Consider the following 62,412-nt stretch of genomic DNA (forward strand, 5'->3'; position numbering starts at 1 on the left):
CATCAATGTGTGGTTGCTGGGGGCTGTGGCCTGCAACCCAGGCATGTGCCCTGACTGGGAATCGAACCTGTGATGCTTTGGTTCGCAGCCCGCGCTCAATCCACTGAGCTATACCAGCCAGGGCTTGGGTGTTCTTCTTAACATGAAAAAATGACCCTGGGAAAGAAGACTGGTTCCTTTTCAACACTGTAGCAATTGACCGCACAATAATCATAATGAGGGTACAGATTGTTTGTTGTCTTTTATTCAACAATGCATCTCCAACCCTTAGTACTTGGCATTTAATAAATAATACTTGCACGAATAAGAGTACATTCGCTTGGGTACTTCCCTAGGTCCATTCTCGAGCCAGCCCCAGGACCCAGACAGAAATCCTTTCTCCAGGTAAAGCCAGGGGAAGGACAACCCTTAACTAGCGGGTGTCCCAATCCCCAGCTCAGAGGTCTTCCAAATGCTATCTATGCAATCTCATGACTGGGTCTAGATTAATGATGAACAGCCATTTAGCCCAATAGAAGATTGGGATTCGCATAAATGGGTGTGGCCTTAATGGCCTCAGATACCGCCTCCCCTGGGCGCTCTAGTGAATGGAAGACTCGCTTATAACCCGCACGGCTTCCGGTCCGTCTAAATTCCGCTTCCGGCCAGACGGAGGCGTCTTTGCTGAGGGTCACATTGAGCTGCGAGCGGCTTCAGGGGCGTCTTTAGGTGAGTGTAGAGGGTCGGGAACCTGGGATCCCATCTTGGGTGATTGAGGAACCGGCCCCTAGCTTCCCCGAGAACGAGAGGTTTCCGGCTAGCGGCCTTCAGTCTTCCGGGGCCCTGGGGTCCTGTTTGTGTTAGTAGTCGTAGATAACGATTCTTCCTTAATGCGGGTCAACATTCCAAATGATTTATATTGTAGTTTAGTCTCCCCGCCAGCCTGTCATTGTCCCTTTTGACGGTGAGACAATTGAAGCTCAGAGATATTAAGCTACTTAGCCAGCGACCAGGCTTGGATTTAGTAGTTTGGCCTGCCGTGCCCTTAATCATCGGGCCGCAGGCGTGACTCCCTGCGGCTTGCCTGGCCGCAGCCTAGCCAGCCTGGTGTCTGGCCCCTCCTTTCCTCCTCGAACGTTGAATGGACCGCAGTGTGACCCCGATCCACCTTCACTCCAGATAATGGGCCAAGATCTCGCCCCAGATTACTCTTCCACCAGGTCCGCATCCCCGCTGCTGGTGTTCTGTATTCCCCTCCCGACTTCTCCTTCCCCCACAGTATTCTGTGGCCCCAGATCCCCACTACTACCTTGGATCAATTTCATTTAACACTGGCTTGCGCACCTCTATGTAAATTTACGACTCCTCCAGTTCTCTGAAATAGAGGCACTTTCTCTCAGATTCCCTGGTGAAATATGTGTCACCTCATGAGCCGTTATAGCAAAGGGTTTTAAGTTTTATTTATTTAACTTTTAGAGAGGGGATGGGAGGAAGAGAGGGAAACATCACTGTGTGGTTGCCTCTCCTGCATCCCCTACTGGGGACCTGGCCAGCAACGCAGACATGTACCCTGACTGGGATTCGAATGGGTGACTCTTTTTGGTTTGCTGGCTGGCACTCAATCCACAGAGCCACACCAGCCAGAGCAGCAGAGGTTTTTTTGACCCTGAGTCCACATAATCTATAGAATTCAAGGAGTTCTAGTACTCAAATGGGAGGGGGAATTACATCTGTATTTTCAATAATCTCATTAAAATGTAACATTTGCTTCCGATAGGCATGGAGGCAACCACCTCAGGAATATTAGCATCTATGACTTTGTCAGCATCGAAATCACGTGTCATCCTATATCACATTATGGTTGCAAGTAATACAAAATATCTCCACTCGTGATTACTTCAAAACTGTGGTAGTTAATAAATCCTTGGCTACATATATGTCGACTTTTTGTGAGCCTGTGCAGTTTTTTTAAAGCATTTAAACATATTCTGAGAAAAGGACCAGTAGACCCCTGAAGAATCCATGGCACCAAAAATATTAAGAATTTCTTCATTGTGCGTTTTGTCGATGATTGAGTACAGCTTCACCACTTGTATGCTGTATGACCTTGAGAAATCATTTAAACACTGGTCATCCCTTGTTTGTGAAGCAGTGATAGTAGTTCTTACCTTTTATTAGATTGGCTGTAGAAGTAAATTTGGAAGAGTATAGGACAACACCAGGCCTGTGATCAGTACTTAATGAGTGTTAGCTAGTGTTATTTTGTGACAGATAAGGCCTGATTTTACCAAGGACTTGATCCTCCCTCCAAACCTTGCTGTGACTTCCACATTTAGATATGTGGATTTGCCCTGCCTTTAACTTTTGTGTGTGTGTGTGTGTGTGTGTGTGTGTGTGTGTTGAAAGGGAGGGAGGGTGTGGCTTATTCACACCCAGCCTTTCTTATTCTCTCTCTGTCCCTGACAGCCTGAGTGGGCTGACATGCACAGGTTCAGGCCCCATAGAATCCGTGCTAACACCACATTCTCTTTGCCTCCAGGAGTCAGCAACATGGCAGAAGACATCAAGACCAAAATCAAGAACTACAAGACTGCCCCTTTTGATAGCCGTTTCCCCAACCAAAACCAAACCAGAAACTGTTGGCAGAACTACCTGGGTAAGCAGGGCATGGTAATGGGGGGAATGCAGATCTTGCTGTTCCTGCATCTGTTGCTCACCTCTTGCCTCCTTAGGGACCCACGCATTCCAAGCCTTTTTTATTTTTGGACATCCTACCTCGGGGCCTAGGTGGCTTACCACCAACTGTGTTCAGGATCTGGACCAGTGCTCAAACTCTGGTTTCTACAGTGATTTCTTTTTGTAAAGATTTCATGTGTGTGTGATGTAATATATATAGGAAGTACAGAAAACATAGCATAGAGCTAAATTAATAATTCTGAAGTGAACACCTGTGTAACTATAACCTGGATGAAAGAAGTAGATACTGCCTGAACTCTGAACTCCCCTGCCTACTGCACACCCTGTATTGAACACACACCCTACTCTCCCCAGCAGAAATGTAATCCCACTGACTTACGGCAATCACATTTTGGTTTTCTTACCATGTTTGGTTTGCCTCTTTGTGAACTTTATAAATATTGTGTGTGTTCTCTTGTGTTTGCACTTTTTGATTCAATAGTTTTGAAGATTCATCTGCGCTGTGGCAATTAAGTTTGCTCATTTTCATTGCTGTAAAGTTTTCCATGGTTTATTCATGGACACTTGTGTGGTTTCCAGTTTGGGGCTCTTATACATTCTTATAGATATAATTTGAAGTCCATATGAATGCTTTTCTTTCTAGAGAATGTGCCCTGAAGTAAAATACCTGGATTAATTTTTTAAAAATTACTTGCTTGCTTTTAGAAGCCAGATTTCCCTCTCCTGTCTTCCTCTCCTGGACTCCAGCATCTTAGCATCAAGACTATCTTCCCCTTGCCCTGGTTCTAGGTTTCCTTAATCTCTGCACATGCCCCTCATTTTGCCCCACCAGTCCTGACCCCAGTTTTCGAGTTGAACAGCAGTTCTGTAGGGACTTCAAAGTCAATTTAGTGAGTTATATCTAGCCTTTTTTAGTATACTTGTGAGGGTATACATTCTTTGTAAAATGTGTGTGTGTGACTAGTTGTGAAGTAAAAGGTATTTCTGTGAGTTTTGTTCAAAACTGTTGTAGCCCTTTGTCTGGGCTAACCCTGAAGCCCTTTTTTCACAGACTTTCACCGCTGTGAGAAGGCAATGACTGCTAAAGGGGGTGATATTTCCGTGTGCGAATGGTACCAGCGTGTATATAAGTCCCTTTGCCCCGTATCCTGGGTAAGTGACTCCTACTGGGGCCCTTGGGGTGCTGGAGTGGGGTCTTAGGAGAGGGGAATTCAGTAACTTGGTGGAATTCAGATGCAAGAGGCAGAGGGAAGACAGGGCATCACTATCCATGGGACTTGGCCTTTTCTTCCTAGAATTGCCTCTCTTTCCTTCTTTCACCAATACTCTCAACAAGTCAGGGCCTCAGCGAAGGTGACCAGTGCTGTCTCCTTAATAAATCCATCTCACTCAGCACTCTACAGATACTGGGTATACTCAGTGCTCCGTTCCTGTCCCTGTGGAATTCACCGTCTTGTGCACTCCTGTCCTTTTTCTTTAGGAACATTATTATTTTTTTTTTAAGATTTTATTTCTTTTTAGAGAGCGGGGGAAGGAGAGAGAAGGAAAGGGAAAGAAATATTAATGTGAGATAAAAATGTCAGTCAGTTGCCTCATGTGTACGCCTCAACCAGGGACCAAACCCACAACCCAGGCATGTGCCCTGACTGGGAATTGACCGAGCTACTTTTCTCCTTGCAGGACAGTGCCAGACTACCTGAGCCACACCAGTCAGGGCCTCATTATGAACATTTGGAAATATACATAAAAATAGAATAATTCAGTGACCACCAAATATACCCATTACCCAAATTGAAAATCAATACTTTTCCACATTTCCTTCATCTGTCTCTTTTCTTCTTTTCTATGCTGAAGTATTTTGAAGCAAATCCCAAACAGGTCATTTCACCCCTCCCTACTTCAGTGTGCATATCTAAAAAATATGGACACAATAAGGCAGTCCTTTTTGCCCTGATCTGACCAGACCTTTTGTCAGCATTTAGTATTCTCTGCCACACCCTCTTTTTAAATAAAGAATTTATGTTCAACACGAGTCTCTCTCCTGATATGTCAAAGTTGCAGGTTCCATCTGTGGTTGGGGCACATACAAGAAGCAACCAGTGAATTTATAAATAAATGTAACCGCAAATCAGTGTTTCTCTCTCCCTTCCTCTCTCCATTTCTCTCTCTAAAATGAATAAATTAAAAATTTAAATAAAATAAAATAAAAATAGCCTTGACTGGTGTGGCTCAGTGGGTTGGGTGTTGTCCTGCAAACCAAAAGGCACTGGTCAGGGCATGTACCTGAGGCAGTTGATTGGTGTTTCTCTTGCATGTCTCCCTCTCTTTATTCCTCCCCTGCCCTCTCTCTAAAAATAAATAAATAAATAACATTATTTCATCAAATCAGAGCTCCCATCAAGTGCAAGAAATATTGAGAGATGTTTAAATCTTTAATACTAGAAATGAGTATAACTGATGAGTATGAAATGAGTATACTGATTTCAGAGATGTTAAAATGAAATGCCATTTGTCTTAGAATCAAAATATGATACTATTGAAAAAGTAATAGTGCTCATTTTTTTTAAGCAACAAATGTGAGCAGAACAGTAAAATAAAAAGTAGAAGACCAATCCCACTCCCAGAGATAACTACTGTTAACTGATTCCTTTTTCTCTGTATATAAATTTATCATATGTAACCCTGTGGCACTTTCTGTGTATGAGCAGTTCATACTATATATTCTGTTTTAGGACTTGCTTTGGCTTATTAGTTTGTCTTAGAACCTTTTTTTATGGCAAGGCAGAGATCTGCCTTATTCATTTTAATAACATGCTTTTATTTAACTGGTCCACTTTTGATGGAGATTATGTTTCTAATTTTTCAATATTTTAAGCATCCTTGAAGTGCATCTTTGGGGCTTGTTTCTGGAGAACAAATTGTCTTTTTTAAAAATATTTTATTGATTATGCTATTACACCTGTCCCATTACCCCCTCCATTCCCCTCCACCCTGCACACCCTCCCCACCCACATTCCCCCTCCTCCAGTTCATGCCCATGTGTCACAAGTTCTTTAGCTTCTACATTTCCCATACTATCTTACCCTCCCCCTGTCTATTTTCTACCTACCATCTATGCTACTTAATTCTTTGTACCTTTTCCCCCTCTTTTCTCCTCCCACTCCCCTGTTGATAACCCTCCATGTGATCTCCATTTCTGTGGTTCTGTTCCTGTTCTAGTTGTTTGCTTAGTTTGTTTTTGTTTTAGGTGTGGTTGTTAATAATTGTGAGTTTGCTGTCATATTACTATACATGTTTTCTTCTTCTTTTTCTTAGATAAGTCCCTTTAACATTTCATATAGTAAGGGCTTGGTCATGATGAACTCCTTCAACTTGACCTTATCTGAGAAGCACTTTATCTGCCCTTCCATTCTAAATGAAAGCTTTGCTGGATAGAGCAATCTCGGATGTAGGTCCTTGCCTTTCATGACTTGGAATACTTCTTTTCAGCCCCCTTCTTGCCTGCAAGGTCTCTTTTGAGAAATCAGCTGACAGTCTTATGGGAAGTCCTTTGTAGGTAACTCTCTCTTCTTCTCTTGCTGCTTTTAAGATTCCCTCCTTATCTTTAATCTTGGCTAACTTAATGATGATGTGCCTTGGTGTGTTCCTCCTTGGGTCCAACTTCTTTGGGACTCTCTGAGCTTCCTGGACTTCCTAGAATTCTATTTCCTTTGCCAGATTGGAGAAGTTCTCCTTTATTATTTGTTCAAATAATTTGTCCACTTGTTGTTCTTCCTCTCCTCCTTCTGGTACCCCTATTATTTGGATGTTGGAATGTTTAAAGGTGTCCTGGAGGTTCCTAAGCCTCTCCTCATTGAATTCTTGCTTTGAATTCTTGTTTCTTCCTTTGACGCAGACACTGACCCGCAGTGTCTGCGGCATCACCAATGAGACATGAGACATTCACATGGACTACTGAGTCCTATGTGGAGGAAAAGGGATGGCCCAGCTACCCTCTCAAGGGGAGGGTGCCTTGGAGTGGCCTGGCCACTCTCAAAGGAGAGCACCCCAATCCTTCCCTTCACTGGGTTTTTATTGGCTTTTCATATGCACAGGAATACAGGTAAAGTTCATTAATCATTGTCAGGCAGTAAGGATCAAACAATAGATAACATACTAAGAACTCTGAGGGCCTATTCTGAGTCAGGGTCTGTTAGCTAAAGGGCTACAAAACTTTTTGGGAAACAAACTCATTTCCTGCTCGGACCTTTATCATTTAATTAAGAGCATTCTTAGCAAAGCAGGTTTCACAGGAGTTTATGTATTCTTTCTCAGGCCTGATCACCCGGGAACCCGCCCTTCCTAGCACAGGGCTGCACTGCCCTCTGTCATTGCTTCAGGATTAAGTCAGGCAGAGGGAGCCAGACAACCAAGAAATTGGAAGACTGACTTCTCACAGACAGAATGACAACTCAGGCTTTGTCAAAGCCGAGGGACAAGGGTCCATCACCCCCTTTTGCTGTAGCCCCCCAAGTTCTTTCTTGGGGGCCTCCCACATGATCATGCCTGTCTTAAGTCGTTCCCCCCTTGGGGAATCTTACCCGTCATTGGCTAACCGATGAAGTATTGTGGGCCAGTTATGGACGAAGTAAAGGAGCAGAAGCAGCGCTCCTGCCAGGGAGATAAGCTTTGTCTCCTTAGAGGCTTATGGTCCAAAGGTCTCTCCCTCAGCCTTAGCCATGGAGGGGGGGTCAGCTCTTGAAACCAGGCAGGGCGGTTCCCAACATTCCTTCTTTTCTGTTTGGTTCTTTCTTCCTTCCTTCTGATCCACTCCACTGATTCGAGTCTCAGTTTTCTTCCCATCACTATTGGTTTCCTGTGCATTTTCTTTCATTTCACTTAGCTGTAACCTTCATTTTTTCATCTAATTTGCAACCAAATTCAGCCAATTCTGTGAGCATCCTGATTACCAGTGCTTTGAACTGTGCATTGATAGGTTGGCTATCTCTTTGTTGCTTAGTTGAATTTGCTCTGGAGCTTTGATCTGATCTTCCATTTGGGCTTTTTTTTTTTTTGGTCTCGCTTGTTACGTATGAGGGGCAGAGCCTTAGGTGTTCACTAGGGTGGGGCAACCCAGTTGCTCGGTTGTGATGCTATATGTTGGAGAGGGGTCCGAGAGGGAACAATGGTGCATCCTCCACTCTGTTGGATCCCAGTCCCTTCCACCACTTCCCACAAGCAGAAGTGGGCCCTTCTGGTGCTGATTTCCATGTGGGTGGGCTTGTGTACGTTCTGGGCCTCTGTGGGTCTCTCCAATGAACTCTCCTGTGAGGCTGAGAGTCTCTCCTGGCACCTCAACCTCCACAGGTGTTTTCAATCGGTGTTTTGAAGCTTTATTTCCCTGCACTGGGACCCTGGGCTGCTTGATCAGTCTTGCTCCCCAGTTTTGCCTGGTTTATCTGCGCACCTGAATGTGAGACTGCCAGGTCCGCTAGCCGCCTTGCGCGCAGTGTCTTGCTTCACAATCACTGCCTCACTGGGTCTGCTTGTTGCCACCCTGCGACCAGGGTCCACCCGCTGCCATCTTGTGCACTCAGGTTTTGTCAGCTGCTGCCTTGCTAGCCCAGTGTCATCGCCTCTTTTGCCCCAAGCCTTCTCTACCAGGCCGCCTGACTCTGCCCCTCCTACCTGTCTGGATGAATGTGCCTATTTTAACTCTTTGATTGTGGGACTTCCATACAGTTCAATTTTCTGTCAGTTCTGGTTATTCTGTTTCTAAATTATTGTTGTCCTTATTTTGGTTGTGTGAGGAGGCACAGTATGTCAACCTACGCCTCCATCTTGGCTGGAAGTCAGGTAACGTGATGTTTTGGTCTCCTAACATCCCACTTCCAGCCTCAGGGCCTGCATTGGATACATGCTGGACACAATGTTAGGGTCATGCTTTTGGTCTTGATGCTGTCCCCCACTCCAGTTTCCAGGACCTGGGCCTGCCCTTACCTGAGAAGTATCAGGTGCTTCTTTCACTCAGATGCCTACTGGGTCTGCCCTGTTAGGGTTGGATATAAATGTATTCTGCACAGGCTCCTTTATACCCAGCAGCCCTGACATTTCAAAAACTTGATGAAGTACAAATAAGTGTTTTTGTTATTGCTGTTGTTTTTTTTAATAAACAATACAATCAATTCAGTCTCTAATCTCACTATGTATATTCTGGGAGGAGTAGGAGCAGGAGTCCAGCACTTTTCCTATATGAGCATTTAAGACTTTTTTCCAACTGTCTTTTATTTTCTGGTTAAAAAAAAGAAACATTTAAGAGCATTTGAAATTTTGCTCCATGGCATGTTTGGCTCAAATAAACTCATAAAAATTTAAAAAATAAATAAGTACATAAATCTTTAGTTTCTCCATAAAAAATAGCTTTGGCTTTTTGTAGAATCATTTTGTTTAAATATATTTTATTGATTATGCTATTACAGTTGGCCCATTTTTCCCCTTTTATCCCCTGCACACCCCCTCCCACTCACTTTGCCCCCCTTTAGTTCATGTCCATGGGTCATACATATAAGTTCTTTGGTTTCTATATTTCCTATACTATTCTTGCCCTCCCTCTGTCTATTCTCTACCTACCATCTATGCTACTTATTCTCTGTACCTTTTCCCCCTCTTTCCCCTTCCCACGCCCCTGCTGATAACCCTCCATGTGATCTCCATTTCTGTGGTTCTGTTCCTGTTCTAGTTGTTTGCTTAGTTTGTTTTTGTTTTAGGTGTGGTTGTTGATAATTGTGAGTTTGCTGTCATATTACTATACATGTTTTCTTCTTCTTTTTCTTAGATAAGTCCCTTTAACATTTCATATAGTAAGGGCTTGGTCATGATGAACTCCTTCAATTTGACCTTATCTGAGAAGCACTTTATCTGCCCTTCCATTCTAAATGAAAGCTTTGCTGGATAGAGCAATCTCGGATGTAGGTCCTTGCCTTTCATGACTTGGAATACTTCTTTTCAGCCCCTTCTTGCCTGCAAGGTCTCTTTTGAGAAATCAGCTGACAGTCTTATGGGAAGTCCTTTGTAGGTAACTTTCTCTTCTTCTCTTGCTGCTTTTAAGATTCCCTCCTTATCTTTAATCTTGGCTAACTTAATGATGATGTGCCTTGGTGTGTTCCTCCTTGGGTCCAACTTCTTTGGGACTCTCTGAGCTTCCTGGACTTCCTAGAATTCTATTTCCTTTGCCAGATTGGGATAGTTCTCCTTCATTATTTGTTTATATAAGTTTTCAATTTCTTGCTCTTCCTTTTCTTCTGGTGCCCCTATAATTCAGATGTTGGAACATTTAAAGATGTCCCAGAGGTTCCTAAGCTCTCCTCACTTTTTTGAATTCTTGTTTCTTCATTCTTTTCTGGTTGAATGTTTCTTTCTTCCTTCTGGTCCACACTGTTGATTTGAGTCCCAGTTTCCTTCCTGTCACGGTTAGTTCCCTGTACATTTTCCTTTGTTTCACTTAGCATGGCCTTCATTTTTTCATCTAATTTGTGAGCATTTTCAACCAATTCTGTGAGCATCCTGATCATCAGTGTGTTGAACTATGCATCTGATAGGTTGGCTATCTCTTCATCACTTAGTTGTATTTGCTCTGGAGCTTTGATCTGTTCTTTATTTAGGGCTTTTTTTTTTTTGGTCTCAGCTTGCCTATTACATAGTAAAGAGTGGAGCCTTTGGTGTTCACCAGGGCGGGGCAACCCACATCACTGCTTTGTGACGCTGTCTGTGGGGCAGGGTCTGAGAGGGAACTGGCGCTTGCTCCACTCTCTGCCGGTTTTCAGTCACTTCCCCCACTACCCACAATCAAATTGGGCCTTTCTGGTGCTGACTCCCAGGTGGGTAGGTTTGTGTATGTTCTAGGACCCTGTGGGTCTCTCCAGTGAACTTTCCTGTGATGCTGGGAATTTCTTCTGCTGCCTCCTCAACCCCCACCTGGTGTTGAAAACACCCCCAGGTGTTTTCAACTAGAGGTTTGAGGCTTTATTTCTTGGTGCTGGGACCCTGGGTTGTGCAGTCTGTCTCGTTCCCCAGTTGTTTCTCCCGGATTATCTGCACTCAAATGTGGGACCACCCACTCCACCAGCTGCCATCTCACTGGGTCTGCCAGCTGTTGTCTTGCCTCGAGTCCTCTCTGCCCAGCTACCTGTCTCCGTCCCTCCTACCGGTCTGGGTGAATGTTTCTTCTTTAACAGTTGTTGGACTTTCATACAGTTCAACTTCCTGTTAGTTCTGGTTGTTTTTTGTTTGTAAATTGTTGTTGTCCTTTTTTGGTTTGTGAGGAGGCACAGTGTACCTACATATGCCTTCATCTTGGCCAGAAGACTGTAGAGTCTTTAAATGAGATGTTTATGTATAATGTAGACAGTGAAAGCCCCCCTGTCACCCCTTCTGAGTCCTCAAATTAATATATCCTAGGAATTTGGTGTCATCTTCCACTTCCTTGCTGTGTGCCAGTGTGTGTTTAGGTGTGTTTTCTATGTACTTTTTATATAAATATGGGTCATTCTGTAGGTACTCTTTTGAATTTTGCTTTCTTTTTTTTTTTTTTTTTTTTTTACTTCAGTGCAGAGTGCTCAATTATTGGGTAGCCATCAGGTTTAATAGTTAACAGATATTCCCTTCCCCTTTGGCTGGACTCATTCTTTGTTTTTTAATTAAGTGGAGGAGGGAAAACAAACAAGATATGTTTTCCCCTCCATTTGAATGGTATCCTTAGTTTTCTACCCATGAAGAGAGATTACTGGACAAAGGGTAATTTGCCAAAGGACCAGACCAGCCAGACCCTTTAACTTTAAAAGGGAGTGGGGACATAAACCGAGAACCTGAGAAATTCACACTTACAGAACTGTGGAGTGTAGACAGTACAAGTCCAGTATAAGGGAATCTAGGTGAATTCCAGACATGAAAAGATGTCCATCCCCACTCTGGAAAATACAGCTTAAAACAACAAAAAAAACAGCTTGTTTTTTTTTTACCTTGCAGTCTGATGCAAGAATGATAAAGGCTGATGGTGTTAATATTGGTAGTTCTGTAAATTGTTCTAGTCACTTTTGAGGTCAGTTTGGCAGGCTATTTCAAAATGAAAAAAATCGTGCTCTAGATGTGGCATAGTTTTCAAAAAGTCATACTCTAGCCCTGCCTGGTGTGACGTAATGGATTGAGTGCTGACCTGTGAACCAAAGGGCCACTGGTTTGATTCCCAGTTAGGACATATGCCTGTGTTGTGGGCCAGGTCCCCTACTGGGGGCACATGAGAAGCAACCACACATTGATGTTTCTCTTTTCTCTCCCTCTCTTCCTCCCTTCCCCTCTCTCCAAAAACAAATAAATAAAATCTTTTTTAAAAAACCATATTCTAGCCCTGGCTGATGTGGCTCAGTGGATTGAGTGCTGGCCTGCAAATTAAAGGGTCACCAATTTGATTCTCAGTCAAGGCACATGCCTGGGTTTTGGGCCGGACCCCCAGTGGGTGGCATGCGAGAGGCAACCACACACTGATGTTTCTCTTCCTTTCTTTCTCTTTCCCTTCCCCTCTCTCTAAAAATAAATAAATAAAATCTTTTTTTAAAAAAATACTCTAGATAGCTACCAAAAATGTTTGTATACAGAGATGTCCATTGCCATTTTTCTTGTTTGTGGGAACATTCAGAAACAACCCCAGTTAGATAAATGATACATTTTTATTGATCTGTACATGACAGAATATAGAAAGAGCTCTGCAGCTTTGGGAAGAAGCAAGTTGCAGGACAGTCTATATAATATGGCCCAACTTGCGTGTGTTTATTTGTAAGTACAGAGTATTTGTGATGCATATGTCTATGTAAATAAGATAAACACATACATGGCACTTACTGTATGGGCCAGCTGCATTGTAAGCACTTTGTATCATATAAAGGTAAACATGCTAAAAAAAAAATGGGATGAGGTAGGTACTATTATTCGCATTTTACAGAATTAGAAACTGCGGACCAAGGTCACACAGCTAGAAAGTGATAGAGTGGGTATTTAGATTCAGTCTCCCTTATCCATGTTTTTTTCCACTTCCTCTGCTATATGGTAGCATATAAATGTGTGATTGTGTATGTGTGTGTATAAAAATGAATATGCTTCTAATTGCCTGTAGAGGGGTCTGCAAGGAGCAGAGTGTTACCTCTGGGGAGTGTTAACAATGGGATTCTGGCCTTTCCATCATTTTTATGTGCATGGACACATGCACTTGATTCTATCTTAGACATCCATTCTTTTTTTCTTTTTTAAGATTTTGTTTATTTATTTTTAGAGAGAGGGGAAGAGAAGGAGACAGACATCAGTGTGCAGTTGCCTCTCATGCACCCCCCACCAGGAACCCAGCCTACAACCCAGGCATGTGCCCTGATTGGGAATTGAATGAACCCTTTGGTTCAGGCTGACACTCAATCCACTGAGCCACACCAGCCGGGGTGGACATCCATTCTTGCCTTACTTTTTGTCACAGCTGCCTAGTATTCCTTCTTCCTCTGTTCTGACAAACATCACTCCAGGGTTCCTGAAGCAGGGCATAGCCACTCTCTTGAATCTCTATACCTTACAGATCTCCTCATGAACCGCCCTGCAGTGAGCTTGGGATTGTTCTGTGCATTACTTCTCTCCCCACCTCCTCGGATTCAGCTTGTGTCAGATCATTTAGGACAGTGATTCTTGTCTTTCTGGGTCACTCTTGGTTCCTCAGTTTCTGGAACAGTATAAGTACTGGGGTTACTTGTTGTCTGACTGAAGAAATGAATAGATAGGCAAAGTGAGGAAGACAAAGAAATCCACCCATCTGGTTTCCCCACAGAGGAAGGGAGTAACACTGGCTGTCTTTCCGCAGGTGTCGGCCTGGGATGACCGCCGGGCAGAAGGCACATTTCCTGGGAAGATCTGAACTGGCTGCTCCCCACCTGTCCTCTGTCTTCCATCCTTCTCCCAGGGCGGTGAAGGGGGACCTGGGTATATCCCACCCTGGGATCCTGAATCATGGCTTAACTAACAATAAATACTTGTTGGAATAGTGTAAGACTGTGTTTGTGTAAAGGGCTGGATCACTGGTTAAGAAGTGGGCTTGGGAATAATACCTAGACCAGTAAGAGGGGCTCTAGAATGAGTTGTTTTGTTTTGTTTTTATCAAAATTTGACTACCTCTGTGCTTGACAGTAGAGGAAATGGTTATATGAAATAGCCTCAAGCCCCACTATGTGCTAAAATTTATCTGTATGATCCCTTAATTATCTGTATAATTTTTAAAACTTTTCTGAATATAGTAAAAACGCATATGTACCTCATGTAGCTTCAACAGTTATCAACAAATGACTGGTTTCATCTTTAATTATTCCTCTCCCCCCTCTAGGTAATTTTAAAGTAAATCTGAGAGATCATAGTTTATCTAGAAATGAGTAAGTATATGTATCTATTAGAGATACATTTTTTAAAAGATTTTATTTATTTTCAGAGGGGAAGGGAGAAGGAGAAAAACATCAATGTGCAAGAAAAACAATTGGTTGACCTCTTGCACACCCCCAACTGGGGACCTGGCCTGCAACCCAGGCATGTGCTTTGATGGGTGACCTTTCAGTTTTTTGCAGGCCAGCATTCAACCCACTGAGCCACACCAGCCAGGGCAGAGGTACATGTTTTTTAAAACACAGTTACACTACTATTATTATACCTAAGAAATGAACAGTACTTAATATCATCTGATAAGCAGTCTTCTGCACAATGTGTAATTTCTCTGTGTTCTGGGCTCCCTCTTTCTTGTTGAGCATGGTAGTGATGGGTGTCATTTAAGTAGGCTGAATTAAGAAATGTTCTTGCCCTGGCCAGGTAGCTAGCTCCAATGGTAAGAGTTCTGATACCAGTTCTGATATGCCAAGGTTGTGGGTTTGATCACCGGTCAAGGCACATACAAGAACCAACCAATAGATGTGTAAGTAAGTGGAACAACAAATCGGTTTCTCTCTTTCTCTCTAAAATCAATACATAAAAAGAATTTTTTATGTTTTTTCTCAATGCCCCCTAAAGCATTGCCATACAAAGACAGCTGAAAATATCATGTACTATTCATCCACCAAACTTGTCAATAGGGAAGCCCTGAGACTGTTGCCAGCTAGAGCACCATGTGTGGCCAAATTGGTGTTTCTTCAAGACCACTCAAATGATTGTGCCACAGACTTATCTGAAGGATAAGAATATTCAAATATGCAGAGAGGATTCTTGATTGAGGAAAGTGGCTGTAGGGACGGGTCTATGGTGGCTGCCTATAAGAAAGATGGGCTGAAAATAGAACTAGTGTACATGCATAGGGATTTTGAGAGGCTGTAGAACTTATGGCACACATTGGGAAGAACAAAGAACTTAGAAGGAACATGGTGAAATTTTCAAATGAAACAGGACATCCAGTTAAAAGTCAAGATGTAGGACTTCACTGATCCCAGTCACCTAATTCTGTCAAGGGCCTACTGCCAATAGCAGTCTAGAAGTATTTGTAGTCTATAATTAATCATTATTTATTGTTACTTTTAACAAGGATTTTGTAATCTAAGCATGCTATAGAAGAGCAGCTTTCCAGCTTCTTTGATGGCAGCTCACAGAAATGTGCATTCCCAGTACACACTTGCACACGCACGTAACTGAAACAAACTTTCCATGAAACAATGCTTACCCTTTCTTACTTGAAATGTGTTCTGATGTTTCCTCAGTTTCACACCCCATGAAGCTGATTTTGTGACACACCATTTGGGGGAGCTCTGGGGAACATTGTTCCAGAGTAGCTTGATTTCTTGTGGGAGGTGAGAAGTGGAAAACTGCACATGCAATTTATGGCTTCAGCCCCAGATGTCACTCTCACCTTCCCCTGTCACAGAGTTGCTGCTTAAACACAGACTTGAACAAAGCAGGACTGTCATCAAAGTCCATACTGACAGGAGAGTCTTTTTAGATGAAGCTTGTTTGCTCCCTTGGACCTTTCTTCTGCCATTCCTTGGCTTTCTGGAGGACAGTGCCTTTGCCTGTGACTGTGATGGAAAGAGGTCTGTTCTTGAGTGCTGTTGCGGAGTTGGGGGGTACATTTGGGGGCAGGAATGGAGGCAGCAGCTTTGGGTCAGGGCTCACATTCTCCAAATGTGTGGTGTCCATGGTGGTACCTGGTAGACTGGGCCTGGCCTTGGCCTTCTCCAGGTTATCCTTAACTTCCATGTTGAGCTTAAGGTCCACACGCCTGCTCTCCTCCACCCTGTACTCCTTGATTTCCTTCAGCTTCTGCTCCACACTGGCCAGGACTCCCTGGTCTGTACATTTTAACAGGGTCTCTTTCAGCTCCTATTTCTCTTTCTGGAGCTGATTCATGTCCTCCTAGATTCTTCCTTCTTGAGTCTCTCCTTTTGCTCTGTGTCCCACTTCAGCTCTGCTGTTCTTATCAAGTTTGATCTCTGCAGAGGTTGCCCTAAATCCATCCACAGGTGCACTGGCCCTGACTAGAGTGACAGCCATAGGGTCAGGGTAGCTCAGTACAAAGGATATTCTCTACTGTTCAGTCTAGATTTTGACTGTTGTGATTCTCAGGGAAAACTCCTTGGGTTCTGGACTCTCCTGCTGCATCCGCTGCATCTAAGCTGTCTATCTGCCAACTTGATGAGGGGCTCATCTGGTAAATATATATCATATATGTATTTGATTTGATAAAGATTTGATATAGTCTCCTACTTCTCTGATCTACCACTTTGCTCATGCAGTTCCTACTGCACTGGCCTCTTCAGAGTGACAGGAACTATGAGCAAATAAGAGGGTGCACACATCAGCTTGGCTCTAACCTCAAGGCCTGTGCACATGCTGTTTGCTCTGCCAGGAATGCTTTTCCCCACAGCTCACTCCCTCGTGCATTCAGGCCTTCCACAAACATAACTTAGCCATTCACCCCTTTTGTTTCTAAGCATTTGCCATTAATAGTCCCTATATTTTACTTTTTCATCCTTGATAAATGTACCCCTACCACTAGAATGTAATTTCCATGGGGGTAGTGATTTTTATTTATTTTTTTTAAGTTTTAAAAAAGATTTCACTTATTTTTCAGAGAGAGGAGAAGGGAGGGAGAAAGAGGTACAGAAACATCGATGTGTGAGAAAAATATTGATCCATTGCCTCTTGTATCCCCCAACTGGGTTCCTGGCTCACAACCCAGGCATGCCCTGACTGGGAATCCAACCCATGACACAAGCCAGGGCGGGGGGGGGGGGAGTAGTAATTTTTAAAAAATATCTATTACGTATTCTGCCTCTCAACATTTTATGATGAAAATTTTTAAGCACAGCATTTTTCTAGGACTTCTAGTCAAGATGGAGGCATAGATAAATATACTTTGCTTCGTCACACAACCAAAAGAACAACAACAACAAATTTAAAAACAAAAAAAAAAAAGAATGAGAACTACCAAGAAATCAAACTATGGAAGTTTGACAACCAAGGAGTTAAAGAAACATTTATCCAGACTGGTGGGAGGGGTGGAGATGAATAGCTGGGGCAGAGAGAATGTGAGACAAGGTACAGCTGGTGGATCAGGCGGTCGCACATTCAGTTGCGAATACACCAGGAGGAACAACTGGGGAGTGAGCCAGACCATGACCCACGGTTCCAGCGTGGGAAACTAAAGCCTCAAAACCTCTGACTGTAAAAACCATGGAGGTTGCAGCGGTGGGAGAAACTCCCAGCCTCACAAGAGAGTCTGTTGGAGAGATCCACAGGGTCCTAGAAAGTACACAAGCCCACCCACCTGGAATCAGCACCAGAAGGGCCCAATTTTCTTGTGGGTAGTGGGGGAAGTGCCTGAAAGTGGTGCAAAAGCCAAGCAGGTGTAATTGTTCTGTCTCAGATGCCTCCCCCATACACAGCACCACAACACAGTGAGGTAGGTTACCCCACCCTGGCAAATACCTAAGGCTCCACCACTTCCAACATAACACCTTTGTGGAAACAAAGAAATATAGTCCAAATGGAAGAACAGATCAAAACTCCAGAAAAAGAACTAAGCAGCAAGGAGATAGCCAGCCTATAGATACACAGTTTAAAACACTAGTAATCAGGCTGCTCACAGAAATGATTGAGTATGGTCACAAATGGAGGAAAAGTGAAAGCTATGTAAATTGAAATGAGCTACCCACTGATAACTCTCCATGTGATCTCCATTTCTATGATTCTGTTCCCATTCTAGTTGTTTGCTTAATTTGTTTTTGTTCTTGGGTTTGTTTTTTTTTAGGTCCAGTTGTTGACATTTGTGAGTTTGTCATTTTTCTGTTTCATATTTTTTATCATTTTCTTTTTCGTAGATAAGTCCCTTTAACATTTCATGTAGTAAGGGTTTGGTGATGATGAACTCCTTTAACTTGACCTTATCTGGGAAGCACTTTATCTGCCCCTCCCCCATTCTAAATGATAGCTTTGCTGGATAGAGTAATCTTGGATGTAGGTCCTTGCCTTTCATGACTTCAAATATTTCTTGCCAGTCCCTTCTTGCCTGCAAGATTTCTTTTGAGAAATCAGCTGATAGTCTTATGGGAAGTCCTTTGTAGGTAACTGTCTCCTTTTCTCTTGCTGCTTTTAAGATTCTCTCCTTATCTTTAATTTTGGGCAACTTAATGATGATGTGCTTTGGTGTGTGCCTCCTTGGGTCCAACTTCTCTGGGACTCTGAGCTTCCTGGACTTCCTGAAGTCTATGTACAATGCCAGATTAGGGAAGTTCTCCATCATTATTTTTTCATGTAAATTTTCCATTTCTTGTTCTTTCTCTTCTTCTTCTGCCACCCCTATGATTCAGATGTTGGAACCTTTAGAGCATTCCCTGAAGGTACTAAGCCTCTCCTCACTTTTTTAAATTCTTGTTTCTTCATTCTGTTCTGGTTGAATGTTTATGTCTTTCTTCTGCTCTAAGCCATTGATTTGAGTCCCAGTTTTCTTCACTGTTGGTTCCCTGTATATTTTCCTTTATTTCACTTTCACTTCTTCCTCTTTTTTGTCAACCATTTCTGTGAGCATCCTGATCACCAGTGTTTTGAATTCTGCATCTGATAGGCTAGCTATCTCCTTGCCACTTAGTTCTATTTTTGGAGCTTTGGTCTGTTCTTTTATTTGGGGCTTTTTTTTTTTTTTCCTCAGCATGCCATTATGTTGTTAGGTATTTATAGGGAACTGATCCCCCGGCAATGGCAAATGTAGCCCAGCTGTATCAGAAAACCAACAGGTGCAGGGTGGCACACAGGAAGCCAAAACCACGATCGATTTTCCTATGGGAAACCAGGTCTGCATTGTACCTCAGCTGCTTTGAGGCTTGCTTTTGGTAAAATTCCCTCACCCTGAGTTGAAGCAGCAAATGCTGACTGCATATCTTTAAAGTAACTTCCTAAAGTCTATGCTAATCTTCCCAAAGATGGAGTGTAACCAGACCAATCACTCTTATAGTTTCCTTGCATTTGCAACATTGTTCTTTGTTAATCTATAAGAAGTAATTGGTAACATCCTTTCCTTTGTTATCTGTAAAAAAGTAACCACCTAAAGCAAACCTGAGCATAGTGAATGAGAACATTCTTTGATGCATGCTGTTAGAAAGCCAATAAAAGCCTGTCCATGCAGGGGTCGGGGTGGTCTCTCTCTCTCAGAGAGTGGCCGTGCCATCCCGTTTTCTCCACAAGACTTCTGTAGTCCGTGTGAATTTGTTCGTTGCATCCACAATATATGGACCCCAGTGGATGGAGTCCACATCAGGTATTCACCAGGGTAGGGCAATGCAGGTCACTGCATTGTGGTGCTGTATGTGGAGGAGGGTGGCAAGAGAGAACAATGATGTTTGCTTGGTTCTCAGCTGGCTTCCAGTTATTTCCCCAGCTACCCACAAGCAAATTGAACCCTTCTGGTGCTGATTCCTGGGTGGGTGGTTTTGTGTACGCTCTAGGACCCTGTGAGTCTCTCCAACAAACTCTCTTGTGAAGTTAGGATTTTCTCCTTCGTCACAACCCCCACAGATTGTTACAGTCAGGTTTTGAGGTTGTATTTCCCCACACTGGAACCCTGGGTTGAGCAGCCTGTCTCACCCCTCAGTTGTTCCTCCCAGTTTATCTGCATGCAAATGTGGGACTGCCCAGTGCAGCAGCTGCTGCCTTGCCCACCCTGGCCCTCATGCTGCCACCTTGCCCTGCATTCTCTCCACCCCTCCTACCAGTCTGGATGAATGTTTCTTCCCTAACTCCTTGGTTGTCAGACTGCCATACAGTTCAATTTTCTGGCAGTTCTGGTTATTTTTTTATTTTTTAATTTGCTGTTGTCCTTCTTTTAGTTGTGCAAGGAGGCAAAATGTATCTCCCTACACCTCCATCTAGGCCAGAAGTCTCTTAATAACCTCTTACTGGGAAAAAAAGACAGAAAATTTTCGAGCACATATAACAGGTAGACAATGATTGCCTTTATTCCCACCACCTACCTGTTTTAACAATGGTTAACATTGAGTCATATTTACTTTGTTATGTGTATACATGGCTTTTTTTACTGAACCATTTCAAAATAGCTTCCAAACATCTTGATGCTCTACTCCTAAATTCATAAGCATGTATCTCTGAAAAACACATGTTCCTTCTTATTATTATCACCCCTAAGAAACACTAATTCCCTAATGTCATATTCAAATTTCCCATATTGTACCCCAAGTCTTACATATTTGTGCTTATTTTTTTTGTACTAGGATCCAATCAAGATTTACATTCAGTTTTTAGTTATCTAGTCTTTTTAAAATTCTAGAATAGCCAACGCTCCCCACCCTGCCCACCTGTGTAAGGTGGAATTTTTAAAGAGGCCAGGCCAACTGTCTTGTAGAATGTCTCCCACTCTAGATTTGCCTTGTTTCCTCATTGTGTCATTTAGCTTCTACTGTCTTCTGTAGTTCTTATAAACTGAAATTAGCTCTTTAGAAGAACCTGCTTGATTAGAAGCAGGCTAAGTATTTTTGGCAAGAATCTTTCCTATGTGCATCTTTCTTATTGATTCCCATCGGGAGGTACCTGATGCTGGGTTGCCCCATTAGTGGTGGTTGAATCTAATCCCTGGGGAAGGTAGTGGCCACTAACTGTCTCCTCTGGAAAGATCTGTTTTCCCTTTTTGCCATTGGCAAATGACCAGCGGAGTGATACTATGAAGAGCAGTTCTGCCAGGGGACCCCAACCTTACATTTCTCCACATGTAGGTCTTATGCTACACAAGACTTACCTATGGCCTGACCTGAAACTTGGCAGAACTGGTGATTCCAAAACAAAGGAATATAAGCAGTTTTGCAAAGAGCTGCAATGGGGCAATTTTTCATCCACCTCCCTCTCTTGCAGGAGACTGCCACAAAACATTTATCATCTGTCTCTCTTGTTTCAGTTGAGCATAGGACTCTTTACCTCACTCCTCCTTAGAGTATAGCTGCAGGCTGCAAAACAACTCAAAAGCTACCATTACTGATTACCTTACCTGACTTACCTCAAGCCTTCCAACAACTCGATGAGCCAGATGTTATTAGGAACCCTATTTTACAAGTAAGGAAGCTGACACTTTTATTCCCTGCCCAGTTTGTGTGGCTGTGGGTTTCCTTTTAGTGCATCTACATAGGAGACGGTTCAGTGCAGGAAACAGACACCTCCCAAGGCATATTAAGTAGAAAGAGATTTGCTATGAGGAATTTGGTACAGTAAAACTGAAAATATGAATTTGGATATACCCTTATTTCATAGTATTCAACTCAACATGACCCCACATTGTACATGATTGAACAGTAGGGTTTTATATTACTTTAAAAATTATTCCAGACAACAAATGAAGAAGAATAGAAAATTAGAATATCAGAATTTTGCAACCCCTAATGAATCTAAGCCTTATATCAAGGGCTGCAAAACTCACCAAAAGAAAGACCATCAAATATGATGTGCCTCCAGATGGAAGCACTCATTATTACCCATGAACATGAGATGTTCAGCTTCTACAAAGCTAGCATCTTTCTATTACACCACATTACAAAATGAACAATAAAAACCATATGATCATTTCAAGCGATGCAGAAAAAGTTTTTGAAAAAAATGCATCAGTCTTTTATAATAAAAACTCTCAACATTTGGGTATAGCAAGAACATACCTCACTATTATAAAGGCCATAAATGACAAAGCCACAGCTTGAAAGGGTGAAAGCTTTTCTTCTAAGATCAGGAACAAGACAAGGGTGCCCACTCTCATCACTCCTATTAACATAGTACTGGAAGTTCTAGTCAAAGCAATTAGGCAAAAAAAGGGGGAAAAAAGGAGGAATGGGGGGAGGAGGAGGAGAAAGAGAAGAAAGAAGGAGAAATAAAAATCATCCAAATCAGACAGGAACAAGTAAAATGGTCTCTTTTTGAAGATGATGGTTTTACATATAAAAGTTCCTAAAGACTCCACCAAAAAAGTGTTAGAACTATCAAATGAATTCAGTAAAGTTACTGATAATAATTTATCTTCAACTGCATACAAAAACACAACCCTTTTACTTACTCCCATTTTATATTTTTGATTCACAATTTATATCTTTTTATATTGTGCATCCATTAACACATTATTGTAGCTATAGTGATTTTTAATACTTTTGTCTTTTAACCTTTATATTAGAGTTAAATGATTAAAAAATCACTTACTACAGTGTTAGAGTACAGTTGACCCTTGACCAATGCAGGGATTGGGGCACTGATACTCTTCCCCGACCCTGCAGTAGAAAATCTGTGTATAACTCAAGTTAGCCCTGTGCACACATGGATTCTCAAATGCAGGTTGAAAATACTGCTTTTAGTCATAGTTGGTTGAATCTGCAGATGTGAAACCTAGAATATGGAGAGTCAACTGTATCTTTGTTGAAAAAAAATTGCACATAAATAGACCTGCACAGTTCAAATCTGTGTTGTTTAAGGATTAACTGTATTTGAATTTAACTATATACTTAACTTTACCAATGTGTTTATATTTTCATATGTTTTTTTAACTTAATTTTTTAAAAGAATTTATTATTTATTTTTAGAGGCAGGGGAAGGCAGAGAGGAAGAGAAACATCTCACACGCCCCCTACTGGGGACTTGGCCCACAACCCAGGCATGTGCCCTAAATGGGAACTGAACCAGCAACTCTGACTCACAGGCCAGCATTCAATCCACTGAGCCACACCAACTGGGGCTTATTTTCATATGTTTTCATGTTACTAGTTAGCATCCTTTCATTTCAGATTGTTGAACTCCTTCCAGCATTTCTATAAGGCAGGTCTAGTGGCAATAAACGACCTCAGCTTTTGTTTATCTGGAAAACCATTACATATCTCTCCATTTCTAAAGGACAGCTTTTCAAGGTTAAGCATTCTTGGTTGACAGGTTTTTTTCCTTTCTTTCAGCACTTTGATATATCATTTCACTCTCTCCTGGCATGCAAAGTTTCTGCTGAGAAATTCACTGCTATAGCCTTATGGGAGTTCCTTTGTACATGAGGATATTTGTTTTTCTTGCCACTTTTAAAATTCTATCTTTGTTTTTCACTTTAGATAGTTTTATTATAGTGTGTCTTGGAGAAAATCTTTTTGAGTTGAAATCTGGGGGGAGCTCATGAACTTGGATGTCCAAATCTCTCCTCAGATTTGGGGAGCTGTCTGCCATTTTTTCTTTAAATAAACTTTCTCCCTCCATTCTCCTCTGGGATTCTAATAATGTATAGTTTATTTCTCTTAATGGTATCCCCTAGTTTACATGGAGTTTCTTCACTTATTTTCACTCTTTTTTCTTCATTCTCTGCTGTCTCGATCTTTCAATTGACCTTTCTTCTACTTCACAAATTCTTTCTTCTACTAGGCTGCTGTTGGCAATCTCTATTATATTTTTCAATTTAATCATTGTGTTCCTCAGCTCCAGAATTTCTGTTTGGTCTTTATTTTATTTTTTAAAAGATTTTATTTATTTGTTTTTAGAGAGAGGGGAAGGGAGAGAAAATGAGAAGGAGGAAAAACATCAATGTGTGGTTGACCCTAATGCTCACCCATCTGGGGACCTAGCCCGCAACCCAGGCATGTGCCCTGACTGGGAATCCAACTGGCTACCTCTTGGTTCACAGGCCAGCACTCAATCCACTGGTCCACACCAGCCAGGGCTATTTTATTTTATTTTTATGATTTCCATCTCTCTGTTAAACTTCTCACGTTGTTTGTGTATTATTTTTCTGATTTCGTTAAATCATCTTCCTATGTTTTCCTGTAGCTCAGTAAGCTCCCTTAAAACTACTATTCTGAATTCTTTATTAGGCAAATCACAGATTTCCATTTCTTTGGGGTTGGTTACTGGAAAATTGTTTCTTTGGTAGTAGTGTATTTCCTTGATTTTTCATACTCCTTGAAGTCTTGCATTGCTGCCTTCAGTTTTGAAGACCCAGGCAACTCTTCCCATCTTACTTCAGCCTTGGTAGGGATTCTGAAGCTTTCTCAGAACCCTTCAATGAACACACCTGCTCCACATTTATTATTCCCTTTTGCAGAGGGGTCATTTCCTCTTCCGGAGGAAAGAAGATTGTGTGTCTTCTCTTAATCCTGCAAAGCTAGACCAAATGCTGACAGCCTCCCATTTGCTTTCTCTAGTTCTGTGCTGAATGCTCAGGTTTCTGTACTTTTTCCCAGTCCCACAGAGTTGGCTGACTTCTGCACATGCTCTCTAGCCATCTGCACAGGCTCACTCTCACAGCCCTCAGGGATGTGCACAAGGAGCCAGCCATGGGGTGGGGGCAGGTGTGGGTGAGGTGCACAGAGCGTTGGGGGTAACTGTGGGCCAGTTGGGGTGATCCAAAGGCAAGGAATTCTATTCCCAGTGGTTCATGCATAATCTTCTGATGTCTGTGATGTGTTTACTAGGATCCAGGTCCCTCTAATGCTTTCTGAGAACCCTGGCTGCTATTCTCCCAGCTTCTTCTCGCCCCACTCCCCAGTTGTACAGAATTTCTCAGTTAGTGTTCCTCTTCAGTGCCTCTAATCTCAATTCTTTTTTCTCCAGTGGTGTGCTGGAACTTCTCTGCTGGACTCCTGGACTTCTCATCCATAGATGATTTTCAGAATCAATGTTCTTGAAGAGAGGATGGTAGAATATCTCCTATTTAGCCATTTGAATAACATCACTTGAATAATATTTCAACCCTTTCAAAGGTACAAAAAACATTCAGGAAAAATCAGCCTCTTCCTCACCTTCTCCTCTAGCCATAAAGAAATGACTGCCATTACTGGTTTCTGGCATGTCCTTCCAAAGATAGTATACATTTGCAAGCAGACCTTCCCTCCAACCTGCCTACCCACCATAGTAGCCTGCTGTTCCTGATGTTCTGAACCTTGCTTTTATCTATTAATAATAGTACAATGGTACCTCAGTACTCATCATTAATTGGTTCTGGAACCCATGACGAGTGCTAAAGCCAATGAGTATCAAAGCATTTTCTCTTTCAGAGTGGTGTCGAGTCTCATACAAGTTTTAGCAACTGCAATTGCCAAGTGCTGAAATATTTTTTCTTGTCAAAATGTGACAAGTACAGGGTTTGACGAGTTCTGAAGCCAATGAATACTGAGGTATGACTATACTTACAGATAATTTCTTATCTCCTGATACTTTTAAACTTTTCAAACTTCCAGCCGAGATAGAAATATAGGTAGATACACTTTGCCTCCTTGCACAGCAAAAAGAAGGACAACAACAAATTTAAAAATAAAAAATAACCAGAACTGCCAGAAAATCAAACTGTATGGAAGTCCGACAGCCAAGGAGTTAGGGAAGAAACATTGATCCAGACCAGTAGGAGGAGCAGAGATGAGCAGCCAAGGTGTGGAGGACATGCGGCAAGGAGGTGGCTGGGGTACCAGCGTGGGTAAGGGGGAGTCTGGCAGACCAGGCAAGGTGGCAGTTGGCAGAGCGGGTGGTCCGACATTTGCATGTGGATAAACCAGGAGGAACAACTGGGGAAGGAGACAGACTGCCCAACCCAGGGTTCCAGTGCAAGGAAATTAAACACCAAAACCTCTGACTAAAAAAACCTGTGGGGGTTGAGGCAGCAGGAGAAACCCCCAGCCTCACAGGATGGTTCACTGGAGAGACTCACAGGGTCCTAGAATGTACACAAATCCACTCACCAGGGAATCAGCACCACAAGAGCCCAGTTTGCTTGTGGGTAGTAGAGGAAGTGACTGAAAGCCAGCTGAGAGTTGAGCAAGTGGCATTGTTCCCTCTAGGAACCCTCCCGCACATACAGCACCACAACAGAGCAACACGGATTGCCCAACCTGGTGAATGCCTAAGGCTCCACCTCTTACTACATAATAGGTGTACCAAGACCAAAAAAAAAAAAATATGGCCCAAATGGAAGAACAGATCAAAGCTCCAGAAAAAAAAATACAACTAAGTGATGAAGAGATAGCTTACCTATCAGATGCAGAGTTAAAGACACTAGTAATCAGGATGCTCACAGAAATGGTTGAGTGTGGATGCAAAATAGAGAAAAAAATGAAGACTATGAAAAGTGAAATAAAGGAAAATGTACAGGGAACCAAAAGTGAAGGGAAGGAAACTGGGACTCAAATCAATGGTTTGGAGCAGAAGACAGACATAAACATTCAATCAGAACAGAATGAAGAAAAAAAGAATTAAAAAAAATTAGGAGAAACTTAGGAATGACCCTCTGGCATCAGCATACTTACTAACAGACCCTGACCTGAGGCACATCTCTGTGTTTCCTTAATTGTTATCTATAGATAATATCTGTTTTCTGTAACTCTGGCCTTTTGACGTTGATTGATGAGCTTTGCATGCATACTGTATGCCCCTGTGCATACCGATCCCAATAAAAGCCATTTCAGAGAAGGGCTCAGGGCATTCTCCACTAGAGGGGATCACCACCCCCTTTCCCACTGGAACAACAGAATGTGTCCAGGATGACATATTCTCATCCACTGCAGCTGGGAGAGCTCCATGGTATGGGTCATCCCACAGGACTTGTCTAAGAAAAAGAAGAAGATCAAAAGTACAAACAGTAAAATGACAACAAACTCACAACTGTCAACAACTGAACCTAAAAAATAAAACAAAAATGAACTAAGCAAACAACTAGAACAGGAATAGAATCACAGAAATGGAGATTATCAGTGGAGAGTGGTGGGGGGAGAATGTGGGAAAAGGTACAGGGAATAAGAAGCATAAATGGTAGGTACAAAATAGACAAAGGAAAGTTAAAAATAGTATGGGAAATGGAGAAGCCAAAGAACTTATGTATGACCCATAGACATGAACTAAGGTGGGGAAATGCTGGTGGGAGAAAAGGAGGAGAAGAGGAGGAGAAGAGAAAAAAAATGGACAGCTGTAATAGCATAATCAATAAAATATATGTTTAAAAACTTTTCAAATTTATCAAGTAGCATGTGAATATATTCACATGGTTAAAAAAAAAAAGGAAAATACTCCAACAGAGTCAGTATACTGACACAAGAGAGGCAGTATGATGTTGTACACCAGATCTCAAGAACTCACTTATCTTGTGTAACTGAAATGTTTATATCCATTTGAGGCAGGAGATAGTCAGGAAGGAGGAACTCCGGAGGTGCCTCAGGGCTAAGATAAAGGATATCCATACAGGACAGAGACCTCGTTCTAAGACTGGTTGTTCCTGCTTTCTGAAAAAGCACTGAATCATGGTGACTCATGAATGCACCTACAAAGAAGATGCTACACGACCCCTGCTTCATTATAATAGCATTATAATAAATTAACATTGTGCAACCTCCCTTTCCCGTGGCAAATCAAGGAAAATCATGGGAGACCACATGCTCAGTAGCTTTAAAGTAATACAACTACTTGTTCATGCACAATAAAAGCCTGCCAAAACTAGCCAGGAAGGATCTGCCCTATAACAGAATCCCTTCAGCCCCTGAGGTCAATCTCTGCTCAGAGTTGGCCCACTCTCATGTTCTGTGGAGTGCACTACCGCTTAATAAATCTGCTCTCTTTCTGCTATAAACTCTGTGTGTTCAGTTCAGTTCTTTGTCCGTGATCACCACAAACCTGATTACCTGTGACACATTGATTAGCAACTCCCCATTTCCCCACCCCGCAGCTCCTGGTATCTCCCATTTTATTCTTTGCTTTAATGAGTTTGACTATTTTATATACTTCATATAATTGAAATCATGCACTTTGCTCTTCTGAGACTGGCTGCTTGCACTTAGCACAATGTCCTCCAGGTTCTTCCATGTACATTGCAGCATTCTTTTCTAAGGCTGAAATTTTCTATTGTGTGTATTCACTACATTCCCTCTGTCAGAAATGTTCTTTCCTGCCTTTTACCTGCTGGCCACAGACTTTTTCTCCAATGTCCCTTTCTTCAGGAAGCCTTCCTCTATGCCCCAACCTGGGTTGGGTGCTTCCATTGGACTCACCTTTGTTTTCCTATTGTGGCTTTGATCACTCTGATGTGCACTTCCTCTCTCAATGCCATGGTCACTTCAGCATTCCCTGATCCCTCTGGGCTTTCCAACTCTGGAAACATGTCTCTCCTATGAAAGCAGGAATTGAGCTGTCTTGATCACTGCTGTATTCCCAGCATTGCCCGCACAGGGCTGGACATGAGAAAGCTCATTATGTGTGCCACACATTTAATCTTTAGTTTAGGCCTGATCATATACATGGTGCTAATAAATTTGAGAACAAATAAAGAGACCTCTTGACTACCCCCACACTAGAGTTTTCCCCTTTGCTTCACCACTACACACCATGTCCTCATCTCCCTGGATCTCTCTTTCCCCCTCCCTTTTTTCCCCTCTCTCCTCCTCATCTTACAATTCACACTGGTCCCATCTAGCTGCGAAGTTTCCCTTTCTTGGCCACAATATTTAGCTGTCCCCTACTACCCATGAATTTTAGGCCCTCTTTTGCTCAGCTGACTCAAAGGAACATCTGATATCCCAGCCTTTACATATTACCTTAGTGCCCAAACTTGAGGTTTCAGAGTGTTGCTAAGTCTGCATACCTCTGTGCTGCCACTGGTGACATCTTAGCTAAAATGAACATTTGAAAAGGAGAATTTAACTTAGGAAGTATTCTTGCAAACAATGGATGAGCTACAGCCACATATATGATGAATAAATCCTAAACGCATAATTTTGAGGTGAAAAAAGTCAATTGCATGAGGATATGTGCAAATTATATGTATAGAGTTTACCAAAACATCTAAAACTATTCTATACATTGTTGATGAATATATGCATATATGTTAACAATGAAAACATGTATAGGAGTAAAAACTCAAAAGGCTAACAAATACTTGGAAAGATGCTCAAAATCATTAGTAATAAGTAAGAATTGATATAATGGCGGGTATCACCTGTCACTCATTTACTCTGTTAAAACTACAATGTTGGGGACTTCCGGCAAGATGGAGGCATAGGTGGGCGCACCGTACCTCCATGCACAACCAAGATTAGAACAACAACAATTTAGAGGCAGAATAATACCCAGAACTGATAGGGAATTTATCTGAATGGAAGTCAGATAGCCAAGAAGTTGAAGTAGACCCGTTCATCCAGACCGGTAGGAGGGGCGGAGAGAAGCAGCCGGGCGTGGTGCGTGGTGCGCAGAGAACAGAGAGAACTGGGCACATAAGGCATCCAGGAGTGCGTAAGGCATCTGGGGCACGCAAGATCACAGCAGGTGGACCCTGAGTACACAAGTGGCAGCTGGCAGACCCAGTGAGGCAGCGATTGTGGACCAGGGCAGAGCGCACAACCCAGGATCCCAGGGAAGGGACTGAGGTCCCAGGAGAATGGAGCTACCACCATTGTTCCCTCCCGCCCCCCAACCCCCCACCCCCACCCCCACATACAACCTCACGATCTAGTGACTGGGGTGCCCAGCCCTGGTGAACACCTAAGGCTCCGCCCCTCACCGTAACTGGAGCAACCAGACCCCCCCCAAAAAAAAAAGAGAGAGAGAGAGACATGTCTCAAACAGGAGAACAGATCAATGCCCCAGGACTCATCATTTTAAGCGACCAAGAGATAGCCAATCTATCAGATGCACAGTTCAAAACACTGGTGATCAGGAAGCTCACAGAACTGGTTGATTTTGGGCGCAAATTAGATGAAAAAATGCAGGTTACCATAAAAGACATGAAGGAAAATGCACGGAGAACCAAAAGTGATGGGAAGGAAACTGGGACTCAAAACAATAGAGTGGACCAGAAGGAAGAAAAAAAACAACTAAACAGGAAAGAATGGAGAAATAAGAATTCAAAAAAACGAGGAGAAGCTTAGGAACCTCCAGGACATCTTTAAACGTTCCAACATCCGAATTATAGGGGTACCAAAAGGGGAAGAGGAAAAGCAACAGATTGAACATGTATTTGAACAAATAATAAAGGAGAACTTCCCCATTCTGGCAAAGGAAATAGACTTCCAGGAAGTCCAGGAAGCTCAGAGAGTCCCAAAGAAGTTGGACCCAAGAAGAAACACACCAAGGCACATCGTAATTACATTAGCCAAGGTGAAAATGAAGGAGAGAATCCTAGAAGCAGCAAGAGATAAGGGGACAGTAACCTACAAAGGAGTTCCCATCAGACTGTCAGCTGATTTCTCAAAAGAGACCTTACAGGCAAGAAGGGGCTGGAAAGAAGTATTCCAAGTCATGAAAGGCAAGGACCTATATCCCAGATTACTCTATCCAGCAAAGCTTTCATTTAGAATGGAAGGGCAGATAAAGTGCTTCTCAGATAAGGTCAAGTTAAAGGAGTTCATCATCACCAAGCCCTTATTTTATGAAATGTTAAAAGGACTTATCTAAGAAAAGAAGATAAAAAAGTATGTATACTAAAAGGACAGCAAACTCACAATTATTAACAACCACACCTAAAGCAAAACCAAAAGAAACTAAGCAAACAACTAGAGCAGGAACAGAACCACAGAAGTGGAGATCACATGGAGGGTTATCAACAGGGGAGTGGGAGGAGGAGAGAGGGGGAAAAGGTACAGAGAATAAGTAGCATAGATTGTAAGTTGAAAATAGACAGGGGGAGGGTAAGAATAGTATGGGAAATGTAGAAGCTAAAGAACTTTTAAGTATGACACATGGACATGACTAAAGGGGGGGGTGTTGTGGGACAGGGTGTACAGGGTGGAGGGGAGTGAAGGGGGGAAAATGGAACAACTGTAATAGCATAATCAATAAAATATGTATTTAAAAAATGGAATTTAAGACTGTTAGGACACAAACCTGCCATTTTATCAGATCACCAAACAAATTAATAAAGTGCCCATAAAGATGAAAAAAAAAAACTACAATGTTGGATAATGCCAAGTGTAGGTAGTAATGGAAGGATACAGGAACTCTCATGAATTCTTGGTTGGAGAGTAGAGGGGACAACCATTGTGAAAAGCAAACTGGTACATACATATCCATGACGAGGAAATCTGTTCTCTAAGAAAAAGACATACAGGTCTCTAAGGGGGCATGCATAAGGGTGTTCACTGCAGCATTACTTACAGTGATAGTGGTTGGGGAGGGGGAGTTGGAAGTACCCTGGGTGTCCTCATTGAGGAGGAGACAATAAATTGGAGGATGCACAACACTGGCGTCCCAGGCAACCGAGAAGCTGTGGACACAGTGTTCCCAGAGTAACATAGATGGATCTTAAAATCATGGTACTGAGCAAAATAAGTAAGAATAGGATGAGCTATTTAACACAATTATGGGTATGTAAATTAGAAAATATGTGCAAAGAAAACAGTAGTACCTATTTTACAAAAACACACACAACAAAAAAGATATATATGGCCCTGGCTGGTGTGGCTCAGTGGATTGAGCGCAGGTCTGTAGCACAAAGGGTCACCTGTTCAATTCCTAGTCAGGGCACATTCCTGGGTTGCAGGCCAGGTCCCCATTAGGGCACATGAGAGAGGCAACCACACATTGATGTTTCTTTTCCTCTCTCTCTCCCTCCCTTCCCCTCTCTCTAAAAGTAAATAAATAAAATCTTTAAAAGAAAAAAATATATATATTACCCTGGCTGGCGTAGCTCAGTGGATTGAGCGTGGACTGTGAACCAAAGTGTCGCAGGTTCGATTCCCAGCCAGGCCACATACCTGGGTTGCAGGCCATAACCCCCAGCAACCGCACATTGATGTTTCTCTCTCTCTCTAAAAATAAATAAATAAAATCTCAAAAAAAAGTGCATAAAAAATATATATGAACATATTAGAATATTTGCCAGTAGGGGACACTGAAAAATACTGGGATGTAAGGAAACATATTAAGTTTAAAACATGAGGTGTCCTGTGGGGAACAGTGAGCTATCAACTGAAGGTGTGGACCCTGGATGGTGTGGCTCAGTGGACTGAGTGCTGGCCTGAAAGGTCACTGGTTCAATTTCCAGTCAGGGCACATCCCTGGGTTGCAGGCCAGGTCCCTGTTGGGGACCTGTGAGAACCTTCTGCATATCATTGTTTCGCTCCTTCTCTTTCTCCTTCCCTTTCCCTCTCTCTAAAAATAAAATCTTTAAAATAAAAATAAATAAATAAGCTGAGGGTATGTGATTAACTCAGCCCATGACACCTGAGATCTGAAAAAGAAGACGGGAAGTGGTATGGAAGATGATGAGTTACAAGTTTATTAGCGAAGTTATCTCTGGGGTGAGGTCAGGTGGCTTCAAATTCTATCTGCAGTGCTTGCCACCTAAAAATACAAAATCTGCAGTGAATATAGACAATTACTAAGGGCAAAGCTGAATGGTGAAGATATAGGTTGTTTGTTAGCTTATTCTCTACATTTTGTGTGTGTGTACTTGAATATTTTAAGAAAATATTCCTTTCACTATTGACCATTGAAAACAAAACACCAACTTCTGGTCAAGAAAGCAGCATAGGTAAACATGGATTGCCTCCTTGCACAACCACATCAAAATTACAACTAAATTAGAGAACAAACATCACTCAGAACTGTCAGAAATCAAGTTGAATGAAAGTCTGACAACTACAGAATTAAAGAAACCACATCCATCCGACTAGTAGGAGGGCCAGAGAGTGGAACGGGTTGGTCCCACATCCACATGTGGTGGATAAAAATATGGGAGGAATATCTTGGGAGCGAGGAGTCCCAGTCCCACACCAGGTCCCCCAGCCCAAGGTTCCAGGGCCAGGAAGGTAAGTCCCATAACTTTTGGCTGCAAAAATCAGTGGGGACTGAGTCAGTAGAAGAAACTTCTAGAGTCCCAAACAGTTCCTCTTAAAGAACCCACACATGGACTTACTCAGACTCACTGCCTCTGAGCCCCAGCACCAGGGTAGGAGCTTGAAAGGCACCTGGGAGGAACTTAGCGAAGTTATCTCTGGGGTGAGGTCAGGTGGCTTCAAATTGTATCTGCAGTGCGGATAGAATACAGGGAGGAACTGAAGTGTTTAGCATCAAGGTGAGAGCTGGGGGTGGGGAGGCAGCTTTCTCCCAGAGAGAGGAAGACAGAGGCCATTGTCCCTTTTCTGAACCCCACCCCCCACAACAGAGCTACAGATCTGGCAGGCCATATCTGAGACTCCATCAACTTGGCTAATACTGCCCTGCCCTGGAGATCCCCTGAGACTTTGCCCCACCCAGCTTACAGGCACACCCAAGCTGTTAACAGTGGCTTTTCCATATGAATGGCTGGTCTTGGCTCATGCTTCAAAACTTCCTAAATCCTCTAAAAAAACAACAACAACTGGCCTTAGCAAGCCTCCAGCCTCTGTACCTTTTGCTAAGTGGCCCCAAGACCAGCACTAGTAGCAACCAGTGTAGATTCACAGCTTGGCTTTGCCTGGCAATCTCCAAGCCCAGCACAAGTAGTAGCAATCTCAGATTGCTTTATAGCTCATGCAGGGCAGCCCCAGTCAGAATACAGGTGGTGGCTGACCTTGGCCTGCACCATCTGGGAAACCCCAGAACCTATGCAACTAGTGGACAGCTACAGACCATGTCAGAGCACCACCACACTGCCCCTGCACAGCTGGTCCTCCCTGGAGGGCAGAGGCTGGTGGTCAGTGGCCACAGCCAGTCCTTGCAGCTGACTGGCCAGGGTAAATACCTCCCGTTGATCTTCTGACAGCAACTGAGGCTCAACTATAAGAGGAGGGTGTACTCAGCTATAACAAAGGACATACTTTGAGTAGCCAGCTTGGGTGATAGGGGATGTTGTGCCACTGGACCCTACTCAACACCTACTACATTAGGCCACATACCAAGACAGGGAGTCATAGCAGCTTTACCTAATACATAAAAACAAGCACAGGGAGGCTGCCAAAATAAGGAGACAAAAAAACATGGCCCAAATGAAAGAACAGATCAAAACTCCAGAAAAAGAACTAAATAAAATGGAGGTAAGCAATCTATCAGATGCAGAGTTCAAAATACTAGTTTTAATAAGGATGCTCAAGGAAATTAGTAAGGACCTCTATAGCACAAAAAAAGATCCAGTTGGAAACAAAGGATTCACTGATGAAATAAAAAACAGTTTTACAAGGAAACAACAGTGGAATGAATGAAGCCAAGAATCAAATCAATAATTTGGAACACAAGGAAGCAAAAAAAACAACCAGTCAGAAAAACAAGAAGAAAAAAGAATCCAAAGAAACAAGGATAGTGTAAGCAGTCTCGGACAGCTTCAAGCATTCCAACTTTCGCATCATAGGGGTGCCAGAAGGAAAAGAGAAAGAGCAAGAAATTGGAAATCTATCTGAAAAAATAATGAAAGAAACCTTCCCTAATTTGGTGAGAGAAGTAGCCATGCAAGTCCAGGAAGGGCAGAGAGCCCCAAACAAGATGGATGCAAAGAGTCTCATTCCAAGACACATCATAATTAAAATAACAAAGGTTAAAGATAAAGAGAGAATCTTAAAAGCAGCAAGAGAAAAGCTGCTTTTCTACTGGGGAGTTCCCATAAAACTGTCAGCTGATTTCTTAAAAGAAACTTTGCAGGCAAAAAGGGATTGGCAAGAAATATTCAAAGTCATGAAAAGCAGGGACCTAAGTCAAGGTTGCTCTACCCAGCAAAGATATCATTTAGAATGAAGGGCAGATGAAGAGATTCCCAGGCAAGAAAAACTAAAGGAGTTCATCAATACCAAACTATTATTATATGAAATGTTAAAGGGACTTATTTAAGAAAAAGAAGGCCAAAGCTATGAACAATAAAATGGCAATAAATACATATCTATCAACAATTGAATCTAAAAAACAAACTAAGCAAACAAGAAAAACAGACAGAATCATGGATGTGGAGAGCATTTTGATAGTTGCCAGATGCAGGGGGTGTATGGGGGAATGAGTGTAGATGTGAGGGGATTAAGTACAAATAGGTAGTTACAGAATAGCCATGGGAATGTAAAGTATAGTATAGGAAATGGAGTAACCAAAGAACTTATACGCATGACCCAAGGACATGAACAATGGTGTGGGGATTGCCTGAGGGAGTGGTGCGTGCTGGGTGGATGTGGGCAAAGGGGGAAAAACTCGGACAACTGTAACAGCAAAATCAATAAAATATAATTAAGAAAAAGAAAACAAAACACTTTGTCTTAAAAATAAATAGAATGAAAATATGTTATTAAATTCTAGTCAGCACTGAGGCTGGTTGAGAGCTTCTCTAAGCAAGGACAGAAACACAGTAGCATCAAACTCCTGAGCTTTCTCCATGCCACCACCAGGATTAAACTTGATCATTTTCTCATCACCTGAGTTTTATGTCATTTTATGCTATTTCTATTCATGTCCATAGACAGCTTAAAATCATCTCATATGCTGCCTTTGGAAAATACCACTTTAACACATTGACTATGTCTCTGAAAGGATTTACCTTCTTTAAAGGCATTATAATGAAATATGTATATTTGTATATGTACATATACAGAAAAGTACACTTACTGTAACTGTATAGCTTGATGAATTTTTATAATCTGAATGCCCCCATGTAACAGTGTTCAAATCAAAAAATAGAAGTTCCCTTCCTGTCTCTTCTAGTCACAGTGCCCCATGGGTAACCTCTCCCCTGACTTTTATCACTCTAGATTGGTTTTCCTGTTCTAGAACTTCATATCTAGTATCATACAGTTGTAGTCTTTTGAGTATGGTTTTTTCATTTAGCATAATACATTTCAGATTCATCCCTGCAGTTGCATATATCAATAGTTTGTTGCCTTTTATTGCTGAATAGTATCCACTGTATGCAGGTACTCTAATGTACTTATCTATTCTACTGTTAAGGGGCATTTGCATAGTTTCCAGTTTGGGACTATTATGATAATACAGTATTTGGTATGGGCAAATAGTAGGCATGTATCTTTACTTGGCATTGTAATTTTTTAATATAATTTTTTTAAAGATTCCATTTATTCATTTTTAGAGAGAGGAGGAGAGAGGGAGAAACATCAATGTGCAAGAGGTTGGTTGCCTCTTGCACACCCCCAACTGGGGATCTGGCCCACAACCCAGGCATGTGCCCTGACTAGGAATCGAATGGGCAACCTTTCAGTTCACAGGCTGGCACTCAATCCACTGAGCCACACCAGCCAGGGTGGCATTGTGATTTTTTTTTAAGGAAGTAATTAGCACTTCAAAATGTATTGTTTGAAGACAGGCTTATATAATAAGAAGAAAGAATAGTGAAAATTCAAGTTTGACAAAGTACATTGTCTTCATGCTTCAGAACAAAATGAATCCCTTTTGTGACTGGTGACATTTTTTTTTACATTTTATTTATTTATTTTTAGAGAGAGGGGAAGGGAGGGAGAAAGAGGGAGAGAAACACCAATGACTGGTGTCATATTAATGCATTGACTGCATGACTGGTGACATATTAATGCACCATTGATGACATCCTTTTACCTTTACTAGGCATTTTATGTAACTTCTAACTATTACCAACTATTTGAAAATACCAACAGTTACCAACTATTTGAAAATAAAAATATTTCATATTATTAGCCTGACATTATTTGGCAAGTTTCTTTCTTTCTTTCTTTCTTTCTTTCTTTCTTTCTTTCTTTCTTTCTTTCTTTCTTTCTTTCTTTCTTTCTTTCTTTCTTTCTTTCTTTCTCTCTCTTTCTCTCTCTCTTTCTTTCTTTCTTTCTTTCTTTCTTTCTTTCTTTCTTTCTCTTTCTTTCTTAAGGAAGGCAGACTGCCACATGCAGTGCCTTGATTGGATGTGTCTGGAGTCTTGGAAGCTTGACTACCCTACATTCTCCTACAGAGGGTCCTTGAGAGCTTGTTTGGAGGTTCTAGCAGGGGAGTGCAGCTACTGGTATACCCTTGACTGGTCCTCTCCTCTAGTTGGGAAGGTCTTCCTCTTCAATTGAGTGTGCAGCTTTGGGAGGGATGCACACGGATCAGTGAGGGAGGAAGGGGACACCTGCCTAGCCAGTCAGATCAGCCAAATCAACCCTGGCGATCAATGGGGTGACAGATATCGCAGCCAGATCGCCCTCACATTTGTAAAGTTATTTTAGGTAAAACTTATAAGATGTACTTGAGAGATCATGTACATTATTATTTAAACTTTTTCATTAGTCCTTAATATAAATGTAAATCAACAGAGAAAACCTATTTTAAAAGTAAAGTGAATTGACTGAAAACCTAAACCTAATTATCCATTTTCATTGGAATGCATCTCATGTATTTTACTACCAAGCCAGTGTCTTGACAATATAATTTCAGGTTCTATTTGTTTGCCAATGGCGCATACACCTGTAGAGCTGCTGCTCAAAGAGAGAACACAGTAAATGTCCTAGTCCCAGTCTGCAGGCTAGAGAAGTACTGGGCAAGGACTGGGAGCCTCAAGTTCCATTTTTGCTTGTAGAACCAGCCTCTTGATACTAGGGGGCGCTATCGGAGAGAACGTGGGCCTCTCGGTAACACAGCTGGTGAGGCTTGGCCACTTGCACGCTGGGACTGAAAGACATCTTTGGAACACATCCCTGCACTGAGTTCCTATTGCTGTCGAGGCAAGTGATCTGTTCATTATACCCACTCAGCAAATGGGCAAATGCACACGCCAAGTTACACAGCACAGACAAAACTGAACTAGGATTTGAACCTACGTCTCTGATTCTGCAGCCTGAAGACGTTTCCACATTTTGGCTCCTCGTTTGTAACCCTGCTTTGTCCCTACCTGTGTGGTGGTGGTGGTGGTGGTGGTGATGGTAAGGGAACTTCTCCCCCCTCAAGCCCATTCAGTGTGCTGCTTCCCTTTTTCTAGCACACTTCTCTTTCCACTCGTTGAACACTTCTCTCGAACTCCCCTCATACACCCGTCTCTTGTCAATCTCTCCCCCTTAGCCCACCGCCTGTAAAATCAGACTTCTCAGCCCACCTGCCCTCTCATCTCTCTAACTCACTGCCTTGGTCTAGACTGTCCTCACCTGCCCGAGTCCCTACCTGGGCCTCCCCCTGGGTTCCTATCCTTGGACAGATGGAACCACCAGAAGAAGAGGGAGTTTTGGGATTTAAGATTCACATCCAGGTCTGACTTGAATCTCTCTTCTGCTCCCAGGAAGGCCCATGTCTTAAGGAGAGACGTTAAGTGGTGCACTTACTCTCCCAACCCCTCCCCTCTCCAACACCACAGCAGCCTTCCCAGGGGCATATCACCCTGCCCATGTGGCCAGAATCTGGAATGTCAGGTCTATACATCACTTGAGGTAGAGCACCTAAAGCTGTTCTCTCATGCTGGTCTCCCTGCTTGACCTCTTGTCTCTTTCCCCAGATACCTTCCTCCCTTCCTGAGAGGCTGGCCCAGGGAGGGGGCTGGGCATATATAGGGAGCCACTGTGGGAGGAACTGGCTGGAGAAGCTTTAGGCAGAGAAGGTAAGGAGGAGGATCGGGCAGTTTGGTTGGGCAGAAGGAGCTGGGGTGGTTTCAGGCTCAAGGAAGGCCAGTGCTGAGCACTGGCCAGTGACTGCCCTGCCTGGGCCTCACTATCCTCTGCTATAAAATGGCCTACCATCAGGGCCCAGCAGAGAGCCAGGAGCAGCCCCTTGCAGCTGAGGCATGGAGTGGGGGCAGTGGATCCAGCTGAGCCTTCCCTCCCCTCCTGGCCTTTCCGTGGCTTCATCCCTGCTCATGTGTCCCAGGCAGGACTATGACATCTGCAGCAGCAGAGGCGGAAAAGGGGTCTCCAATTGTGGTGGGGATGCTGGTCGTGGGCAACATCATTATTCTGGTGAGACATCCCCCAGTGCTGGGAGCCGAGTGGGAGGGTGGGGAGAGGAGGCCAGTCTTGAGCCTGGGGTGGAGGGCGGAGGTCCAGGACTCCCCAGCAGACCAGTGCCGCAGGCTTTCTGGTTGGAGCAGCTTGGATTTGAATCTCGGCTCTGCCTCTCCCCAGCTGTGTGACCGTGAGCAAGTGGCTTTACTTCTCTATTCCTGTTTCCCTATACATAAATTATGACTTCATTGTGGGGATATTTGTGTAGATTAATCTATGTATGAACCTCAGCTCAGAAAAAATGATTAACAAATGCTAGCTATGAACATTAACGTGATTATGGACATAAAGTGCCTGCTTGGCACACAGCAGGCCCATGATAATGAATAATAAAAATGTCTTTTACTTAATATTTACTGTTTTTTTTTAAATATGTGATACCTGTACGTGGCTCTGAGGCAAGACAGCCTGGGTTCAAATCCCAGCTCTGCCACTTTCTATTGTAGACTTGGGGTCACCTCTCTGGGCCTCAATTTTCTTCTCTGTAAGATGGAGACTTGCTGTGGCCAGGTAGCTCAGTTGGTTAGAGCATCGTCCTGATATGCACATACAAGAGGCAACCAGTGAATGTGTGGGTAGAGTGTTGAAGCAATGTTTCTCTCTCTATTCCTTCTTTTCTCTCTCTAAAATCAATCATTTAAAAAGTTTTTAAAGATGGAGATAAAATAGTAATGCTGGAAGGATAAAATGAGCTTTGGATTAATGCTCTTAGACAAGTTTTTCACACATGGTTACTCTTTGTATTAATCATAACAACAATGTCCACTAAAGCTGCAACTAATGATTATTACACAGTTATGAGGCCAGTTATGAGGCCCAATGCCTGGCACAGAGTAAGTACTCTAGGAGTTTTAGTTTTATTGGTGTCAAAAAATCCCTCCAAGCATTTCCTCTCTTTTTTTCTGTGTCCTTCATCCCACAGACAACCAGATGCTTAGTTTTTTCAACATGCTACAAATGCAAGCAATAGTAGCATATATACCTACTCTCTCCCCTTTCTTGCCTAAAATGTAGCTCATTGTATATCATTTTTCATGCCTCCCATTTCTTCCTACTCACACAGCCTATAGGCCACTCCACAGCAGTCCTCAAGAGAGCCTCCCTGCTCTTTTCCACAACTGCATAGCACTCCATTGTATAACATCCTTGTTCCTCTATCTACAGTGCTACAGGGGATCATCTTGTGGGTTTGTGATTTTCCTGCATGGACAGGTTATATGTGTAGGGTTATTTCACCAAGTGGAGTTGCTGGACCAAAGGGTTGATGTACTTATAATTCTTCTGGTAATGGCCAGGTTCCCCTCTTCAGGGAATAACACTAGTAAGGGAGGGAAGGTTGACCCAGCATCTCCTCTGTGCCAGTCATGTGCTCTAGGCTTTGCATATGGCATCTCCTTCTATCTTTGAAGCAACTGGCAATGGTGACAGGCAGTGGGTTCTGACTGGGCCCTCCCCTCCTGACCTCTGTCTAGCCTCACCCCTGCTCATGAAAGGTGATGTCTTTGTCACTTACTATTTCTAAACAAATTTTTTAAACCTACACCCAAAGATATGTTTATTGATTTTAGAGAGAGAGAAAGAGAGACAATAACATCAATGTGAGACAATATTTGATGTGGAAGAGAAACATCAATTGGTTGCCTCCCATCCACAGGCTAGGTATGAGCCTGACTGGAAATCAAACCCACAACCTTTTGATATGCCGGACGACACTGCAACCGATGAACCACCCGACCAGGGCTCTTTGCCACTCTTATTACATGCCCACTTTACTGAGCAGGCAGTGGAAGCTCAGAATGAGGAAAGAACTTGCTCATGGATATTCATGCAGCTGGGACTGCTGCCCCTGAGCTGATCTTTCTTACCGGCTGCTCTGTCTAGCTGTCAGGTCTGGCTCTGTTTGCTGAGACAGTATGGGTAACAGCTGACCAGTACCATGTGTACCCACTGATGGGAGTCTCAGGCAAGGATGATGTCTTCGCTGGCGCCTGGATCGCCATCTTCTGCGGTTTCTCCTTCTTTGTCGTGGCCAGCTTTGGAGTAGGTGCAGCACTCTGCCGCCAGCGGTCCATGATCCTCACGGTGAGGCCCAGGAGGAGGGGATGGGGTTAGATAGGCACAAAGATCATCCTTGTAGAGTCATAATAGTAACCATCACTGCAGCCACTAGAGTGTGTGGAGCATGGCACCACACCGAAGGCCTCTTGGAAATCATTTTATTTCACCTTCCCATTACCCAATAACCTAGATTCGGCTGTCTGTCTCCATCATTTCAGAAAGAAAACTGGGACACCAGGGAGGAAAGGAAGAAAGCTCTCTGCACAGGAGGACAGCTTTTGAGTAGCAGGACTGGGATTTGAACCTCAGCTAGTTGGTCTCCAGAGTCTGGTCTCATGAGTGCTGTTGATAAAGACAATAGTAATAGCAGATCAGATACCATGTAATGAGTGCTCACTGCTTTCTAAGTGTTTTACATGGATTAGTTCATTTATTCCTCACAACCCACCATAAGATACCACCACCACCATCATCATCATCATCATCATCATCACCACCATCATCATCATGAACCCACTTGATAGTTGAAACTGAGGCTCTGAGAAGTGAGTCACTTATCCAGGGTTGCACAGTGAGTGAGTGAGTGAGTGAGTGACAGAGCCAGGAGGATTCAAACCTGAGAACTTTAGCACTTGAGCCTGTGTTCTCAATCTCTGCCAATATCAGTAACTGTAACAACAATAACTATACTTCCTAAGGGCCTCTCATGTGCCTGACACCAGGCTAAGCAGTTTAGAAAATGAGCTCCCTCAATCCTCCCAGAAGCCCTCTGAAGTTATTGCTTCTCTATCCATTTACTAAATGAGAAAACTACGTTCAAAGAGGCCAAAGCCCGTATAGTAGGGAGAGCAGGAATTCCAATCCTGACCCAGTGACACAGAGCCAATGCTGTGCTTCCTCTATGGTTGACAAACCTTTAAATTCCCATGAGCACCTACTTATTCAACCAACAAATGCTTATTAAGCAAGAACCACATGCCAAACTCTATGCTAGGCACCAAAGCTATGTAGTAAGCAAAACACAAAGCCATTGCCTTTTGGGGGGACGCTCTGAGGGGGGAAGACAGTGACCAGGGAAGGGTGAGTTGGAACTGGAGAAAGGGATGGGGAAGCCTCGAAGCCAAGGAAGGCAAATGCTTAGGGGAGATGAGGAGTGAGCTTGCGTGTGAATCTTTAGGAAGAACATTCCAGGTGGAGGCAACAGCAAGAGAAAATGCTCTGAAGCCAGAGGAAGCTAGGAGACCAGTGTGGCTGGAACCAAGTGGGGGTGAGGGTGAGAGAGGAGTTGAGGTGAGGGCAGATGGAGGTGAAGGAGAGAACAATGGGCAATGGACATGGAGGATGAGGAAAGAAAAAGAAGGTGGGCCTATCAGGTAGGCCTTATGGGCCTTGGTAAGGTGGCTTTACTGTAAGATGGAGCCACAATAAGGCTCATTTCCTTTCCTTTCCTGTTTTCCTCCTTTGTTTTCTTTCCTGCATTTAATTCTCTGGCATAATAATTTAACCAAAGCCCTAGAAGTTCACCGAGCTAGCAAAAAAAATTTGTGTGTGTCTATTAGTTTGTCATTAACTAAGGCCTAGAAGTTTTAAAAAATATATTATGGGAAATTTCAAACATAGACTAGAGAGAATGCCCTGATGAACCCTGTGTACCTATCACCTGGTTTCAACATGTCTACCACAGAGTGGCGAACTTTGTGTCCTCTACTCCACTCCCTGCTTGCCCACATTTTTCTTTCCTGGGGTATTTTGAAGCACATTCCATACACCAAGTCATTTACCTACAGATATTTGAGTACACATTTCTCTGAGTGATAAGGATATTATTTTAAAATAGTCAGGCATGTTATGCCACATCATATCATCTCTTGGCAGTGGAGTTGGCAAATCCATGCCCCATACCATGTTGCTTTAAGGGTAAGGGTAAAGGGTGAGGACAGGAAAATACTTTTCATTAAACACAGATCAAAGAGATTTTTCTTTTTATTTGCACAATCACTATGCCACTGGCACACCTGCAAAATTCACCCTAGTTCCTTCATATATATCTTCCAACACCCACTCAGGGTTCAAATGTCCCTGGTTGTCTCAAGAATGTCTTTTTTTCTTTCTAAAGTAGACATTTATTTTACTGTATCCAAGCATATTGTTAATTTCATGAAATACTTTACACATGTTTTCATTTCATTTTTCCCTTATCATTTTATTATGGAAAATTTTAAACATACAGAAAATGGGAATGACTTGAACAGCAAACATTTGTATACCTATCACATATGCTGCCACTCACTTGTCTTACACATTTTTTAAAAATTGCATTTCTGTTCATCAATCCATCCCCTTGGGAGGGACTGTGATTTCACAGGCTTTGCCGTGACTAGGCTGTTCTTTCATCCCTCCTTCTATCTCTCCCCAGTACCTGGTGCTCATGCTCATCGTCTACATCTTCGAGTGCGCCTCCTGCATCACGTCCTACACCCACCGAGACTATGTGAGCCAGGCAGAGGCCAGGGGAAGGGCTTGACTTCCAGGGGTAGTGTGGTGAGGGTCTCAGGCTGAGGGTGGAGATTGACTTCTACCTCCTCAGCCATCCCCACTGGACTCTATTTTTCTTGGCCCTTTACAGATGGTGTCCAACCCATCCCTGATCACCAAACAGATGCTGACATTCTATAGTGCAGACACGGAGCAGGGCCAAGAACTGACTCACCTCTGGGACCGCATCATGATTGAGGTGAGCAAGGATGGGTGAGGGTAAGCAGGGAGGTTTGGAGGACCTGGGGCTCTGACCACAGAGGTAAATAGGGCTCCCACTATGCTCACACTGGTATTTGATATCTACTCATGTGGCTCTTACAAGGGATGCTCTGATGGTTGTCATTTTCCAGATGAGTAAACAGGCCCAAAAAAGGGAAAGTCACTTGCTCAGGGTAAGTGGCTGAGCTGGGATCCAAACCTGGCAGCATAGATCCAAAATCCTTGCTCTTAATCATGATGTATATTGTGCTAACAATAACAGCAAACATTTAATGAGCACTAATTTCTGTTTAGCATTGTCCAAAGAACTTTGAAAGCTTATTTAATCCTCACAGGTACTCCATAAAGGAGATCAACTTTTTAGCAATAAGAAAATGAGGCAAGGAATTGAGGGGCTTGCCTGAGGTCACGCAGCTGGTAGTCCACAGAACCAGAAGGATTCAAACCCAGGATGCCAATTTCCAAAAACCACATTCTTAGCTAATCTGACATGACATGGCAGCACAGAGGAGAATATTGAGGGCTCAAGGGAAAATGAAGTCCCAATTTGGCTCAAGTGATATAGCTAGCCAGGATTAGAACCCATGTTTGAAAGAGCTTATGTTTTCATCTTTCAAGGGCCACAAATTAAACACCCACAGGGGCTAGGAAAAGCCAGAAATCTGCCTTTTGGTGTTATTTAGCTCAGGTTTTGTTGACAATGAATTCAAAAGAATTTTAAAATAAATCACAAGTGTAGGTTTGATCCAAATCCCCCAACAGTCTCTTGGTCCTGGAACAATATCTTCTGGTTCTTACACACACGGACCCTGTCCTCCTCTTTGAGGCCCAGCACATGGGGAAGTTGGCCCCAGCAGTGGCACAGGACAGTTTCTCATTACCTGACCTCAGGCAAGTGGTTATCTGCTCTGAGCTAAAGCCTGATGCCCTGCCTTTCTCTCCAGCAAGAGTGCTGTGGTACATCTGGTCCCATGGACTGGGTGAACTTCACATCAGCCTTCCGGGCTGCCACCCCAGAGGTGGTATTTCCCTGGCCCCCACTGTGCTGTCGACGGACTGGCAACTTCATCCCCCTCAATGAACAGGGCTGCCGTCTGGGCCACATGGACTACCTATTCACCAAGGTATATCTTCTTCCTTCTGCTGCACCTGTCTGTGGTCTGTCTCGCCCTCTCTGATTCTTCTCTACCCACCTCCCCCACACCTGGCACTGTCTATTATTTCCTCTTCCCCTCTCTGGCTTTCTCTATCTCTCCCTTCTCTCAACTCTCCACCCATCTGTGTCTCCCTTCCTCTGAAAGTCAATGGGATGTACACAGGGTCTGTCTGATTTAGACCTAGCACCTGCAACTTTTCTCAGGCTGTCTGGGAATATGAGCAACAATAACAATAGCAAGAACACTGATAACAACCTGCCCATATTTATTGAGCTTTTACTTTGTACCAGACATCCTTTTAAGTGCCTTAGGTTTTTATCTTATTATTTTTTAATCCTTACCTGAGGATATATTTATTGATTTTCAAGAGATAGGAAGGAGGGGGGAGAGAGAGAGAGAGAGAGAGAGAGAGAGAGAGAGAGAGAGAGAGAGAGAGAGAGACATAGGTATGCTCCCCAACCGGGGATTGAACCTACAACCTAGGGATGTGCCCTTACGAAGTATCAAACCTGCAACCTTTTGGTATATGGCATGATTCTCTAACCAACTGAGTCACCCAGCCAGAGCCAAATTTTTATTATTTCTCACTATAGCCAGATGAGGTAAAGATGATAATTATGCCATTTTACAGATGATGAAACTAAGAGGTAACTTACTAGTGAGGGATGGAGCTGGGGTTTGATTTCAGGTAGTTAGGCCCCAACCAGGTGCTTTAAGTGCTGCAAGGGAAGTGCAGAGACAGGGAAAGGACTAGAGGAGGTTAGACTAGGAGAACTGCTCCCAGCGGCTCTCTCTGGCTGCTCTTGGCTGCCCGGGCCCTTCAATGGTGTGTGTTAGATCAGTTGTGCAAACCATCTCCACCCTCAGAATCAGACAGGCATGTTTCCAGCCATGACTCTGTGCAGAGTGCTTACATGCATCCTCATGGAATCTTCACAAATGCTTTGAGAGGGCAGCGCTGTTAAGATCACCACTTCACAGATCAGAAAACTGAGGCTTAGAGGATCAGAGTCATATGTAGGCCCCATAGCCAACAAATGATAGCCTCCCACTCAGTTCTGTCTAAATCCAGGGCACACACCCTAAATCTTGGCTCTTGGCTGCTTCCAAGTTGGACCAGGGGTCTATGTGAAGATGTGGGGCTCTAGACCCACATAGCCCCATCTCATCAGTGAGGAGATATCCAAAGTGGAGTGATCCTAAAGACCTATATAGTTCAAACCCTTGGAACTTGTGGGCAGTGTGGTAAGCTGGCTGTAAACAAAATCACTCTCAGGCTGTCATAATCATCATCAGGGTAGCACTTACTTATACAGGGCTTGGGTTCAAGGTCACATCCTTGCTCCCTGAAACCACCCTGCAAGGTAGACACTGCTATGATCCTCATTGCACAGTGAGAAAATACAAGACAAGGAAGGAAGTGACTTTCTTGAGGGCATACAGCAAGTCTTGCTTTCAGCAGCCAACCTCCCTGAGAATTTTCTCAAACTCTCATTTTCCCTGTGCCCAGGGCTGTTTTGAACACATTGGCCACGCCATCGACAGCTACACGTGGGGCATTTCGTGGTTTGGATTTGCCATCCTGATGTGGACAGTGAGAGGCGGGGAGCCTATGGTTGGGTGGGATGTGGGTGTAGGGCTGGAGTGCTCCTAACCAGACTGCCTTCTCCTCCAGCTCCCTGTGATGCTGATAGCCATGTATTTCTACACTACACTGTGAGGAACGAGAAGGGATGGCTTCACGTACACCTCAGCCTCCTCCTTCTCCTGCTCCTTCGTCCTCCGGCTGATGCTTGGCTGGCACCTCATCTCTCCACTTTCCACCTCCCTCACCCTTTCCTCTTTCTACTCCTAGTATATTTTACCAGGTTTCTGAGGTCTGCTAGGAACTGAGGATGCCCTGAAACCCCTGAACATGTGTACATGGACCTTTAACCCTTAACCACATTTCATTTGGTTGATTCTTGAACTATCTATCAGTGTCAATTTAAAGTCTTGTCCTTAGATCTCACCATCCCACTCACAGATGTCTCCTTCCTGGTGGATGTTGCCATTATTACTGAGTGGTTTATGATGATCTATGTAAGCTCTGGTAGACTGGGATTGCTATGAGGGGAGGGACAAGTTCTGTCATGGTCATTTATTTTCCCCAGCATTGCCCAGCACTGGACTGAGTATAGATAGTCAATAAATACTGTTTGAATGAGTTCATTTGTTTTCTTCTGGGAAAGATGAATGAACAAGAACTCTATCAATGGAAGTGGCAGAAACCCAATTGGCACTGACTGAAATATAAAATGAAATTTATTGGCTCATGTAACTGAGTTAACAGGGCTGGATCCAGGAGTTCAGACTAGGTTTTCAAGAAACCTGCTTCATACTAAGACAGGATTTCTCTGCAACACCAGATGTATATCATTATAGCTAAGTAACACAGTGGTGAGAAAGGATCTATGTCCCAATAGCTTTAGCCAAGGTCAAGGATTAAACCTCACTGCCTTGGTTTAGGTTCCAGGCCCACCCTTTAGTTATAAAAGGAAGAGCACCTGGACTAATGCATCCAAAGGTGGTGTTGCGATAGCGTTTGTTTATCAAGGGAAAATCAGATTTCAGGGCTGATGGACCAGTATAGGTGATAGATATCCTCCTATTAGGGACTAAAGCTTCCAGCAAGTTCTCTAAGGGGTGCATGACACACAACAAACTTTAAGAATCTCATCATCATTTGCCTCTTTGAAGCAAGCCCATCCTCTGGACATTTTATTGCAATTAGGCTCTGCCAGGAGAGACTGGCTTCACTCTCCATCATACAAAGTTTCTCAAGGTCCTCATTTACTCCATTGATCTGTCAATGGTGTGCAAATGCTAAATTCAGATATTGGCTTTTAAAAACCTGTAATGGTCAGTTGGAAACAACCTAATATATGGATATTAGGGGGTGGGTTGTACAACTCTTGTTATGTCCTTGGACTGGAATTCTCTGTGGCTGTTAAAAAAATGATAGATTGAGTTGTGAGCTGATATAAAAAGATGCCATAATGGTATAAATAATCCAAAAGAATATATAAGGTGATTTCATTACAGTAACCTAAATGAGTATCAGTAGGGGACTGGTTAAATTAGCTATGCAGAGGCAGGAGAGAGTCAGGAGGGAGGAACTCTGGAGGTGCCCCAGGGCTAAGATAAAGGACATCCATAGAGGACAGAGACCCTGTTCTACCACTGGTCGTTCCTGCTTTCTGAAAAAGCACTGAATCATGGTGACTCATGAATGACATGCAAAGAAGATACTATATGACCCCTGCTTCATTATAATAGCATTATAATAAATTAACATTGTGCAACCCCCTTTTCCAGTGGCCAATCAAGGAAAATCATAGGAGACCACATGTGCTGTAGATTTAAAGTAATATAACTACTTGCACATGCACACTAAAACCCCACCAAAACTAGCCAGGAAGGAACTGTCCTATAAGAACAGAATCCCTCTAGCCCCTGAGGTCAGTCTCTGCTTAGAGTTGGCCCGCTTCCATGTTCTGTGGAGTGTACTACCACCTAATAAATCTGCTCTCTCTCTTTCTGCTATAAACTCTCTGTGTGTTCAGTTTAATTCTTTGTCCACAATCACCAAGAACCTGGTTACCTGTGCCCACCTGTGACATGCAATATCTTTACTTTGGAACACCACACAATAGTAAAAAATAATGTTTTAACAAAGAAAAATCTCCAAGAAATGCAAAGTAGAAAAATTTGCAAACCATATATAATACTTTAATTTCTGTAGACACAAATGCAGGGTTGCTTTTTAAAACAATGGTCAAAGTATTTAAAATAATGTTTAAAAGAATAGGGAAAATAATTTTTAAAAAGCAAAAATTAAGCCCTGGCTGGCGTAGCTCAGTGGATTGAGCTCAGGCTGCGAACCAAAGTGTCGCAGGTTCGATTCCCAGTCAGGCCACATACCTGGGTTGCAGGCCACAGCCCCCAGCAACTGCACATTGATGTTTCTCTCTCTCTTTCTCCCTCCCTTCCCTCTCTAAGAATAAATAAATAAAATCTTTTTAAAAAGCAAAAATTATATGTAACCCCATCACTTAGAAGTTTATAAAAATTTGGAAATGGAAGTGTCCTGTGTTCCACTTCATAGTAAATCCCACCCACCCAAACCTGGCCCAACCCCTACCTAGATAATTGTTATTAACATATAATAAATTTTTTTTTGGCTTTTCAAAAGTTTTTATTAACAGATCTATATATACTTATATAAGTACACACACGCTTAATAGAATCATGCTTTAAAAATTAGTTTGCAACTTGCTTTCTTCACTTAACTATATATTATGGTCATCTTCACCTCTTTTTTTAATTATTGCAATGTATTTCAGAGTATAGCTGTATCATAGATCATCATGATCTGTTGTTAAATAAACAAGGCAAGGAGCAAAACAGTATGCATAAGTGATTTTTTTATAAAAATTATGTAAGCATATTTCCCATGAAGGACTCCTTTGAGAAAGAGAGTGGGATGGAGTGCCGCGGTCCGGCCGCAGCTAGGTCCAGGGTTTCCTGAAAGGTGGGTAAGGCGTCGGCAATGGGAGACAGACGACAACACGCCTCAGAGGACAGTGATGCTCTGTTCCGTTTATTGCAAGTACAAGCAGGTTTTTATACTTTCATTTTTAGCAGTGATTGACATTTGCGATTAGGTAAAGCAGAAAAAAATTAATACAAAGGTAACCAGGAAAAATACAAAAATTCCCATAGATTCAGTTATATTAAACAAAGATTATTTTAACCAGGAGAACCATAAATCAGACAATTAGAAATAGCTGTACATACAAAGTTTAAATGTCTTATTGTTTATTAAAGTTCTCAGAATTTGTCATGGGGCAAAAGGATACGCTAAATTGAATAGAGGTTATAGGAAATTTATTATAAGGCCTTTGTGATGTCTAACTTACCTATTTACCTTTTCTGTCTAAAATATTTCTCTATGTACCATGGACTCTAACTCCCTGGTAACTGTTTCTACGTGCTTAATTTATAATAGTTAACCAGCTTTTCTTATTTCTTTGCCTGTCTAATTCTATTTGATATATATTCGTATTCAAGGTAAAGGCGGGGCTGTTACTCCAACAACTTTTAGACACTCAGGGGCTATTTCATTAGAGGGGATTTTATTCTTTGGTCAAGAAATTATTTTATACAACTTCATAGGAATTATGCAAGTCAATAAACCTGAGATACAGATATCTAACAATCCCACCACCTTTTAATCTCCAAAACAAACAGGTAAAGAGAGATAAACAGGAAATTCAGCTACAGTAAACTCTTTTTATTTCTTAGTTAATAAACACCAGGGAGGTCTGCTTCGAGCTAGCCTTTCCATGAAATTTAGACTATTATAAAACACTTGAACTTCATCCTAATTGACCATTCTAATGCCACCCTTATTATATGCTCCTGTATAAGGCAATGGGAGATCTGGAACCCTCTGGAGACTATTAGCTCCTTTTGGGGGACACCATAATTTGCCAATAATCTAATATGCTACCCAGGGGTACCCCTGGGCTGTGGGTAAGGGTCTATATGGTTTTTTCTTGTTTTCTAGAAAGACTCTTTGTATCTATGGGTAAGGAACAGGCATGGGAAAGTCCGCCAATAATTCAACCTATTGTAACTGATTTATGAATTCTTTTATGGAAACAATCGGGGATAATTTCTTACTCAGGTTTATAAACACTTTATTTAAAACAATCTGGGCATGATTCAATAGTCTAGGGAGAACTAGTTGTCCCTTCAGAATTTCCCTCAAAATCAATCATTGACTCTTTTCAAGCCTCTTTCTTCTCATGTCCTGTTCTTATGGGAATCAGGGTACAAAGTAAGACCATGATTAATATTAGCAAGGAAATTATTAAAAGCAATCCCCAGAAAAATTACCGCCCCCCTTTGTATGCCACGCTCTCTTCCAGGAAAACAGATTCCTTGAATGCCCTCTTTCCATGTTCAGACCTTGTCAAAAAACATGGTTGGAAGAGGGCGTGGCATTGGAGGGTGAAAGGAGGAGGAATTTTTCACATTATATATATCTTTGAAACTATTTTTGTAAAGATCATCTATTATTTTTTTAGAAACAAAGACTATTAGGGGGTTTCTAACATTCTAAACAATATACAGCTTTACTTTTGAAGCCAGAATTTTAAAACATCACTTAGATGTGGTATGCACCATATTTTAACACTCAAGGGCCCCTCCAGGTTAACTGGTTTAACTGGTTTTTCTGCAGGCCATGGAATGAAACTTCTCCCCCATTCCTGGGTACATATTTGGCTGTCTTGTAAAAGTGTCAAAGGAATGGCTGTGGTAGGGGGAGGGTGGAATTCTGACCTAATCTACTTACTTTTTTTTTTAAGATTTTGTTTATTTATTTTTAGAGAAGGGAAGGGAAGGAGAAAAAGAGGGAGAGAAACATCAACGTGTGGTTGCCTCTCACTGGGGACCTGGCCCGCAACCCAGGCAGGTGCTCTGACCAGCAATCAAACCAGCAACTCTTTGATTCACAGGCTGGTGCTCAATCCACTGAGCAGACCAGCCAGGGATAATCTACTTACTTGTAAATTCAGATATGTGCTCACGAGCAAGTTCACAGTGACCTCGTGCGTGGCCGGGAATTTCTGAGAGAAGCAAAGAGGGAGCACTGGGTTCTCACTAGCCCCACCACACTCTGAGCCTCAGTGTGCCCCTTTGAGAAATGGGGGTTCCAACAGTCCCTAGTTCATAGCACACAGCTCAAACATTCTTGAGAGTTCAAGAACTGGTAGACCTTTTTATTATGAATCAGGAATTTTCTCAACCCTGTGTAATCAGAATCAAATGCAAAAGCAAACTGTCTGCTGAGGCTGCATCTGTCTCCACTAAACCCCAATTTCAAATGTTTGGGGCTCCACCATCCTCATATAGAAACTGATTCTATGAAGTGACTCAGATATTTGCACTTATAAAAGTAAAGTCGTACTTGAAAATGACTGGTGCTTTCTCTGAGAGATGAGTTCAGCAAATGTTAGAGTTAATATGATATTTTTTGGGCTAAGGGTCTTTAAAGAATGTTTATGGAATTAATGAAGACTAATATGCTCAAATCAGTTTTTCCCTTAAAAATCACACTGCAAAAAAAAAAAATTTAATGTGCCCTGGCTGGTGTGGCTCAGTGGACTGAGCCCTGGCCTGCAAACCGAAAGGTCGAGGGTTCGATTCCCAATCAGGGCACATGCCTGGGTTGCAAGTCAATGTTTCTCTCCCTCTTTCTCCCTCCCTTCTCTTCTCTCTAAAAATAAATAAATAAAATCTTAAAAAAAGAAAAGAAAAAATATTTAATGTCATGGGAATAATGACATGGTTATAAAATTGATATGTGAAAAAAGAAGTTTACAAAATAGCATGCCAAGTATGATTGCTTTTCTGATAAAAATATAAATATGTGCACATTTGCATTAAACTTGTTAACTTTTTCTAAGTCTCCCAAAGGTTAGCATTGGTCTTTAAGGAAGAAGAGACACTTTCAGGGGATTTTTATTTCATTCCTTGGGCATTTTGGTATTTTCCAAATATTCTATGATGATTATTGCTTTTGTTCTCCAACAAAAATAAAAAAATAAATGTTTGTAAAAATGTCACTGCTGGACATGAGATATGTATTGAGGAAAGAGTTATCACTAAATATTTTTAAACTTTCACTGAGTAGTCAAGACATGTCAGGCCTTGACAGATGCTGTATCTTAGGGTCAAGCTGGCTTCTGTGCAGACACTAGGCAGGCCTCTCCACCTCTGTCACACATCTGCCACTACCTTCTCTGGCTCCATCTGGCCACATACCTTTAGAGTGTGGCTCAGCCAGACTGGCAGCAGTTTGACCTGTCCAAGGTAGGCTTCAGCCAGCAGGACAGGTTTATCTGCCCTGGTCCCTTCTCTCAGAGGCCCACATCTGTGGGTGAGAGGAGAGCAAAGACATGAGATTCAGGACACTTAAGAGAGAGAGGTGACAGTCATTCAGTGGCTGCTCCTAATATGGCTCCCCAGTGCCCTCAGCACAAAGCCCAGCTCCTCAGCCATGCCCTGCAGGGCCATTATGGTCCATCTCCTTGCCACATACCCAAGCTTATATCTCTCCCTAGCCCCACTGAGCCAATCTTTCTTTCACCATCTGAGAATAAACTACAGTGTTCTATAGCAATCAAGCAGGAACACACCTCTGACTACATCCACTGTAACTTCCATAAGGGCAAGCTGTCTTACCCACTAAAATGTGAAACTTATATCCCTTTGACTTAACTGATTCCACCTCTGGGAATTTATCCTGAATATACACTTGCAAGTTTGTACAAATACCTATGTACAAGGGGTAACTGAAAGCAATAACTAAGAAACATCCTAAATCATGTCAGAAGGAAACCAGTTATATAATTTGGTTTTTTCATATTGTGGAGTACCATGCAGCTAAGTTTAAAGGTCACCACTTTTATATTTGCTGATATGAAACCATCTCCAAGACAGATTATTCACTGACAAAAAGGCAAAGCACAAAACAATGTATGCTAAATGCAATCCTAGATTGGATCTTGGAAGAGAAAAAAAGACATCAGTGTAAAAACTAGTATAACCCTAATAAAATCTAGTGTTTAATTAATGGCATTGTACCAATGTTTATTTCAAGATTTTGATGAATATACCATGGCTATGTACTATGCCAACATTAGGGGAAACTTGGAAAAGGGTATACAAGAATGCTCTGTAGTAGCTTTGCATCTTTTCTATAAATCTAAAATTCCTACAAGATAAAGTTTATATGCAAAAAAAAAAGAACACCTGACTGTATCTTTCTATATTTGTAGACCTCTAAAGAGGAGGAATAAGCCCTGGCTGGTGTGGTTCAGTAGATCGAGTGCCAGTCTGCGAAAAGAAAGGTCTCTAGTTCGATTCCCAGTCAGGGCATAGGCCTGGGTTGTGGGTGGGTCCCTGGTGAGGGGCTTGCAAGAAGCAACCACACATTGGTGTTTCTCTCCCTCTCTGTCTCCCTCCTTTCTCCTTGCTCTAAAAGTAAATAAATCTTTTTTTAAAAAAGAGGAGGAAAAAAGAAGTTTGTGTATGCACAAGATACATTCTTTCTCATTAATTGTCCTATTGTGATTAATTTTTCTTAATTCAGGAAAGCTTATTCAGCTTGAAAATTGGTAAATATTTTTTAAATAATTTAAAAAATATTTTAAACATATTTTTTAAATAATTAAAAAAATAATTTACTTGCATCATGGCTTTGTCAGAGTACCTAATGTCATTATTTGAAAATTTTAATCTGATAGCACTATTTCCAACCAAATGTCTTCATTTTGGATTGCAGTTAGAAATTAAACAAGGCTGAGGAACAGAGTGAAAGGAAACAGGGCAGTTCACTAGAAACCAACTCACCAAATGTTCAGGTTACCCAATGGCCCACTCATTAAATTGATCAAAAATGCTTTTAATAGTGTCAACCAAAATGGTTTAACAGATTGTAAGGAAATTTTTTTTTTTTTACTTAGTTCCCCTCAGAAAAACTGAGCTAAAAGTGTCCTGTGTCAGAGATGGAGCAGACAACAGGGAACAGGCTTCTCAGAAGGGTAGGAACCTAGAGACAGTAATAGCCTTCAGGAAATGACCACTGACTTTGCTGGTTCTCCAGTGTAGCCTTGCTGATCCTGAGTTATGTGTGAGAACCAGGAATCCAGTGTGGGTTAACCTACCTTATATAGAAAAGCTTACATTTTCATGTAAGGTTTTGCAAAATGATCATATAAGTCCTGGGGATTCAAGGGCTGTAGTGCTATAAGAATTAACTCTCCAGATCCATTGAGAACCTATCTTAGCCAGACAATGTCACTGATACCAATATGCTAGAGAGCCTATGAAGCTTTGTTGAGACAGGCTACTTCTGCCCATCCTACATGATAAAATTGTAAATATCCAGTAAATTTGTGAATACCATCAACTTATTCATGCATTTTAATATTTATTTCTTGCCTATCACGTGCATTAGGCATTGTCCTAGGTTCTGGGGGATCCAGCAGGGAACAAATCAAGACCTCACTTTCTCCCCTTATAAAGCCTACCTTCTGGAGGGGGAGATGGAGAAAACAAATAAGGAAAACAGACATGTTAGAGAATAGTAAGTGCTAAGGAGAAAAAGAAAATGTAAAAATGAAAGAATTTTTAAAACTAGTGAAGAAGGGAGGCAGGGATTTTCATCACCACTTCCTCATCCTGGCTGGATGTGTAAGCTCACAGCAGTGGCATGCACCCCCTCTAGGTTGTTTTCCATTGTCCTACTTGGATGCTGTGCTGTCCCATCGCCATGGTGGGGGAAAGGGATGGCGAACTCTGATTGACCACTCCTGGGACATGTGCCTTGAGATAGAGTCAGCCTCATTCAATGGTCCAGGATGGGAGCAGGGAGGAGTAAGCTACTCAGATCAGGCTAGGAAGGAAACAAAAATATTTATTTAAAAAAATTTACATTTGCCCTGGCTGGTGTAGCTCAATGGATTGAGCGTGGGCTTCGAACCAAAGCATCACAGGTTTGATTCCCAGTCAAGGCACATGCCTGGGTTGCAGGCCACAGCCCCCAGCAACCGCACATTGATGTTTCTCTCTCTCTGTCTCTCTCTCTCTCTCTTTCTCCCTCCCTTCCCTCTCTAAAATAAATAAATAAAATCTTTAAAAAATACATTTATTAAAAACAGCAATTTCTAGCCAAATAATATAAAGTATTTTAAATTCATTATTTGAAAGTATATACAGCTTTGTATAAATAAACAATGAAACTGTACAGAGTTAAACAAATATTCATTTAGCAAACAAGTTGAATCACCATCACCTACTCAGCACTTCATAAAGTGTTTCATAAATAAAATATTTAAAACACAAGAAAAAGTTCCATTAAATATTTTAACCTTAATAACACACTCTGCTCAGTACACCTATCAAATCAGTCATAATATTGTACAAGTAAACAGACCCTGGAGGCAGAAAGGACCACTATTCCCTCTCCTCATCAACATTCCACCTGCTGATAAATGACACACAAAGCACTGAGAATTGAATGTTAGCCATCTCACTACTGTCATTTTTCTTAATAACGGGGGCCCCATCACTAACCTTTGTCTGTTGTCAATTCATTGCCTCAATTGCAACATTTAACAGCTAGCACAAGGTTAGGCCTTGTCAGTAGAGGGCGCTGGAAGGACATTGCAGGAGTTATGAATCCTTAGATTCCAATGCTTTGTTCTTGTTCCTTCTTGCTTGTGACCAGTAGGTGGCTGTTATTCTTCTGCACATTGTAGCCCACCACCTTCAGCACATTCTTGAGTTCAGCTAGGGGACACATCACTTGACCCAAGCAAGAGATCTATTGAAAACATGAAATAGAATTATGATTTCTCACTGAATTGACTGTCTTTTCATATGTTCTGGAAATGGAAAGATGCAAAAGAGAGGCATCGGTCTCTTTGAAGAGCCATTTTCAGTGTTGCTGGGAAATCAATTTTTTAAAAAAGGCCCTGCTCCTGACTGGTGTGGCCCAGTAGGTTGGGTATTGTGTCGTGAAGCGAAAAGTCGCTGGTTCAGTTTTGGGTCAGGGCACATGCCTGGGTTGCGGGTTTGGTCCCCTAGTTAGGGAGTGTATGTGAGGCAATAGATTGATGTTTCTCTCTCATGTCAATGTTTCTCTCCCTCTCTTCCTTCCCCTCTCTCTAAAAATAAATAAATAAAATCTTTAAAAATGTATCCTTGGTATTAAAGCTCATCTCATAAAAAATTCAGCCCTGGCTGGTGTGGCTCAGTGGATTGAGCACTGCCCTGAGAACCAAAGGGTCGATGGTTTGATTCCCAATCAGGGCACATGCCTGTGTTGCAGGCCAGGTCCCTGGTTGGGGGCGTGGAGAGGCAATCATTTAATGTTTCTCTCACACATTGATGTTTCTCTCCATCTCTCTCTCCCTCCCTTTCTATCTCTCTAAAAATATAAATAAATATTTTTAAAAATAAAAAAATCATTCATAATTTTAAGGAGACAAGTCTGGAAACTGACTTTTGAGCTTTTAAGATCTATACCCATACTAAAGGCAAGTGACATTTCTTGCCTAGAAACTACTCTGATCCAGGGTAATTTAGTTAGCTTTTGTTAACCACTTCCAAAACACAGTGCCTATATATAATATATATATAATATATATTATATATATATATATATAATTGATTATGCTATTACAGTTGTCCCATTTTCCCCCCTTCACTCCCCTCCACCCTGCATACCCCCTCCCACCCACATTTCCCTTTTAGTTCATGTCCATGTGTCATACTTATAAGTTCTTTAGCTTCTACATTTCCCATACTATTCTTGCCCTCCCCCTGTCTATTTTCTACCTACCATCTATGCTACATATTCTCTGTACCTTTTTCCCCCTCTCTCCTCCTCCCACTTCCCTGTTGCTAACCCTCCATGTGATCTCCATTTCTGTGGTTCTGTTCCTGTTCTAGTTGTTTGCTTAGTTTGTTTTTGTTTTAGGTGTGGCTGTTAATAATTGTGAGTTTGCTGTCATTTTACTGTATACGTTTTTTATCTTCTTTTTCTTAGATAAGTCCCTTTAACATTTCATATAATAAGGGCTTGGTGATGATGAACCCCTTCAACTTGACCTTATCTGGGAAGCACTTTATCTGCCCTTCCATTCTAAATGAAAGCTTTGCTGGATAGATCAATCTCAGACTTAGGTCCTTGACTTTCATGACTTCAAATACTTCTTTCCAGCCCCTTCTTGCCTGTAAGGTCTCTTTTGAGAAATCAGCTGACAGTCTTATGGGAACTCCTTTGTAGGTAATTGTCTCCTTTTCTCTTGCTGCTTCTAAGATTCTCTCCTTCATTTTAATCTTGGGTAATATAATTATGATGTGCCTTGGTGTGTTCCTTCGTGGGTCCAACTTCTTTGGGACTCTCTGAGCTCCCTGGACTTCCTGGAAGTCTATTTCCTTTGCCAGATTCAGGAAGTTCCTCTTTATTATTTGTTCAAATAACTTGTTCAAATAACTGTTATTTTCCACATCTTGCTCTTCCTCTTCCCCTTTTGGTACCCCTATGATTTGGATGTTGGAATGTTTAAAGATGTCCTGGAAGTTCCTAAGCCTCTCCTCATTTTTTTGAATTCTTGTTTCTTCATTCTTTTCTGATTGAATGTTTCTTTCTTCCTTCTGGTCCACTCCATTGATTTGAGTTCCAGTTTCCTTCCCATCACTATTGGTTCCCTGTACATTTTCCTTTATTTCATTTAGCGTAGCCTTCATTTTTTCATCTAATTTGCAATCAATTCTGCAACGATGCTCGACAAATTCTGTAAACATCCTGATTACCAGTGTTTTGAACTGTGCATCTGATAGGTTGGCAACCTCGTTGTTGCTTAGTTGCATTGTTTGGGGGGCCTTTGATCTGTTCTTTCGTTTGGGCCTTTTTTTTTGTCTTGACGCACCTGTTACATAGTAAGGGGCAGAGCTTTAGGTGTTTACCAAGGCAGGGTAACCTACCTCGCTGCGCTGTGATGCTATATGTGGGGTAGGGGTCTGAGAGGTAACAATGGCACTTGCTCCACTCTCTGCCGGATCTCAGTCACTTCCCCCACTTCCCACAAGCAAACTGGGCCCTTCTGGTGTTGATTTCTGTGTGGGTGGGCTTGTGTACATTCTAGGACCCTGTGGGTCTCTCCAATGAACTCTTCTGTGAGGCTGGGAGTCTCTCCAGGCACCTCAACCCCCACAGGTGTTTTCAATTGGTGTTTTGAGGCTTTATTTCCGAGCGCTGGGACCCTGAGTTGCACCATCTGTCTTGCTCCCTAGTTTCACCTGGTTTTTCTGTGTGTGAATGTGGGACCACCCTCTCCGCCAGCCGCCTTGCGTGCCTGTCCACAATCCACAACCTGACACCTTGCTGGGTTCACTTTCTGCCACTCTGCTCCAGGGTCTGCCAGCCACTGCTTTTTTTTCCTCGACCTCTCTCTGCCTGGCCGCCTGACTCTGCCCCTTCTACCTGTCTGGATGAATGTGTCTATTTTCCTTGATTGTCAGACTTCCATACAGTTCAATTTTCTGTCAGTACTGGTTGTTTTTTTGTTTCTAAATTTTTGTTGTCCTTATCTTGGTTGTGTGAGAAGGTACAGTGTGTCTATCTATGCCTCCATCTTGGCAGGGAGTCCCCAAAACACAGTGTCTTAAAATACTGATTTTTTAGCTCCTGATTCTATGGGACCATTTGGGCTGAGCAGAGCCAGGCAGTTCTTCTGTTAGTCTCACCTGGGCTCACGCATGCAGCTGCAGTCAGCTAGTGGGATGACAGGGGATTGGTTGTTTTAGGGTGGCCTCCCTCATGTGTATGGCTGGCTGGCTATTGGTGCAGGTGGCTGGTTTGATGGCTCTGGACCATGTGTCTATAGCAGGCCAGCCCAAGCTTACTTATATGGTGGTGCTTGCAGGGTTCCCAAGGAGCCAGACAAGAAGAAAAGTTCCAGAGTGTAGAAGCAATTTTTAAGTCTCTGCTTTATCATATTTACTATTATCCAATTGGTCAAAACAAGTCGATGGCTAGGGCCTGGATTAGTGTGTGAGGTGTGCAAAAGGAAAGAGAATTATGGAGGCCATTTTAACAAGCAACCTACCAAACATGGGATCCAGGTTGGTAAAAAGATGTCATCAGTTTCCAATAGTAGTAGTCAAATGCCTCTATTTGAGCCCTGGCTGGTGTTTATTGAGTGCCAGCCTATGAACAAAAGGGTCACTGGTTCAATTCCCAATCAGGGCACATTCCTGCATTGTGGGCCAGGATCCCAGCTGGGAGCACATGAGAGGCAACACACATTGATGTTTCTCTCCCTCTCTTTCTCTCTCCTTTCCCCTCTCTCTAGAAATAAATAAATAAAATCTTTTTTTAAATGCCTCTATTTGAAAGTGTGGATAGTTGTGATCTCCTCAAATGGCCTTTGTTCCCAGGACAAAGCCAGATGGGAGACAGTTGATGCTAACAGCAGCCTGGACCTTGGGTCATTCCTTCAGTAACCAAAAAGCTGTCTTGTGAATAGATGTCTTTTTCCAAATTTCATATATCACAGAAGATTAAGGGAACAATGTTCTAATTCATGTTTCAAAATCCAAAAAGGATATTAAAGACCTGAAGAAACCCTTAGATGCTTCTTAGATACCTTCTCAGATAACATGGGCATTGGAATGGAAGGAAATAGAAAAGGTAAAAGGTTAAGAAAATGGTGTCTTTGGAGTTCTACTTCAGTACTGTTGGACACATAATTAAAGGAAGGTTCCTAGTGTTCCAGTTCTACTTGCTATACAAAAAGAACACTTAAGATCAAATTGCCAAGAATGTCCCATCTCACCACTCATTTTTTTTTTAAGATTTTATTTATTTATTTTTAGGGAGGGAAGGGAGGGAGAGAGAGAGAAACATCAATGTGTGGTTGCTGGGGGTTACGGCCTGCAACCCAGGAATGTACCCTGGCTGGGAATCGAACCTGGGACACTTTGGTTCCCAGCCCGCGCTCAATCCACTGAGCTACGCCAGCCAGGGCTCACCACTCATTTTTGATGCCATACTAGAAGTCTTAGCTAATAAGAGAAGAAAAGGAAATAAAAGTACACAAATAAGGAAAAAAATAAAACTCTCTTTGCTCATAGATGACGTGACTGTGTGGAAAATCCAAAAGAATCTACATAAAGAAACATTGTATCTGTTGATCATATCACCGCCTAATAATGAAGTCAACTATGTTTATTATGTTTCCCCTTCTCAAGAACTTTTTGTCCTAACAGATTTCATTATTAGAATGTGTTCAAGGAGAAAAACATTTTTTTTTTAATTGAGGGAGCATTGATGAAATAAGAAAGGCAGAATGTTGATAACTGTTAACAACTGGGTGATAGGCACATAAAGGTTCATTAAACCATCCTCTGTAAAAAAAAAAAATAAACACTTCCTTCTGTTACTTTGCACAGATCCTAGGAGAATGCCAGAAATCCTGATCATGGCCTACTAGGCCACATCTTGCCAACCACCCTCAGCCTCACTTTCTCCTGCTTCCCCTTGCTTTGCTTTCTCTGCTCCACCAACATTGAACTTCCAGGCCACGCTTCCTCCTGCCCCAGAGCTCTGGAACCTAATTTTCTACTGATTGGAAGACTCTTCCCAATCCCTAATCTAATTAGTGAGCATTTATCCTTCATAGCTCAGTGCAAGCATCACTTCTTCCAGGAAGTCATCCTAAAAACCCTGGCCAGATCAGAGTCTTGTTTTATTTCTTAAAGTATCTATCTTGTGATAGATAGATACTGTGATAGATACTCTGATAAAGTATCTATTTATTTTTCCACATAGCACCTAGTGCAGTTTTACTTGCAATTAATAACAATAACCAACACTTAATGAGCACTTACTCTGTTCTAGAGCTGTCTGCTCATTTGATTTTCTCAAGGCACTGAAAGTGAAAGTTGCTCAAGGTCACACAGTTGGGAAGTGGTACAGGTAGGGTCCAAACCCTGTCAGAGCTGACATTTGAACCATTCTACTCTGCTCCCTCCCTCTGAAATAATAATATGCATTTCCTCTACCAGACTGTGGGCCCTTAGTGGCAGTTGTTCACTGTTATGGACTGAATTGTGTCCCCCAATTCACATGTTGACATTCTAACTGTCAATGTGACTGCATTTGGAGATAGGGACTTTAAGTAGGAAATCAAGGTTGAAAGAAGTCATAATGGTAGGGCTCTAATCCAATAAGATTGGTGTTCTTATATCTTAGTCCATTTGGGCTGCTATAATAGAACACCACAAGTTGGGTAGCTTATAAACAACAGAAATTTATTTTATATAGTTTTAGAGACTGAGAAATCTAGGATCAAGCCTCTAACAGATTTGGGATCTGGTGAGGGTCTGCTTTCTGGTTTGTATATGGCTATCTTCTCACTATAAAATCACATGGTATAAGAGGCAAGGGAGTTGTCTGGGGCTTCTTTTACAAGGGCACTAATCCCATTCATGAGGGCTCCTTATGACCTAATCATCTCCCAAAGGTACTATTTCCTATTACCATCACATTGGACATTAGGATGTTAACATATGGGGTTTCTTTGTGTGGTGAGAGGGGAGCATACATTCAGTTTATGTCACTTTATAAGAAGAGGAAGAGACACCAGGAGTGTGCATGCACAGAGAAAAAGCCATATGAGAAAAGTGAGAGGCAGCCATCTGCAAGCCAAGGAGAGAGGCCTCAGGAGAAAGAGTCCTTGCTAGCACATTGATATTGGACTTCCATCCTCTAGAACTGAAAGAAATAAAGTTCT

The 62,412-nt window shown here is 42.3% G+C and overlaps 2 protein-coding genes across 3 annotated transcripts; both read left to right on the forward strand.

Moving 5' to 3' along the window:
* Nucleotides 1–571: 571 nt before the first annotated feature.
* On the forward strand, nucleotides 572–13,732 carry LOC123823826 (cytochrome c oxidase subunit 6B1). Its single transcript, XM_045846850.1, has 4 exons — nucleotides 572–708; nucleotides 2,519–2,635; nucleotides 3,728–3,828; nucleotides 13,547–13,732. The coding sequence occupies exons 1-4, from the start codon at nucleotides 588–590 to the stop codon at nucleotides 13,598–13,600; spliced, it is 393 nt and encodes a 130-aa protein (XP_045702806.1). The 5' UTR covers nucleotides 572–587; the 3' UTR covers nucleotides 13,601–13,732.
* Nucleotides 13,733–38,546: 24,814 nt separating this feature from the next.
* Nucleotides 38,547–47,969, forward strand: UPK1A (uroplakin 1A). 2 transcript variants are annotated; one of them, XM_045846894.1, is made up of 8 exons: nucleotides 38,581–38,620; nucleotides 38,887–38,975; nucleotides 40,902–41,102; nucleotides 43,495–43,569; nucleotides 43,705–43,812; nucleotides 44,780–44,959; nucleotides 46,503–46,586; nucleotides 46,668–47,965. In XM_045846894.1, exons 2-8 carry the CDS (start codon nucleotides 38,895–38,897, stop codon nucleotides 46,710–46,712), a joined length of 774 nt encoding a protein of 257 aa, XP_045702850.1. In that variant the 5' UTR covers nucleotides 38,581–38,620; nucleotides 38,887–38,894; the 3' UTR covers nucleotides 46,713–47,965. The 2 variants fall into 2 exon arrangements, with proteins under 2 accessions (XP_045702851.1, XP_045702850.1); XM_045846895.1 differs by lacking the exon at nucleotides 46,503–46,586 and having other exon boundaries at nucleotides 38,547–38,620; nucleotides 46,668–47,969.
* Nucleotides 47,970–62,412: the final 14,443 nt, after the last annotated feature.

Source organism: Phyllostomus hastatus, unplaced genomic scaffold, assembly GCF_019186645.2.
Source record: "Phyllostomus hastatus isolate PE091 unplaced genomic scaffold, TTU_PhHast_1.1 phas_contig_5, whole genome shotgun sequence".
NCBI classification, from domain to species: Eukaryota; Metazoa; Chordata; class Mammalia; order Chiroptera; family Phyllostomidae; genus Phyllostomus; species Phyllostomus hastatus.

What these genes read in the sequence shown, in the direction of transcription:
- LOC123823826 (XM_045846850.1), top strand. Translation starts at nt 588, where the DNA reads ATGGAAGACTCGCTTATAACCCGCACGGCTTCCGGTCCGTCTAAATTC. An exon ending in CTGTTGGCAGAACTACCTGG is followed by an intron (nt 2,636 to 3,727) that starts GTAAGCAGGGCA and finishes CTTTTTTCACAG; the next exon opens with ACTTTCACCGCTGTGAGAAG. An exon ending in CCCTTTGCCCCGTATCCTGG is followed by an intron (nt 3,829 to 13,546) that starts GTAAGTGACTCC and finishes GTCTTTCCGCAG; the next exon opens with GTGTCGGCCTGGGATGACCG.
- UPK1A (XM_045846894.1), top strand. Translation starts at nt 38,895, where the DNA reads ATGACATCTGCAGCAGCAGAGGCGGAAAAGGGGTCTCCAATTGTGGTG. An exon ending in CCTACACCCACCGAGACTAT is followed by an intron (nt 43,570 to 43,704) that starts GTGAGCCAGGCA and finishes GGCCCTTTACAG; the next exon opens with ATGGTGTCCAACCCATCCCT. An exon ending in TTGCCATCCTGATGTGGACA is followed by an intron (nt 46,587 to 46,667) that starts GTGAGAGGCGGG and finishes CTTCTCCTCCAG; the next exon opens with CTCCCTGTGATGCTGATAGC.